This window comes from Cherax quadricarinatus, chromosome 17 (assembly GCF_038502225.1).
Source record: "Cherax quadricarinatus isolate ZL_2023a chromosome 17, ASM3850222v1, whole genome shotgun sequence".
In the NCBI taxonomy this organism is placed as follows: domain Eukaryota; kingdom Metazoa; phylum Arthropoda; class Malacostraca; order Decapoda; family Parastacidae; genus Cherax; species Cherax quadricarinatus.
In genome coordinates, this window is record NC_091308.1 from 20604574 (window position 1) to 20665521 (window position 60948).

Consider the following 60948-nt stretch of genomic DNA (forward strand, 5'->3'; position numbering starts at 1 on the left):
GGCAGCTGGCTCCCTGCCTGGCTGGCTGCCAGGCTGGCTAGCTGGATGGCTGGCTGGCTGGCTGGCTGCCTGGCTGGCTGGCTGGCTACCTGGCTGGCTGGATGGATGGCTGGATGGCTGGCTGGCTGCCTGGCTGGCTGGATGGCTGCTTGGCTGGCAGGATGAGAGCGCAGGGTAATGTTCACTCAAGAACAAACAACGCTAGACTGGCTGACGATGCCTGTGCGGGCAGGTGCACAAGCGCCGGCAGGTGCACAAGCGCCGGCAGGTGCACAAGTGTGGGCAGGCGTGCAAGCGTGGGCAGGCGGACAAGTCTGGTATGTCGGCCAAAACCCGGGGCAACGGCTGAAACATGGGACAAAATTTGGCAGGAAAAAGCGGGCAAAACCCGAAGTGGCCGATTCCCAGGGCGGCTGAGACCCGGGGTTTCACTGTAAAGGAGCGAGTTCGTAAACAACAACCAACAGTGATTCAGAAAAGGTAAATTCTGTCTCACAGTGGAGAATTGTTTTATGTCCACTACTGAGTGGAGAATTGTTTTGTGCAATCTCCTGTGAATGGAGAATTGTTCTGTGCCTGCTCCTGTGAGTGGAGAATTTTGTGCACCACTGGTGTTGGTGAATTGTTTTGTGCCCACTCCTATTGGTGAATTGTTTTTTGCCCTCCTATGAGTGGAAAATAGTTTCGTGTCCACATATATGTTTTTAGCACTTTTTGTTACAACTGTGCTGTACAATATGTTAGTTGCTATTATTATTATTTTTTGTTTAACACACTGGCCATCTCCCACCAAGAAAGGGTGATCTGGAAAAGAAAGCTTTCATCGTCACTCACTCCATCACCATCTTACCAGAGGCACACCAATACTGCAGTTCAGTTGCCCCTCCAGCCTGCAGACTCCCCACCCCTCCTTCAGAGTGCAGGTACTGTACTTTCCACCTCCAGGACTAAATTCCAGCAAACTGTTTTCCTGAATCTCTTCAGGAATGTTACCTTGCTCACAGTCCAACAGCTTGTCAAGTCATAAAAACTACTTGCTTCCACTTGCTCCTATCTAATATGCTCACACATGCCTGCTGGATGTCCAAGCCCATTGCATGCAAAACCTCCATTACCCCCTCCCTCCAATGTTTCCTAGGGCAACTCCCTACCCCACATCCTATTTTTCTCCATTCTCTAAATGTCCGAGCCACCTCAAATACCCTCTTCAGCCCTCTAGATAATACTTTTAGTAACCCTGCTTCTCCTCCTAATCTCCAAACTACGAATTCTCTGCATAATATTTACACCTCACATAATTGGAAAGGGCTAAATTCAAAGAAATGGGCAGGAATCAGGTTTTATCAGAGGAAGCGGAGTGGAGCTTCAATTTTTTTTTATCAAGCTCCCTTCCCTAGCATGTAGGCATCTGCTGAAGGGTGTACAAGATAATAATAATAATAATATTAGTCATTAGGTGAATACTAAACCTGTAGAGGTTATACTGTGCTCGAGGGCATGGGAGGTAATCATGTTCAGTCTACAGAGTGTAGCTCCAATTCCTTGAATCAAGAGCTCTTCACTAGCATCAAGGTTAGGGGGTGATTGAGGGTGGCTAAGATGCAGTAACACCCTCCTGAAATTAGGAGCTACAGGAAGTGATGGAAAGGGTTGGACAGATGTGTGGGTGGTTCTGATAAGGACACCTTGTATGGGCAGTAGGCCTGCTGCAGTGCTCCTCCATTAGTGTTCTTAAATTATTATTATTATAATCAAAAAGAAGCGCTAAGCCACAAGGGCCCAGTGTTCTTAAATATTCCTTTAATCAGCATTATTATAACTTGTCTTCACTCACTTCAATCTAACACATTCATATAAGTCTGTTGGGTGTTCAAGCCTCTAGCACTTACAACCTCCTTTACTCTCTCTTTCTAACTCTTCCTGGGATGACCCCTACCTCTCCTTCGTTTCACCCAAGATTTATATATCCTCTGAAAGATCTTAGTCTATTCCATCCTTTCTGAGTGCACAAACCAACTCACCAACCCCTTCTCAACCCTCTGAATTATACCCTTGGTAGCCCGCAAAGTTTCAAACCCATGCTTCACACCCATGTAAGTCTTGGTACAATTATACTCCAATACATTCCACTATCTCCATAAATAAAGTTCTGTCTCTACAGATGCCTCAGTGCACCACCCACCTTTCTTCCCCTCATTTATTCTTTGGATCACTTTGTCTTATATGGGCTCACCTGCCGACAGGTCTACTCCCAAATATCGGAATACATTTATTTCCTCCATGCTCCATTCTCCCAATCTGATATAGTCTTTCATTGCCAAGATTTTTTTGTTATGCTCATCACCTTGGTGTTTCCTAAGTTCACTCTTAATTTCCTTCTCTTACATAACTTCCAAAATTCATCTTAACTTCCCACAAGAACCTTGTCATTGGCAAAGCACACTCTGATAACTTGCCGTTTGTTTCATCAGTAACAGGTGTCACTAAATATCTATAAGTTGTTTCCTATATTACTTTACCATTTTTTATAGGCATGTGTCTTTCTTGTTCTTTATTTATTATAAGTACAAGCATCAGCAGAAATTTGATTCCAAAGACAATGATTCTTCTTCTTCTTTCAACAAACCAGCTGTATCCCACCAAAGCAAGGTGGCCTAAAAAGAAAAACAAAAGTTTCTCTTTAGTCGCCTTTTATGACGTGCATGGCTTATGGAGGATGAGTTCTGTTCCACTTCCCCATGGAGATAAGAAGAAATAAACAAAAACAAGAACTAATAAGAAAATAAAAGACAACCCAAAGGGTGGACCCCCGCATAGCGAACGCCTTGCATAGCGAACAATCCGCATAGCGGACGCTTTGTTCGCTAAAATTTTGCCCCGCATAGTGGACAAAAACCCGCTCAGCGGCCTTCGTCCGAGACGCGTCCAATGTGCGCCCTCAGCCAGCCTCACATGTGCCGCCCGTCCCATTGTTTACCAGCCAGCCTCCGCGGTAACATTCAAGCATACACTCGGAATATTTCGTATTATTACAGTGTTTTCGGTGCTGTTTCTGGAAAATAAGTGACCATGGGCCCCAAGAAAGCTTCTAGTGCCAACCCTACACCTCAAAGGGTAAGAATACCCATTGAAATGAAGAAAGAGATCATTGATAAGTATGAAAGTGGAGTACGTATCACCGACCTGGTCAGGTTGTACAAGAAACCAAAATCAACCATCTCTTCTATTGTGGGCAAGAAAACGGCAATCAAGGAAGCTGTTGTTGCCAAAGGTTTAACTGTGTTTTCGAAACAAAGATCGCAAGTGATGGAAGATGTTGAGAGACTCTTATTGGTGTGGATAAATGAAAAACAGCTAGCAGGAGATAGCGTCTCTCAAGCGATCATATGTGAAAAGGCTAGGAAGTTGCATGACGATTTAATTAAAAAAATGCCTGCAACTAGTGATGATGTGAGTGAATTTAAGGCCAGCAAAGGTTGGTTTGAGAGATTTAAGAAGCGTAGTGGCATCCATTGTGTGATACGGCATGGTGAGGCTGCCAGTTCGGACCACAAAGCGGCTGAAAAATATGTGCATGAATTCAAGGAGTACATAGAAACTGAAGGACTGGAACCTGAACAAGTGTTTAATTGTGATGAAACAGGCCTGTTCTGGAAGAAAATGCCAAGCAGGACCTACATTACTCAGGAGGAAAAGGCACTCCCAGGACATAAGCCTATGAAAGACAGGCTTACTTTGTTGATGTGTGCCAATGCTAGTGGTGATTGCAAAGTTAAGCCTTTATTAGTGTATCACTCTGAAACTCCCAGAGCGTTCAGGCAAAAGAATGTCCTCAAGGATAATTTGTGTGTGCTGTGGAGGGCAAACAGTAAGGCATGGGTCACTAGGGAATTTTTCTATAACTGGTTACACCATGCATTTGCCCCCAATGTGAAAGATTACCTAACTGAAAAGAAATTAGACCTTAAGTGCCTCCTGGTGTTAGACAATGCCCCTGGTCATCCTACAGACGTGGCAGAGCGACTTTATGGGGACATGAGCTTCATTAAGGTGAAGTTTTTGCCTCCTAATACCACTCCTCTCCTGCAGCCCATGGACCAGCAGGTCATTTCCAACTTCAAGAAACTGTACACAAAAGCTCTGTTTCAAAAGTGCTTTGAAGTGACCACAGACACTCGATTGACTCTAAAAGAGTTTTGGAAGGATCACTTTAATATCCTCAATTGTGTAAACCTTATAGGTAAGGCTTGGGAGGGAGTGACTAAGAGAACCTTGAACTCTGCTTGGAAGAAACTGTGGCCAGAATGTGTAGACAAAAGGGATTTTGAAGGGTTTGAGGCTAACCCTGAGAGGAGTAGTATACCAGTTGAGGAATCAATTGTGGAATTGGGGAAGTCCTTGGGGTTGGAGGTTAGTGGGGAGGATGTGGAAGAGTTGGTGGAGGAGGACAATGAAGAACTAACCACTGATGAGCTGATAGATCAACTTCAAGAGCAAGAGGCCAGACCTGGGGAAACTGGTTCAAAGGAGGGGAGAGAGAAATTGAAGGAATTGCCTACTTCAAAGATTAAGGAAATGTGTGCAAAATGGCTTGAAGTGCAAACCTTTTTTGATGAAAATCACCCTCACACAGCTATTGCAAGCCGTGCTGGTGACTGTTACAATGACACTGTTGTGAACCACTTTAGACAAATCATAAAGGAACGAGAGGTACAGGCCACTATGGACAGATATGTTGTGCGAAAGAAGTCCAGTGACTCTGAAGCTGGTCCTAGTGGCATTAAAAGAAGAAGGGAAGTAACCCCAGAAAAGGACTTGCTACCTCAAGTCCTAATGGAAGGGGATTCCCCTTCTAAACACTAACACTCTCTCTCCCCTCCTCCCATCCCATCAATCATCACCAGATCTTCAATAAAAGTAAGTGTCATGTAATTGTGCATGCCTTTTTCAGTTTGTGTGTACTAAAATTAACATTTTTTTGTGGTAAAAAAATTTTTTTTTCATACTTTTGGGTGTCTTGCACGGATTAATTTTATTTCCATTATTTCTTATGGGGAAAATTAATTCGCATAGCGAACATTTCGCATAACGGCCAGCCCTCTTGCACGGATTAAGTTCGCTATGCGGGGGTCCACTGTATATATATATATATATATATATATAGATATAATATATATTTATATATATATATGTATATATATATATATATATATATATATATATATATACATATATATATATATATATATATATATATATATATATATATATATATATATATATATATATATATATATATACATATACATATACAGGTCTCCCTCAACATTCACGTTTTCAACTTTCACAGGCTTCACACATTCGCGAATTCCCAACTGCCAAATTCCCAACCGCCAAATTCCCAGCCACCAAATTCCCAGCCGCCAAATCATATTTATGTTTCCTGCCACCTGCGAGTCCCTACTACCCTCCCAGCGACCCCCGCAACTGGCAGCCAGCCCTCCCACCACTCAGTGTGGTGAGTGTTTTGTTTGTTCATTATCTGCTATTAAACTACAGTATAAATAATGTAAACCCATTCATGACTGCATATTGGAATGGCTATTCGGACAGGTATTAGACGGTGACATCATGTGTTTACTCTTGAACACTGCAAAGAATTAAACATTTCTGCTACAGCTAATAATAACAATAGTAATAATAATAATAATAATAAATACGATATAATTGAAGAAGGAAATTGTACAAAAATACGAGGGAGTGGTTGACACATCGTCAGTGTGGCTTTGTTTATGCTGGAGTGAACATTAGTCTCCGTGCTCTTCCAAACATTTCACAATAATTCAGCGGTTGAGGCAGTGGTATTTAATAACATATGTTATAAATAATAATAGTACATATTATTAATAACATGTATTATTATTAACATGTATGTTATTAAATACTATTGCCTCAATCACTGCCTCTACCACTCCAGTCACACTCAATCTACAAGCACCAAACACAATGAATTATTGTGAAATGTTTAGTCTCCCTGCTCTTCCAAACATTTCACAATAATTCATTGTGTTTGGTGCTTGTACATTGAGTGTGACTGGAGTGGTAGAGGCAGTGATTGAGGCAATGGTATTTAATAACATACATGTTAATAATAATACATGTTATTAATAATATGTACTATTATTATTTATAACATGTATGTTATTAAATACAGGTCTCCCTCAACATTCACATTTTCAGCTTTCGCGGGCTTCACACATTCGCGAATTCCCAACCGCCAAATTCCCAGCCGCCAAATCATATTCAAGTTTCCCGCCACCTGCGAGTCCCTACTACCCTCCCACCGACCCCCGCAACTGGCAGCCAGCCCTCCCACCACTCAGTGTGGTGAGTGTTTTGTTTGTTCATTATCTGCTATTAAACTGCAGTATAAATAATGTAAACCCATTCATGACTGCATATTGGAATGGTTATTCGGACAGGTATTAGACGGTGACATGTGTTTACTCTTGAACACAGCAAAGAATCAAACATTTCTGCTACTGCTAATAATAACAATAGTAATAATAATAATAATAATAATAATAATAATAATAATAATAATAATAAATACAATATAATTGAAGAAGGAAGTTGTACAAAAATACGAGGGAGTGGTTGACACATCGTCAGTGTGGTTTTGTTTATGCTGGAGTGAGCATTAGTCTCCCTGCTCTTCTAAACATTTCACAAAAATTCATTGTGTTTGGTACTTGTAGACTGAGTGCGACTGGAGTGGTAGAGGCAGTGGTTGAGGCAGCTGTTGAGGCAGCAATTGAGGCAGCTGTTGAGGCAGCGACTGTGGCAGTGGGTGAGGCAGCGATTTAGGCAGTGGGTGAGGCAGCTGTTGAGGCAGCGATTGAGGCAGTGGTTGAGGCAGCTATTGAGGCAGTGGGTGAGGCAGCAATTGAGGCAGTGGGTGAGGCAGCTGTTGAGGCAGCTGTTGAGGCAGCGATTGAGGCAGCTGTTGAGGCAGCGATTGAGGCAGCGATTGAGGTAGCTGTTGAGGCAGCGATTGAGGCAGCTGTTGAGGCAGCGATTGAGGCAGCTGTTGAGGCAGCGATTGAGGCAGCTGTTGAGGCAGCGATTGAGGCAGCTGTTGAGGCAGCGATTGAGGCAGCTGTTGAGGCAGCAATTGAGGCAGCTGTTGAGGCAGTGGTCACTGAGGCAGCTGTTGAGGCAGCGATTGAGGCAGTGGGTGAGGCAGCTGTTGAGGAAGCGATTGAGGCAGCTGTTGAGGCAGCTGTTGAGGCAGCTGTTGAGGCAGCGATTGAGGCAACTGTTGAAGCAGCGACTGAGGCAGTGGGTGAGGCAGCTGGTGAGGAAGCGATTGAGGCAGTGGTATTTAATAACATACATGTTATTAATAATAATAATACATGTTATTAATATGTACTATTATTATTTATAACATATATGTTATTAAATACCACTGCCTCAACCGCTGAATTATTGTGAAATGTTTGGAAGAGCAGGGAGACTAATGTTCACTCCAGCATAAACAAAGCCACACTGACGATGTGTCAACCACTCCCTCGTATTTTTGTACAATTTCCTTCTTCAATTATATCGTATTATTATTATATTATTATTATTATTATTAATATTATTACTATTGTTATTATTAGCAGTAGCAGAAATGTTTGATTCTTTGCTGTGTTCAAGACTAAACACATGATGTCACCATCCAATACCTGTCCGAATAGCCATTCCAATATGCAGTCATGAATGGGTTTACATTATTTATACTGTAGTTTAATAGCAAATAAAGAACAAACAAAACACTCACCACACTGAGTGGTGGGAGGGCTGGCTGCCAGTTGCGGGGGTTGGAGGGAGGGTAGTAGGGACTCGCAGTGGTTGGGGAAGTGGTGGAGGCATTGGTGGAGTCTGTGGTATTTAATAACATACATGTTATTAAAGCATAACATGTATATATTTAGTACAATTTACGACGTTTTCATGTATTTTATGATTGTTCATGGTTCAGCAAGTTAAAGAAGCAGTATTGTATTATATTTCCCTACAATATATTGGGGCACCAAACATTCACGGTTTTTCAACATTCGCGAGGCTCTTGATCCCCTAACCCTCGCGAATGTTGAGGGAGACCTGTACATACATGTTAATAATAATACATGTTATTAATAATAACATGTACTATTATTATTTATAACATATATGTTATTAAATACCACTGCCTCAACCGCTGAATTATTGTGAGATGTTTGGAAGAGCAGGGAGACTAATGTTCACTCCAGCATAAACAAAGCCACACTGACGATGTGTCAACCACTCCCTCGTATTTTTGTACAATTTCCTTCTTCAATTATATCGTATTTATTATTATTATTATTATTACTATTGTTATTATTAGCAATAGCAGAAATGTTCAATTCTTTGCTGTGTTCAAGAGTAAACACATGATGTCACCGTCTAATACCTTTCCTAATAGCCATTCCAATATACAGTCATGAATGGGTTTACATTATTTATTCCGTAGTTTAATAGCAAATAATGAGCAAACAAAACACTCACCACACTGAGTGGTGGGAGGGCTGGCTGCCAGTTGTGGGGGTCGGAGGGAGGGTAGTAGGGACTCGCAGAGGTGGAGTCTGTGGTATTTAATAACATACATGTTATTAAATAACATACGTTATTAAAGCATAACATGTAAATATTTAGTACAATTTAAGACGTTTTCATGTATTTTATGATTATTCATGGTTCAACAAGTTAAGGAAGCAGTATTGTAATATATTTCCCTACAATATATTGGGGCACCAAACATTCACGGTTTTTCAACATTCACGAGGCTCTTGATCCCCTAACCCTCGCGAATGTTGAGGGAGACCTGTGTATATATATATATATATATATATATATATATATATAAAATACATATAGGTAGTAGGTTGGTAGACAGCAACCGCCCAGGGAGGTACTACCGTCCTGACAAGAGAGTGAAGAAGAGAATATAATATATATCCTAGGTAGTAGGTTGGTAGACAGCAACCGCCCAGGGAGGTACTGCCGTCCTGCCAAGTGAGTGTAACACGAAAGCCTGTAATTGTTTTACATGATGGTAGGATTGCTGGTGTCCTTTTTTCTGTCTCATGAACATGCAAAATTTCAGGTACGTCTTGCTACTTCTACTTACACTCAGGTCACACTACACATACATGTACAAGCGTATATATACATACCCCTCTGGGTTTTCTTCTATTTTCTTTCTAGTTCTTGTTCTTGTTTATTTCCTCTTATCTCCATGGGGAAGTGGAACAGAATTCTTCCTCCGTAAGCCATGCGTGTTGTAAGAGGCGACTAAAATGCCGGGAGCAAGGGGCTAGTAACCTCTTCTCCTGTATATATTACTAAATGTAAAAGGAGAAACTTTCGTTTTTCCTTTTGGGCCACCCTGCCTCGGTGGGATACGGCCGGTGTGTTGAAAGAAGAAGATATATATATATATATATATATATATATATATATATATATATATATATATATATATAAATATATATATATTTATATATATATTTTTTTTTCTTTTCAACAAGTCGGCCGTTTCCCACCTAGGCAGGGTGAACCAAAAAAGAAAGAAAATCCCCAAAAAGAAAATACTTTCATCATCATTCAACACTTTCACCTCACTAACACATAATCACTGTTTTTGCAGAGGTGCTCAGAACACAACAGTTTAGAAGCACATACGCATAAAGATTAACCTGGAGATTACCTGGAGAGAGTTCCGGGGGTCAACGCCCCCGCGGCCCGGTCTGTGACCAGGCCTCCTTAGGTCAGTGTCCCAGGATGCGACCCACACCAGTCGACTAACACCCAGGTACCCATTTTACTGATGGGGAACATAGACAACAGGTGGAAAGAAACACGTCCAATGTTTCTACTCTGGCTGGGAATCGGAATCGAACCCAGGCCCTCGCCATGTGAAGTGAGAGCGTTAACCACCAGGCCACCAGAGCCCCTAAGATACACAACATATCCCTCCAAACTGCTAATATCCCGAAACCCCTCCTTTAGAGTGCAGGCATTGTACTTCCCATTTCCAGGACTCAAGTCCGGCTATATAAAAATAACTGGTTTCCCTAAATCCCTTCACCAAATATTACCCTGCTCACACTCCAGCAGATCGTCAGGTCCCAAATACCATTCGTCTCCATTCACTCCTATCAAACACGCTCATGCACGCCTGCTGGAAATCCAAGCCCCCTCGCCCACAAAACCTCCCTTACCCCTTCCTTCCAACCTTTTCGAGGACGACTCCTACCCCGCCTTCCTTCTCCTACAGATTTAAATGCTCTCCATGTCATTCTACTTTGATCCATTCTCTCTAAATGACCAAACCTCCTCTACAACCCCTCTTCAGCCCTCTGACTAATACTTTTATTAACTCCACACCTTCTCCTAATTTCCACACTCCGAATTTTCTGCATAATATTTACACCGCACATTGCCCTTAGACAGGATATCTCCACTGCCTCCAACTGCCTCCTCGCTGCTGCATTCACAACCCAAGCTTCACACCCATATAAGAGTGTTGGTACTACTATACTTTCATACATTCCCTTCTTTGCCTCCATAGATAACGTTTTTTTGACTCCATATATACCTCAACGCACCACTCACCTTTTTACCCTCATCAATTCTTTGATTAACCTCATCCTTCATAAATCCATCTGCTGACACGTCAACTCCCAAGTATCTGAAAACATTCACTCCTTCCATACTACTCCTCCCCAATTTGATCTCCAATTTTTCTTTATCTAAATCATTTGATACCCTCATCACCTTACTCTTTTCTATGTTCACTTTCAACTTTCTACCTTTACACACACTCCCAAACTCGTCCACTAACCTTTGCAATTTTTCTTTAGAATCTCCCATAAGCACAGTATCATCAGCAAAAAGTAACTGTCAATTCCCATTTTGTATTTGATTCCCCATAATTTAATCCCACCCCTCTCCCAAACACCCTAGCATTTACTTCTTCTACAACCCCATCTATAAATATATTAAACGACCATGGTGACATTACACATCCCTGTCTAAGACCTGTCTTAACATGAGCCTCACTGTCCTCATAAAAACTCTTTACAGCATTAAGTAACTTACCACCTATTCCATATACTTGCAACATCTGCCACATTGCTCCCCTATCCACTCCATCATATGCCTTTTCTAAATCCATAAATGCAATAAAAACTTCCCTACCTTTATCTAAATACTCTTCACATATATGCTTCAATGTAAACACTTGATGTACACATCCCCTACCCACTCGAAAACCTCCTTGCTCATCTGCAATCCCATATTATCTTACCTCTAATTCTTTCAATAATACACACACACACACACTCCCTGCATGCCTGCTACACTTCACGCTTAAATTCCATGGTGTTTCTCACTTTCTTTATCACAGGAACTTTACTAGGAACTTTCTTTGGAGCCATGATTACTTATTATTATTATAATGAAAAAGAAGTGCTAAGCCACAAGGGCTATACAGCGCTGCCATGATTACTTATTTCGTAGTTGCACCGCAAAAAAACCCACAAAACACACTGGACAACAAGCAAAATGTTTGGATGTATGAGCAGAAGCTTCCTCACGCACTGAAAGATACAGCCAAACTGACGCGCAAGTGGCCCCGGCCGGTGGATGGATGTGTCCGAAACAGCCGATCACTGAAATAATGGCCAATCACCGGGAGCCAAAAAACCAGGCGATCACCGAGTTGGCCGATAACAGGAATGGCCAATAACCAAGGGGCCACTGTACACTACTGTATAAACATTTAAAAATATACCGGAAATATTGTAAATGGTGCAAAGGTGACATTAAATCAATGTCAAAGATGGTTGACACAAACTCATTACCATTAAAGTATGCTCCTCACTTGACAACGAGTTCGTTAGTCTTAGGAACAGAACTCCGTCGTTAAGTGAGGAGAGGAAAATGATAGCATGGATATTGAGAACCTTCAAAACTAGTAATGCCAAGACCATGACAATTCTCTTCAAATTGCTTGTTGTCTCTAGGCTGGAATACTGCTGGACACTAACGGCCCTTTCAAAACAGGCGAAATTGCAGAACCAGATAATGTACAGAGTACTTTCACGACTTGTAAAAGTACGATAAAGCCCCTAAATTACTGGGAATGATTAAGTCCCTTGATCTGTACTCCCTGGAATGCAGGCAAGAAAGATACATGATAATATACTCTTGGAAAATCCTAGAGGGACTAGTCCCAAATTTGCATATGAAAATCACTCCCTATGAAAGCGAAAGACTGGGCAGGGGATGCAACATCCCCCAATGAAAAGCAGGGGCACCACGAGTGCGCTAAGAGAGAACACAATAAGTGTCTGGGGCCCAAGACTGTTTAACTACTTCCCAGCATACATAAAGGGGGAATACAAATAGACCCCTGGCTGTCTTCAAGAAGGCACTGGACAGGCACCTAAAGTCAGTACCTGACTGGCTGGGCTGTGGTTCATACATCAGTTTACATGCAGCCAGCAGTAACAGCCTGGTTGATCAGGCTCTGATCCACCACGAGGCCTGGTCACAGACTGGGCCATGAGGGAGTTGATCCCTGAAACCCTCTTCAGGTATATTCCAGGTAGATTAAAACTATTTTTATTATGGGATTATTATTGATTAAGAATCAGGACTTACAAATTACAAAAGGAAAAAAGTATTTATTAATATATATTATCACAGGTATGCTTTCTGACACTACTTTAGGACAGAATCTGCTGTAGAATATTTTTTTGATCTTTAAAAAATCCACTCAGAGTTACACATGAGAAGTTGTATTTCCTGAAATTAGCCACCTTTGTTATAATCCAATACTAAATCTTGCATGTACTTCTATGTCACTGCTCAAAAGATGTTTTCATTTAGAAAATCTGTTATGTTCCACAAAAAAGAATAGGCAAAAATTATAGGATATACCATTAGCTTCTAATATCCACCACCTACTACAATATGGCAAATCTTTTAATTAAATAAATTTCATATTTAGTATGCAGTATTGCACAGAGTGGTGTACCTCTACCTTACATTGGCTTCCCTTTTAAAATAAAAATATGTATGAATCTTACTGAAGCACACCCCAGTAATATTTTACAAGTTATAAACAATATATGTTATTTTTGAATTTTAGGTAAGTATATTTTGTTTATCAATTATGTAAGAAATATTACAACAAGTGCACTCATATAGATTATTACACTGCCTTTATTATTTATTATTCCTGGAAAAGTTACATATTACTATTATTATTCAAGGGTAATCCAGGGCAAATACATATTGAAAAAGATCTACTTTATTTCTTATTTGGTAACTGAAACAATGTTCAAAATTTATTTGTCAGCTGCAAAAGTTATGCAGCAATTAAGAAATTTTTGCTCTATAGGAAAAGATGATTTAGGAAAAAATCAGACATCAAGTAATTTGAGAAAGAGCTTCAGCCCAATGTTCATCTTTCACGTCTTCTGTAAGTTGGTAACAGCCTCGCTTCAACCTCACCAAGTCTCCCCATAACATAGTGATGCCACAACTAGGGCAAGAACCTTCTAAGGGCAATATTGTTCCAGGCAGCTCTCTCTGCAGCATGTGGCTTGCAAGGCATCTGATGTGGGCAATCAGTGGGCATGATGATGACAGACATCTGGGAAGTTAAAAAAGTATGATTTTTCACATAATTTTGCATTTAACTATATAACTAATCCTAATTTTACAATTAGTTTTCCTAAGAAATTCCCTTCATAAGGATATTAATGTTTGCAATTAATAAATATATACAGTAGGGCCCCACCTACATGGCAGATTAGGTTCCAGGCTACTCACAGAAAGCAGACATTGCCAGAAAGCAGAATGCCATATTTTCAAATATAAATGTATATAAATGCCAGATAACAAGTTTACACTAATATATATTAAGTTAGCAATAGAACTAGGCATTAAAAACAATAAAAAGTAAAATACACACACACACAGTACACTCATTACTTACCGTAAAACATTTGTGGCCTTAATGTGGGGTGTGAGGTGAGTAGTATTTGTAGGAAGTCAGGTGTGGGAGGTATGGTAGCCCTTTTGGCCACCTCACCCACACGTAATATACAGTGGACCCTCGCCTAACTAACGCATCGCATAACGTTAAATCTGCCTAGCGATACATTTTAATGCAAAAATTTTGCCTCGGCTAGCACTAAAAAACTCGCTCAACGCGATTCGTTCGAAACTCATCCACGTGCGGCCTGAGCCCGCCTCACTTGTTCCGTGGGTGCCAGTGTTTACAAGCCAGCCACCGCGGTCGCTTCCAAGCATACAATCGGAACATTTCATATTATCACAGCCTTTGTTGTTAGGTAAGACACATATGCAACAGTTAGGTATCTTTATTATGAAATGTTTCGCCTACACAGTAGGCTTCTTCAGTCAAGTACAGAAAAGTTGATAGAAGCAGAAGATACTTGAAGACGATGTAATCAGTCCATCACCCTTAAAGTTTTGAGGTGGTCAGTCCCTCAGTCTGGAGAAGAGCATTGTTCCATAGTATGAAACAATATTATGATACAGTATGAAATATTATGATATAGTATGATATAGTATGAAACAGTATGAAACAGTATGAAACAATATTGTTTCATACTATGGAACAATGCTCTTCTCCAGACTGAGGGACTGACCACCTCAAAACTTTAAGGGTGATGGACTGATTACATCGTCTTCAAGTATCTTCTGCTTCTATCAACTTTTCTGTACTTGACTGAAGAAGCCTACTGTGTAGGCGAAACGTTTCATAATAAAGATACCTAACTGTTGCATATGTGTCTTACCTAACAACCTGTCGGTATTTTATACCATTTTAATGTTCAATCACAGCCTTTTTAGTGATTGCACCTGCAAAATAAGTCACCATGGGTGCCAAGAAAGCTTCTAGTGCCAACCCTACAGCAAAAAGGGTGAGAATTACTATGGATATGAAGAAAGAGATCACTGCTTAGTATGAAAGTGGAGTGCATGTCTCCAAGCTGGCCAGGCTGTACACAAAACCCCAATCAACCATCGCTACTATTGTGGCCAAGAAAACGGCAATCAAGGAAGCTGTTCTTGCCAAAGGTGCAACTTTGTTTTTGAAACAGAGATCACAAGTGATAGAAGATGTTGAGAGACTGTTATTGGTGTGGATAAACGAAAAACAGATAGCAGGAGATAGCATCTCTCAAGCGATCATATATGAAAAGGGTAGGAAGTTGCATGACAATTTAATTAGAAAAATGCCTGCAACTAGTGGTGATGTGAGTGAATTTAAGGCCAGCAAAGGTTGGTTTGAGAGATTTAAGAACTGTAGTGGCATACATAGTGTGATAAGGCATGGTGAGGCTGTCAGTTCGGACCGCAAAGCGGTCCGAACTGACAAGGAGTACATAGACAGTGAAGGACTGAAACCTGAACATGTGTTTAATTGTGACAAAACAGGCCTGTTTTGGAAGAAAATGCCAAACAGGACCTACATTACTCAGGAGGAAAAGGCACTCCCAGGACATAAGCCTATGAAAGACAGGCTTACTCTGTTGATGTGTGCCAATGCTAGTGGTGATTGCAAAGTGAAGCCTTTGTTGGTGTATCACTCTGAAACTCCCAGAGTGTTCAGGAAAAACAATGTCCTCAAGGCTAATTTGTGTGCTGTGGAGGGCAAACAGTAAGGCATGGGTCACTAGGGACTTTTTCTATGACTGGTTACACCATGCATTTGCCCCCACTGTGAAAAATTACCTAATTGAAAAGAAATTAGACCTTAAGTGCCTCCTGGTATTAGACAATGGTCCTGGTCATCCTTCAGACGTGGCAGAGCGACTTTCTGCGGAAATGAGCTTCATTAAGGTCAAGTTTTTGCCTCCTAATACCACTCCTCTCCTGCAGCCCATGGACCAGCAGTTCATTTCCAACTTCAAGAAACTGTACACAAAAGCTATGTTTGAAAGGTGCTTTGTAGTGACCTCAAACTCAATTGACTCTAAGAGAGTTTTGGAGAGATCACTTTAGCATCCTCAATTGTGTAAACATTATAGGTAAGGCTTGGGAGGAAGTGACTAAGAGGACCTTGAACTCTGCTTGGAAGAAACTGTGGCCAGAATGTGTAGACAAAAGGGATTTTGAAGGGTTTGAGGCTAACCCTGGGAATCCTATGCCAGTTGAGGAAGCCATTGTGGCATTGGGGAAGTCCTTGGGGTTGGAGGTTAGTGGGGAGGATGTGGAAGAGTTGGCAGAGGAGGACAATGAAGAACTAACCACTGATGAGCTGTTAGATCATCTTCAACAGCAAGAGGCCACACCTGAGGAAACTGCTTCAGAGGAGGGGATAGAGAAATTGAAGAAGTTGCCTACTTCAAAGATTAAGGAAATGTATGCAATGTGGCTTAAAGTGCAAACCTTTTTTGATGAAAATTACCCTCACACAGCTATTGCAAGCTGTGCTGGTGACTATTACACTGACAATGTTGTAAAACACTTTAGGAATGTCATAAAGGAACGGGAGGTACAGGCCTCTATGGACATATATGTTGTGCGACAGAGGTCCAGTGACTCTCAAGCTGGTCTTAGTGGCATTAAAAGAAGAAGGGAAGTAACCCCGGAAAAGGACTTGTCACCTCAAGTCCTAATAGAAGGGGATTCCCCTTCTAAACATTAACACCATCCACAGTCTCCCCTCCTCCCATCCCATCAATCATCACTAGATCTTCAATAAAGGTAAGTGTCATGTAACTGTGCATGTCTTCTTCAGTTTGTGTGTATTAAAATTAATATTTCATGTGGTAAAAATTTTTTTTTGTTCATACTTTGGGGTGTCAGGAATGGATTAATTTGATTTCCATTATTTCTTATGGGGAAAATTAATTTGCCTAACGATAATTTTGCCTAACATTGGACTCTCAGGAGCGGATTAATAGCGTTAGGCGAGGGTCCACTGTACTACGACATTTAAAGCGCCCTACAGCGTTAAATTGCATATACAGTACGCTCATTACTTTCCTTAAAATATTTGTAATCTTAATGTAGGGTGAGAAGTGAGTAAACGAGATACAACAAATAAACAAGAGAGAGAACGAGTAAATGAGAGAGGGCAGAGACCCGGAATCTGTAAACAAGCTGACGAACACATTTGGTTATGGTTGATACACATTCATTTCCATGTTTGTGAAGCTTATACCATAATACAAACACCTTACATTGTGTACAGGTTGTCTCTATGTTGTCATGTAACACACTATTTTTAGAAGGAATGACGCTTTGAGTGAAGGCATACGAAAGGAATAATTTTCTAGTTACCCCAGTAATACTACCGTGCACGCATTTTCTTTGGTGTTTATATATTACGTAGAGTGTTTATTATATAATTTTGAAAAATGTCATAGATTGAATAATGAAAATGTCAATATTAATGTAATATATGACACTTAATGCACCTCAAGTGATTATTATTGCGTAATATTATCATTACTAATATAGCGTCTTCAAGACTAATAAGACACTCTTAGTGATTTTAATGTGTACCTGCATGCCAGCACAGTGTGTAAGTTTATTTAGGTAGAGGTACACATAAGTATAATTATCAGAGTACAGTGGACCCCCGACATACGATGTTAATTCGTTCCAGAAGGCTGTTCAGGTGCCGTTACGGAACGAATTTGCTCCCATAAGGAATATTGTAAATTAGATTAGTCTGTTTCAGACCCCCAAAAATACACTTACAAAAGCACTTACAAAAATACACTTACATAATTGTTCGAGTTGGGAGCTGATCATAAGTCGGGGATCCACTGTATATATAAAATATCTTTGCAAAGACTGATTATGTATGAATGATGGTGAAAGTGTTGAATGATTTAAGTTTTTCTTTCTTCTTGGGTCACCCTGCCTCGTTGGGAAACAGCCAATGCATTAAAAATATACACCTACCATCCGACTTACTACCCGCTGACATACGACCACTCGACTTACGACCGTGTTTTTTTGTGTTGTACACAGTGTTTATCCTAAACCTTACAGTATAAAATACAGTACTAACAGCATAAAAAGTAAAGTAAAAAATGAAATACCAAAATAAAGCAATAAAATAAAGTCATTACAAAAATGTGATGTTGATATTCATTAGTAAAGTTCGACTTACGTCCATTTTGACTTATGACCGGTTGGTCAGAACCAAGCTCGGTTGTAAGTCGGATGGTAGGTGTATGTATATGTGTGTGTGTGTATATATATATATATATATATATATATATATATATATATATATATATATATATATATATATATATATGTGTGTGATGGTGAAAGTTTTTTATTTTCAGGCCACCCTGCCTTGGTGGGAATCGGCCAGTGTGATAATAGAAAAATAATAATATATATATATATATATATATATATATATATATATATATATATATATATATATATATATATATATATATATATATTATATATATCTATATATATAAATAAATATATATTATATATTTTTTTATTGTTTTTTATTAACTGGCTGATTCCCACCAAGGCAGGGTGGCCCGAAAAAGAAAAACTTTCACCATCATTCACTCCATCACTGTCTTGCCAGAAGGGTGCTTTACACTACAGTTTTTAAACTGCAACATTAACACCCCTCCTTCAGAGTGCAGGCACTGTACTTCCCATCTCCAGGACTCAAGTCCGGCCTGCCGGTTTCCCTGAATCCCTTCATGAATGTTACTTTGCTCACACTCCAACAGCACGTCAAGTATTAAAAACCATTTGTCTCCATTCACTCCTATCAAACACGCTCACGCATGCCCGCTGGAAGTCCAAGCCCCTCGCACACAAAACCTCCTTTACCCCCTCCCTCCAACCTTTCCTAGGCCGACCCCTATCCGGCCTTCCTTCCACTACAGACTGATACACTCTTGAAGTCATTCTGTTTCGCTCCATTCTCTCTACATGTCCGAACCACCTCAACAACCCTTCCTCAGCCCTCTGGACAACAGTTTTGATAATCCCGCACCTCCTCCTAACTTCCAAACTACGAATTCTCTGCATTATATTCACACCATGCATTGCCCTCAGACATGACATCTTCACTGCCTCCAGCCTTCTCCTCGCTGCAACATTCATCACCCATGCTTCATACCCATATAAGAGCGTTGGTAAAACTATACTCTCATACATTCCCCTCTTTGCCTCCAAGGACAAAGTTCTTTGTCTCCACAGACTCCTAAGTGCACTGCTCACCCTTTTCCCCTCATCAATTTTATGATTCACCTCATCTTTCATAGACCCATCCACTGACATGTCCACTCCCAAATATCTGAATACATTCACCTCCTCCATACTCTCTCCCTCCAATCTGATATCCAATCTTTCATCACCTAATCTTTTTATCCTCATAACCTTACTCTTTCCTGTATTCACTTTTAATTTTCTTCTTTTGCATACCCTACCAAATTCATCCACCAACCTCTGCAACTTCTCTTCAGAATCTCCCAAGAGCACAGTGTCATCAGCAAAGAGCAACTGTGACAACTCCCACTTTATGTGTGATTCTTTATCTTTTAACTCCACGCCTCTTGCCAAGACCCTTGCATTTACTTCTCTTACAACCCCATCTATAAATATATTTAACAACCATGGTGACATCACACATCCTTGTCTAAGGCCTACTTTTTCTGGGAAATAATTTCCCTCTTTCCTACATACTCTAACTTGAGCCTCACTATCCTCGTAAAAACTCTTCACTGCTTTCAGTAACCTTCCTCCTACACCATACACCTGCAACATCTGCCACATTGCCCCCCTATCCACCCTGTCATACGCCTTTTCCAAATCCATAAATGCCACAAAAACATCTTTGGCCTTATCTAAATACTGTTCACTTATATGTTTAACTGTAAACACCTGGTCCACACACCCCCTACCTTTCCTAAAGCCTCCGTGTTCATCTGCTATCCTATTCTCCATCTTACTCTTAATTCTTTCAATAATAACTCTACCATACACTTTACCAGGTATACTCAACAGACCTATCCCCCTATAATTTTTGCACTCTCTTTTGTCCCCTTTGCCTTTATACAAAGGAACTATGCATGCTCTCTGCCAATCCCTAGGTACCTTACCCTCTTCCATACATTTATTAAATAATTGCACCAACCACTCCAAAACTATATCCCCACCTGCTTTCAACATTTCTATCTTTATCCCATCAATCCCGGCTGCCTTACCCCCTTTCATTTTACCTACTGCCTCACGAACTTCCCCCACACTCACAACTGGCTCTTCCTCACTCCTACAAGATGTTATTCCTCCTTGCCCTATACACGAAATCACAGCTTCCCTATCTTCATCAACATTTAACAATTCCTCAAAATATTCCTTCCATCTTCCCAATACCATTTAATAACTCTCCTCTCCTATTTTTAACTGACAAATCCATTTATTCTCTAGGCTTCCTCAACTTGTTAATCTCACTCCAAAACTTTTTCTTATTTTCAACAAAATTTGTTGATAACATCTCACCCACTCTCTCATTTGCTCTTTTTACATTGCTTCACCACTCTCTTAACCTCTCTCTTTTTCTCCATATACTCTTCCCTCCTTGCATCACTTCTACTTTGTAAAAACTTCTCATATGCTAACTTTTTCTCCCTTACTACTCTCTTTACATCATCATTCCACCAATCGCTCCTCTTCCCTCCCGCACCCACTTTCCTGTAACCACAAACTTCTGCTGAACACTCTAACACTACATTTTTAAACCTACCCCATACCTCTTCGACCCCATTGCCTATGCTCTCATTAGCCCATCTATCCTCCAATAGCTGTTTATATCTTACCCTAACTGCCTCCTCTTTTAGTTTATAAACCTTCACCTCTCTCTTCCCTGATGCTTCTATTCTCCTTGTATCCCATCTACCTTTTACTCTCAGTGTAGCTACAGCTAAAAATGAGATCTGATATATCTGTGGCCTCTCTATAAACATGTACATCCTGAAGTCTACTCAACAGTCTTTTATCTACCAATACATAATCCAACAAACTACTGTCATTTTGCCCTACATCATATCTTGTATACTTATTTATCCTCTTTTTCTTAAAATATGTATTACCTATAACTACACCCCTTTCTATACAAAGTTCAATCAAAGGGCTCCCATTATCATTTACACCTGGCACCCCAAACTTACCTACCACACCCTCTCTAAAAGTTTCTCTTACTTTAGCATTCAGGTCCTCTACCACAATTACTCTCTCACTTGGTTCAAAGGTTCCTATACATTCACTTAACATCTCCCAAAATCTCTCTCTCTCCTCAACATTCCTCTCTTCTCCAGGTGCATACACGCTTATTATGACCCACTTTTCGCATCCAACCTTTCCTTTAATCCACATAATCCTTGAATTTACACATTCATATTCTTTTCTCCTTCCATAACTGATCCTTCAACATTACTGCTACCCATTCCTTAGCTTTAACTCTCTCAGATACTCCAGATTTAATCCCATTTATTTCCCCCACACCGAAACTCCCCTACCCCCTTCAGCTTTGTTTCGCTTAGGGCCAGGACATCCAACTACTTTTCATTTATAACATCAGCAATCATCTGTTTCTTGTGATCTGCACTACATCCATGCACATTCAAGCATCCCAGTTTTATAAAGTTTTTCTTCTCTTTTATAGTAAATGTCTACAGGAGAAGGGGGTTACTAGCCCATCGCTCCCGGCATTTTAGTCACCTCATACGACACGCATGGCTTACAGAGGAAAGATTCTTTTCCACTTCCCCATGGACAATATAAGAAATAAAGAACAAGAGCTATTTAGAAAAAGGAGAAAAACCTAGATGTATGTATATATATATGCATGTGCGTGTCTGTGAAGTGTGACCAAAGTGTAAGTAGGAGTAGCAAGATATCCCTGTTATCTAGCGTGTTTATGAGACAGAAAAAGAAACCAGCAATCCTACCATCATGCAAAACAGTTACAGGTTTCTGTTTCAGTCATCTGGCAGGACGGTAGTACTTCCCTGGGTGGTTGCTGTCTACCAACCTACTACCACCTATATATTTTATATATATATATATATATATATATATATATATATATATATATATATATATATATATATATATATATATATTTTCTTTCTTTTTTGGGTCACCCTGCCTCGGTGGGAGACGGCCGACTTGTTGAAAAAAAAGAAAAAAAAAAAAAAATATATATATATATATATTCTTTCAAATTTAGTAATATATACAGGAGAAGGGGTTACTAGCCCCTTGCTCCCGGCATTTTAGTCGCCTCTTACGACACGCATGGCTTACGAAGGAAGAATTCTGTTCCACTTCCCCATGGAGAAACTTTCGTTTTTCCTTCTGGGCCACCCCGCCTCGGTGGGATATGGCTGGTGTGTTGAAAGAAATATATATATATATATATATATATATATATATATATATATATATATATATATATATATAAATATATATATAAAAACACACACACACACACACACACACACACACACACACACACACACACACACACACACACACACACACACACACACACACACACACACACACACACCTACCATCCGACTTACGACCGAGTTCGGTTCCGAGAAACCAGTCGTAAGTCGAAATGGTCGTAAGTCGAACTTTACTACTGAATATCAACAAAACATTTTTGTAATGACTTTATTTTATTGTTTTATTTTGTTATTTCATGTTTTACTTTACTTTTTATGTTGTTAGTACTGTATTTTATACTGTAAGGTTTAGGATAAACACTGTGTACAACACAAATAGTTGTTTATTTCCCAGAAATTTGGCATAAAAAACACGGTCGTAAGTCGAGTGGTCGTAAGTCGAGCAAGTCGTAAGTCGGATGGTAGGTGTACTCACCTATTTGTGGTTGCAGGGGTCGAGTCATAGCTCCTGGCCCCGCCTCTTCACTGATTGCTACTAGGTCCTCTCTCTCCCTGCTCCATGAGCTGTATCATACCTTGCCTTAAAACTATGTATGGTTCCTGACTCCACTACTTCACTTTCTAGGCTATTCTACGGCTTGACTACTCTATGACTGAAGAAATACTTCCTAACATCCCTTTGATTCATCTGAGTCTTCAACTTCCAATTGTGACCTCTTGTGTCTGTGTCCGATCTCTGGAACATCCTGTCTTTGTCCACTTTGTCTATTCCGCGCAGTATTTTATATTTCGTTATCATGTCTCCCCTGACCCTCCTGGCCTCCAGTGTCGTCAGGCTGATTTCCCTCAACCTTTCTTCATAGGACAATCCCCGTAGCTCTGGGACTAGTCTTGTTGCAAACCTTTGCACTTTCTCTAATTTCTTGACATGCTTGACTAGGTGTGGATTCCAAACTGGTGCTGCATACTCCAGTATGGGCCTGACGTAAATGGTATACAGAGTCTTGAACGACTCCTTACTGAGGTATCGGAACGCTATCCGTAGGTTTGCCAGGCGCCCGTATGCTGCAGCAGTTATCTGATTGATGTGCGCCTCAGGAGATATGCTCGGTGTTATACTCACCCCCAGATCTTTTTCCTTGAGTGAGGTTTGCAGACTTTGGCCATCTAAACTATATTGTATCTGCAGTCTTCTTTGCCCTTCCCCAATCTTCATGACTTTGCATTTGGCGGGGTTAAACTCAAGGAGCCAGTTGCTGGACCAGGCTTGTAGCCTGTCCAGGTCTCTTTGTAGTCCTGCCTGATCCTCATCCGATTTGATTCTTCTCATTAACTTCACATCGTCCGCAAACAAGGACACTTCTGAGTCTATCCCTTCCGTTATGTCATTCACATATACCAAGAACAGCGCAGGTCCTAGGACTGACCCCTGTGGAACCCCGCTTGTCACAGGCACCCACTTTGACACCTCGTCACGCACCATGACTCGTTGTTGCCTCCCTGTAAGGTATTCTCTTATCCATTGCAGTGCCTTTCCTGTTATGTGTGCCTGATCCTCTAGCTTTTGCAGTAACCTTTTGTGAGGAACTGTGTCGAAGGCCTTCTTGCAGTCCAAAAAAATGCAGTCGATCCACCCCTCTCTCTCTTGTCTTACTTCTGTCACCTTGTCATAAAACTAATAGGTTTGTGACACAGGATTTTCCCTCCCTGAAACCATGCTGGTTGTCAATTATACACTTGTTTCTTTCCAGGTGCTCCACCACTCTCCTCCTGATGATCTTCTCCATGACCTTGCATACTATACACGTTAGTGATACAGGTCTGTAGTTTAGTGCCTCATGTCTGTCTCCCTTTTTAAAAATTGGGACTACATTTGCCATCTTACCTCTGGGAGTTGCCCAGTTTCAAATGATGTGTTGAAGATCTTTGTTAATGGTACACACAATGTCTCTGCTCCCTCTTTAAGGACCCACGGAGAGATGTTGTCTGGTCCCACCGCCTTTGAGGTGTCAAGTTCGCATAGCAGCTTCTTCACCTCCTCCTTGATTATATGTACCTCATCCAGCACTTGCTGGTGCACCCCCCTGCTCTGATTTCCTGGAGTCCTACTGGTTTCCACTGTAAATACTTCTTTAAATCTTGTGTTGAGCTCCTGACATACCTCCTGGTCGTTTCTTGTGAATTCCCCATCACTCTTCCTCAGTCTGATTACCTGGTCCTTGACTGTTGTTTTCCTCCTGATGTGGCTGTACAACAGCTTCGGGTCAGTCTTGACTTTCGATGCTATGTCATTTTCGTATTGCCGCTGAGCCTCGCTTCTTATCTGTGCATATTCGTTTCTGGCTCTTCGGCTAATCTCTTTATTTTCCTGAGTTCTCTGTCTTCTGTACCTTTTCCATTCTCTAGTACACCTAGTTTTTGCCTCCCTACACCTTTGGGTGAACCAAGGACTCGTTCTGTTCTTCCCATTATTTCTGTTTCCCTTGGGAACAAACCTCTCCTCTGCCTCCTTGCATTTTGTTGCCACATAGTCCATCATTTCTTGTACTGGTTTTCCTGTCAGTTCCCTCTCCCACTGAATGTCTTGAAAGAAGTTCCTCAAGCCTGAGTAGTTCCCCCTTTTGTAGTTTGGTTTTTCCCACCCTATTCCTGCTGCTCTCTCCACTTGGAGCTCAACTATGTAGTCGAAGCACAGAACCACATGATCACTAGCTCCCAGGGGCCTTTCATACATGATATCCTCGATGTCCGAACTACTCAAGGTGAATACAAGGTCCAGTCTTGCTGGTTCATCCTCTCCTCTCTCTCTGGTAGTGTCTCTAACATGTTGATGCATGAGGTTTTCCAGTACCACATCCATCATCTTGGCTCTCCATGTTTTGGGACCCCCATGGGGCTCCAGGTTTTCCCAGTCAATCTCCTTGTGATTGAAATCACCCATAACTAGTAACTTTGCTCCCCCCATGTGTGCTCTCCTGGCCACCTCGGCTAGTGTGTCGACCATTGCTCTGTTGCTCTCATCGTATTCTTCTCTTGGCCTCCTGCAGTTCTGTGGTGGGTTGTACATTACTGCAATTATCACCTTATGTCCCTCAGACTGGATTGTTCCTACTAAGTAGTCCCTTTCGCCCATGCCATCCATTCCTTCCATTTTCTCAAACCCCCACTGGTTTTTAATAAGCAGTGCAACTCCTCCTCCCCCTCTCCTCCCTCTGTCTTTCCTGAGGATTTGATATCCGGTTGGAAAGATTGAATCTGTTATTATTCTGGTGAGTTTTGTTTCTGTGAGTGCTATTATGTCTGGGGATGTCTCCTTGATTCTTTCGTGCCACTCCTCATACTTATTTGTTATTCCATCTGCATTTGTATACCACACCTTCAACTTCTTTTCTAAGATTGTGGTCTGGGAGGTGTATTGGGGTTGGGGAAGTGGGAGACCTGATAAGGAACTATGGGTGGTTGCTGTGGGGGTGGAGTTTGTAATGCAGTGGGTGGGGGCATTGGATGTGGCATGGGTGTTTTGGTTTAGAGTGTTTGGTTGCACTGGGGTTGACCTGGTTGGGAGGCTTCTATAGGAAGTTGTGAGGGAGGCTGTATTTGATCTTCCTGTGTCTGGGATCTCCTGTCTTCTCCATCCCCTCTCTTTCCTCCTTTCGCCTTTGTACCATCTCTCTCTGTTTCTGCCTTTCTGCTTGTGTTCTGTCGCGGTCGAAATACACCTTCCTGTATGCCGGCATGTCCCTTAATTGTGCTTTCTCCTGCAGGATCCTGTTCCGAGTCGATTCTGCCTTGAAGGTCACTTTCACTGGCCGGGTTCTTTTTTTTACATACCCCCCTATTCTCCGAAAATTTTCCAGCTGGGTCATGTCGTCTTCTATTGCTTTCATGATGCTTTCAATTGCTTTTTTTCCCCTTGTTTTCTGGCTTCATATGTTTCCCCTTCAACTTCCTGGAGCCCATACACAAAGACTGACCTCACCCTTTCATTCTCCCACTGCATATCCCTGTGTATCCCCTCATTCAATTTGATTTCCTCCATTGCAGCTTTCCTTTCTTCAGTTTCACTAGCTAATGTACTTGGGCTCAGTGGCCTGTCATTTTCCCTTCTCGGCTTTCCCTGGGCTCTGCTGTGGTCTGTTAGGGCCTCCACATATAGCTTAGCTCTTTCATTTACTATATTCTCCACTGATTGAGCTTCTACATGCTGTTTTGCTCCTTCTTTCCCTACAGTAACCTTATTTGTGACTGAGGTAGCAGTCTCTGTTGTCAATCCCAAAATGTTCTTTAGTTCTTTAGGCTGTTTCAGATTTTTCAGTTCCTCTTCTAAACTCTGTATCCTGGCCTCTGCTGCTTTGACTTGCACCTCCCACTTCCTGCTTTCCATCTCTATCCTCTCTTCCATTCTCATGCTAAGTTCTTCTAGTTTCTTTTCCCATTCATGTTCCCTTTTTGTGAGCTCTGCTGCCCAATCTTCTTTTGCAGTTTCCTCCTCCTGTCCCTTGGTTTTTCTTGTTGCTCTCTGGCAACCCATTTTTGTTTTATCCTGATTGCCTCAGAGTGGGAAACCTATGTAATTCTGTATGTTAGGTTAGTATTGTGTATGTCAGAGTGTGGGCGTGGGGGAGGTAGAGGAGGAACTGTGGCTATGTGGGAGAGTAGTGGGAAGGGGGAGTGGGAAGGAGAGTGCAGCAAGTGGGTGAGTGGGAGAGGGAGAGGGGGAAGGAGGGAGAGGTGGGAAGGGGGAGGGTGAAAGAGGGAGGGGAGGGATCAGGTGAAGGAGTGAGATGTCGGTGGGGGAGGGGGGGAGTGTATGTGTGAGTCTGGCAATGTGTGTGTGTGTGTGTGTGTGTGTACTCACCTAATTGTACTCACCTAATTGTGGTTGCAGGGGTCGAGACTCAGCTCCTGGCCCCGCCTCTTCACTGATCGCTACTGGATCCTCTCTCTCTCTGCTTCCTGAGCTTTGTCATACCTCTTCTTAAAACTATGTATGGTTCCTGCCTCCACTACTTCACTTGCTAGGCTATTCCACTTGCTGACAACTCTATGACTGAAGAAATACTTCCTAACGTCCCTGTGACTCGTCTGAGTCTTCAGCTTCCAGTTGTGACCCCTTGTCCCTGTGTCCCCTCTCTGGAACATCCTATCTCTGTCCACCTTGTCTATTCCCCGCAGTATCTTGTATGTCGTTATCATGTCTCCCCTGACCCTTCTGTCCTCCAGTGTCATCAGTCCGATTTCCCTTAACCTTTCCTCGTACAACATTCCCTTGAGCTCTGGGACTAGCCTTGTTGCAAACCTTTGTACTTTCTCTAACTTCTTGATGTGCTTGACCAGGTGTGGGTTCCAGACTGGTGCTGCATACTCCAGTATGGGCCTAACATACACAGTGTACAGTGTCTTGAACGATTCCTTATTAAGGTATCGGAACGCTATTCTCAGGTTTGCCAGGCGCCCGTATGCTGCAGCGGTTATTTGGTTGATGTGTGCCTCCGGTGATGTGCTCGGTGTTATGGTCACCCCAAGGTCTTTCTCCCTGAGTGAGGTCTGTAGTCTTTGTCCACCTAGCCTATACTCTGTCTGCAGTCTTCTTTGCCCCTCCCCAATCTTCATGACTTTGCATTTGGCTGGATTGAATTCGAGAAGCCAGTTGCTGGACCACATGTCCAGCCTGTCCAGGTCTCTTTGCAGTCCTGCCTCATCATGTGTGTGTGCATGTGTGCACATGCATGTGCAGAAACTTCATAATAAACAATTGTAATAATTCAGGTGTAGGGATGTTGCAGTTCAGGGGTTCATTTAAATTCTGATGTCTTTACACTTTTAACAAGACAGCTATTGAATGAATTATGGTGAATTTATTTATTTTCTCCTAAGTAGTAGGTTGGGAGACAGAAACTGCCAAGGGAAGTACTACCACCCTGCCAAGTGAGTGTAAAACAGAAGCCTGTAATTGTTTTACATGATGGTAGGATTGCTGGTGTCTTTTTTGTGTCTTGCTACTTCTACTTACATTAAAGTCACACTACACATGCATGTACAAGCATATATATACAGACCCTCCTGGGTTTTCTTCTATATTCTTGATGGTTCTTATTCTTGTTTATTTCCTCTTATCTCCATGGGGAAGTGGAACAGAATTCTTCCTCTGTAAGCCATGTGTGTCATAAGAGGCAACTAAAATGCCAGGAGCAAGGGGCTAGTAACCCCTTCTCCTGTGTACATTATAAGTTAAAAAGAGAAACTTTTTTTTTTTTTTTTGGGGGGGGGGTGTCACCCTGCTTCGGTGGGATCTGGTCAGTTTGTTGAAAGAAGAAGAAGTGTTTCTTTTCTGGGTTACCCTATCTTGCTAAAGACAGCCAATGTGATTAATTGTTATTTAATAGAGTGATTGAGCCTTGAACCTGTGGTCTGACTGTCCACAAATTGCCTGTCCATTGACTTATAATTGCATCAGGAAAACAAGTGTTTGAATTGCAAGTCTCTCCAGTTTTCTGGATGGAGAATTCTTATGACCTCAGTGGTGCAGTGGTAAACAATGAACTGGTAATCATAGTTGGTAATGCAACTCTTATGTGGTGGTGATCAGTGTAGCACTGGGAGGTGCAGTGGTGATTTTGACAGTAAATACAGTGGCAATGACCGGGTAATGGTATTCAGAGTAATAATGATGGTAGTGGTTGTGGTAGTGTATGTAGTTGCTGTAGTGATGTTGATAATTTTGTGGTAGTAGTGGCTGATGAAATGTTGACTGATACTGGTAAATGTGGGTGTAGTGGTGGTGGTGGTAAATATGTTAGAAGTGGTTGCAGTGGTTATGCTGACAAATTGTGGTGGATGTAGTGTTGTGTGATGGGTGACTGATGGTGAATGTAATTATACCAATGATGGTGGTGAAAATGGTAGTAATAATGTGTGGACATAACAAGTTAGGTTAGGTAAGGTTCATCAGGAAACAGGACAAGTGTTTCCTGATGTGGGTCTTAGTCTTATGATGACCCACCACTGGAGCTTTTGGTAATCTGAGGACTTCCACTGGCTTACTGGTCCACCCCTTTAAAAATTAAGGTTATAATAATAACCATCCTAAGTAGTAGGTTGGTGGACAGCAACTGCCCAGGGAGGTACTACAATCCTGCCAAGTGATTGTAAAACAAAAGCCTGTAATTGTTTTACATGATGGTAGGATTGCTGGTGTCTTTTTTGTCTCATAAACATGCAAGATTTCTGGTTGGTCTTGCTACTTCTACTTACATTAAGGTCACACTACACGTGCATGTACAAGCATATATATAAAGACCCTCCTGGGTTTTCTTCTATTTTTCTTACTAGTTCTTACTCTTGTTTATTTCCACTTATCTCCATGGGGAAGTGGAACAGAATTCTTCCTCCGTAAACCATGCATGTCGTAAGAAGCAACTAAAATGCCGGGAGCGAGGCTAGTAATCCCTTCTCCTGTATAGATTACTAAATTTAAAAAGAGAAACTTTTGTTTTTCTTTTTGGGCCACCCTGCTTCAGTAGGATAGGGCCAGTTTGTTGAAAAAAAAAAAAAATATATATATACATATATATATCAGGTCACAATCGTAATGAGTTATTTATTCAAACATTAATTAGGTCACACACACACACACACACACAAAAAAAAAAAAAAAAAAAAAAAAAAAAACTTAAGTGGTAATGCTTTATTTACATTGAGAAAAGTCAAGATATTTTTCCAGAATGATTTGTAATATACCACTGGATAAAATACTTTGACATTTCTGAACATTTTTGAGTGAATTGTCTCTAATTCATTAATTTTATCACATTTCAGTATATAATGAAGCATGGCATGACCATTGTCCATCTGGCAAAGTTTACATTTTGTTTGGTCTACATCTGATGGTGGTGATTTAACCCTTTGACTGTCGCGGTCGTATATGTACGTCATGGGAGATACCGTGTTTGACGTATCTATACGCATAAATTCTAGCGGCTTCAAATCGAGCGGGAGAGGGCTGGTAGGCCTACACGAGAGAGAATGGGTCTCAGTGGTCGGTGTGCACCCTGTGAAAAAAATCTGGGACTCAGCGGTGCATTGTGGGAACGCCATCTTGGTAGTCCATTTTCACCATGCCTCGCGGTAAGAAGTTCCTCACTCCTCGGCGGATTGGAGGTCTTTTGTTCCCAAGTGATAGCTCAAACAGTGATGATAGTGTCAGTGAAAGTGAATTCCATGGTTTTGAAGCGGGTGTGACCGAGAAAATTACCCAGGATAACATAATTAGTGATGAAAACCCAGATGACCCACAACCATCCACCTCTGGTGCTAGGCCGGCTCGTTCATATTCACCTGTACCAGGACGAAAGAGGAAACTATTTGTCCGTGTACAAGACTCAGATGTGAGCAGTGCAAGTGATAGTGATTTCAAGGTTATTGAAAGCACTTCTAGTTGTGACAGTGAGGGTGAATATTCCCCAGTGAAACGGCAGTATGTACGACGTCGCATGCGGTCTGGTAGTGTGCCATATGCTCTTCCAAGAGGAAGGAGTACATCTCGTAGCACATCCCGTGGCCCTACACCACGTCCTGATAGTGAAGATGACGATATTGTTACGATGGGTATAAATGATGTGAGTGAGGCAGCAGGCGGTGGTGGTGATAGTGACGGTGCCATGAGTCATGTGACACCAGCAGCGGGCCACGCTAGTGCCCGCGCTGCTGACTCTGCACAACTACAACCTGCTTCGGCCGACCCCACACTCTCACAACCACAACCACAACCTGCACAACCACAACAACATTACAATATCCAGAACGCACCAGCTGACCGCATCTGGGATTGGCATCAAGATGACGAGTTTGTTCCCAATCCCCATGACTTTGATGAAGGACAAAGTGGAATACGGCCATCATGTACACTTGGGAACAATCCCACTGAACTGGAATGCTTTCAGTTGTTCTTCGATGAACCCCTGATGGACATTATTGTCAGGGAAAGCAATACATACTATGAGTACACCATGGCAAACACTATTCTGTCACCAAGATCACGCCTACACCAGTGGAAGGACACAACTGTGGCAGAGATGTATCTGTTCTTTGCCACAATAATGCTTATGCCACATGTGTATAAGCATAGTGTCAGCACATACTGGGCGACAGACCGCCTGATTTCAACCCCTGCTTTCAGTGACATTATACCAGTGAATAGATTTGTGTTACTGTTACGTATGTTACACTTTTCAGACAAAACCAGGCCTGACAGAAGCGACAGGTTATATAAGATCAGACGTGTGTTTATGTACCTGAAACAAAAGTGCTGTATGTATTTTTATCCCTTCAGGAAGCTTGTTATTGACGAGTCTTTGATTTTGTTCAAAGGAAGACTCTCATTCAAGCAGTATATACCAAGCAAGAGGAAACGCTTTGGTATAAAGTTATTTGTTCTGTGTGATTGCAAAACTGGTCTGGTTTTGGATATAATTGTATACACTGGCGGTAAAACAATGGAAGATACCAGGAAGTTACTGGGTATCTCTGGTGATGTGGTTAGAACAATGATGGAGCCATATCTTGGTAAGGGGCATATTTTATATACTGACAACTGGTACACAAGCCCTATACTCAGTGATTTCTTGCGAGTGAACATGACAGATGTGTGTGGCACAGTGCGTAGAAGTCGTAAACATATGCCTAGGTTCGAAGCTGGCAGTCGTAGAGGTGAAGTGCAGGTGTTTGCTGCCAATGACATCATGGCATTTCGGTGGCATGACAAACGTGATGTCACACTGCTGACATCAGTTCACCGACACGAAATGGTAGAGACTGGCAAGCAGAATAGAGAGACCAAAGAACCTATTGTAAAACCTGCAGCTGTGATGGATTACAACCTCAATATGCGCTTAGTGGACAAATGTGACATGCAGATTGGGTTTGCTGACTGTGTTCGCAAGAGTTATAAGTGGTACATAAAACTGTTTTTCCATCTTCTTGACATTTCCATGCTGAATGCTTATAATATGTATAAGTTGAAGACCAAGAACAAACCCAAATATGGTGAATTTTGTTTGTCAGTCATCAGACAAATAATATTCAAGTACCAAGAAACAACACCTGCAATAGACCAGCGCCCACGAAATTATCAACACATGTCCTCTCGTCTGAGGCCTGGTGATCACTACCCCATACCACTGCCTGCTACTACTGCCAAGAAAAATGCTCAGAAGAGGTGTTTTGTCTGTGGACATACCACAAAACGCCAACAAAAACGCAGAGACACTCGTTTTATGTGTGAGGAGTGTAAGACACCATTGTGCTTATACCCATGTTTCAAAGAATTCCACAAGCTGCAGCACTTCTAATAAAGTGTCCAGTGATTGTACATATGTATATATATTATAAAGCAATCGTAATAAACATTTATTTACATTGTTTGTTTGTGTAAACAAGTTTTAGCAACATTATAATGATACGAGTGTTTTTGCTATAATTGTGTTACATTCAACGAGTGTATATTTGAACATTGCACAATAATTTGGTCTCACAGGCCACAAAAGTTATGTGAAAAAATAAAATAGTGAAAAAAACAAGAAACCATCGAATACAAGTAAATAAAAGTTTACCGGGTGAGCGGCAGTCGCCGCTGTTGCCGCCAGCAGATCAATTTCAGCAAACTTCAGGACTCTATATCTCGGTAAGTACTGATGGGAAAAAATTTTTTTTGGGACTAAAACAATCAGAAAAATAATCTTAACATTTTCATAAGAAAAAATAATTTTTTTTTTTTTCGAATATTTTGCGACACCAGAAGCAACTTCAGGATTTGGCCCTTCGACAGTCAAAGGGTTAACCTCCCAGAGATGCTTGTAACTCAGCCACACCCGGGTGGTGGTGACATCCAAGAGTCTGCTTATTTTGTTGGATGCACCTTTGACATGTGGCTCCTCCTGCATGATAGAATGATGATAGATCGAGTGACTGGTATCAATCTTCCTCAGTCTTAAGTCAATAAAATTCGGTTGAAGTTCTTTTCGTATCATTGTTCTCAAACTGACAGCCCAAGATTTTAGTTCCAGTTACTATTATATTATATATATATGTATTTGTTTTACTATTTATACTTTCTAGATACTACTGGCATAAAATTAACAAGTCACATTTATTTATCACCTCCAAAATGATGCAAATATGAAGACCTCGAGATAATTACCTCATTATATCTGACTGTTTTACTAAACCCTTGCAGATAAGACACATGGCATCATCCTGCTGTAGGACATCTATGGTTTCTTCTGAGTTCTTCACTTTAGAAGGCTTTACAGGACCATAAGCAATAGGCATGTGGACTGGAGGCTCCATTCCTGCCTGAAAGGGCAATAAAAATTAAGATAACTTCTGGCAGTTTGGGAGAGACACAGATGATGATCAAACTAAATGCATATGGTCACTGTCTTGAACACTGTGCTTAATTGTCCACTTATTGAGGAATATAGAGATAGACAGTATAATAACCTATGTGACATGTTGATAAATTGGACACATGTGCAACACTTGGGTATCTTTAATGAGGAAACATTTTGCCACACAGTGGCCTCAACAGTCCATACAAAGGAGAATGGTGAAGAACAGTAGTTTGAGGTAATCAGTCCCTCAGCCTTGAGTCGATGTGATCAGTCCATCAATCTTGAATAGAATACAGCATATGTGCAAAGAAGTTGCTTATATACGTATATAGGTAGGAGAGGTACAGCAGTCGTAGATGGTATCACATTTGTCCAATGTGGAAGTAGGTCATGCTCAAGAGTTAGGCAAGTGAAGAATTCCCTGTGTTAAGATCCCAAGATGTTGCAGTGTCAGACAGGGATGTAGATGAATGGTTCAGAGAACTGAAATGTTGATAAATTAGACACATGGGCAACACTTGGGTATCTTTAATGAGGAAACGTTTCACCACACAGTGGCTTCATCAGTCCATACAAAGGAGAATGGGGAAGAAAAGGAGGAGTTTGAGGTAATCAGTCTCTCAGCCTTGAGCCAATGTGATCAGTCCATCAATCTTGAATAGAATACAGCATGTGTGAAGAAGCTGCTTATATACTGTAGGCCTGAAAATTCAAAACAATACAGGCCCCAAGGGTTTCGGATAAAGGGATGTGACCTGTAGCAGTAGTAGAGATAATAAAAATATAGGGATATTTGCAGTTTGGAAGGGTATCTGAACTGTAATGTGTGCATGCCTCTGGCAAGACAGTGAGGAGAGTGAATGATAAAGCCACTGGTTGGTGAAACGTCTACAATAAAGATACCCAGATACTGCATGTGTCTAAATTTTTCAACTTGCCGGTATTTTACACCGTTCATGTACAACTTGTCAGACACTGTAGCATCGTGGAATCTTGGTTCAGAGGACATCCACATTACCTCTTCACAGCTGCTGCTGCTACTACTACTTTGACTACTATTACTGCGACTACTGCTACTACCACCACCACCACCACCACTAACCCGTGCCTCGGGTATGACCTACTTCCACTGGGGATTCCCGCCTACCAGTGACTATGCTCTCCATCTTTCGCCAGTATAAAAGCAGCAACCTTCTTGCCTGTGGTCTAAAATCTTCACGACTATGGTGTTCTTAACCCCAACTTTAAGGCTGAGGGACTGATTACCTCATCTTTTGTAAATAGTTCTACTGTCATCAAATCATGTTCTAGAATTTGTATTGATAAAGCCACTGGTTGGCAAAACGTCTACAATAAAGATACCCAGATGTTGCACATGTGTCTAAAATTTTCAAGAGTGAATGATAGTTAGTGTTTCTTTTTTTGGGTCAGTCTACCTTGGTGGGAGACAGCCAGTGTTAAAATAAAAATGATAATAATTGAAGGCAGTGGGTTGGTAGACAGCAACCACCCAGGGAGGCACTCCTGTCCTGCCAAGCAAGTGTAAAATGGAAGCCTGTAATTGTTTTACATGATGGTAGGATTACTAGTGTCTTTTTCTGTCTCATAAACATGCAAGATTCAGGTACATCTTAAGAACATAAGAAAGAACACTGCAGCAGGCCTACTGACCCATGCGAAGCAGGTCCACGTCCCCCCCTCCTGGATCAGCCCAATGACCCACCTAGTCAGGTCACTTCCTCTTAAGGAAGGAGCAAAGCATCAGACCTAGTAGCACAAGCTAGTCAGGTCCAACTCACACCCACTCATGTATTTATCTAACCTATTTTTAAAACTACACAATGTTTTAGCCTCTATAACTGTACTTGGGAGTTTGTTCCACTCATCCACAACTCTGTTACCAAACCAGTGCTTTCCTATATCCTTCCTGAATTTTTCCAACTTGAAACCATTGCTGTGAGTCCTGTCTTGGCTGGAAATTTTCAGCACGCTATTTACATCCCCTTTATTTATTCCTGTTTTCCATTTATACACCTCGATCATATCCCCCTTAATTCTATGCCTTTCGAAAGAGTGCAGATTCAGGGCCTTCAGTCTATCCTCATAGGGAAGATTTCTGATACATGGGATCAGCTTTGTCATCCTCCTTTGTACGTTTTCTAGTGCATTTGTATCCATTCTGTAATACGGTGACCAGAACTGTGCAGCATAATCTATATGAGGCCTAACCAAGGATATATAGAGTTGAAGAACAATCTGAGGACTTCTATTATTTATACTTCTAGATATGAAGCCAAGGATTCTGTTAGCTTTATTGCAAACACTAATGCACTGTTGTCTTGGTTTTAGATTACTGCTAAACAGAACTCCTAAATCCTTTTCGCAATCCGCAATATTAAGATCTACATTATTTAGTTTATATGTGGGCTCTCTGATCAGTATTCATACCTAAATAATGTATATTAGAGGTGATTTCCTCTATTCTGTTTATTTCAATATACAGTGGTACCCCGAGTTTCAGAAGGCTGTTCAAGTGCCGTTACCGAATGAATTTGTTCCCATAAAGAATAATGTAAATTAGATTAGTCCATTTCAGACCCCAAAAATACACTTACAAAAGCACTTACAATAATACATTTACATAACTGTTGGAGTTGGGAGCTGTACGATACTCAGAGTACCTATGTACAGTACACTACTGTATAAACATTTAAAAATATACCAGAAATGTTATAAGTGGTGCAAAGGTGACATTAAAACAATATCAAAGAGGATGACACAAACTCACTACCATTATAGTACGTTCCTCATTTAGTGACAAATTTATTTAACAACATGGTCTCAGGAACGGAATTCCGTCGTTATGTAAGAAGAGGCTGTACTGTATTGGATATTTTCAGTAACACCACTCACAGGAAACTCTTTCATGTATTCCTGCTTCAGCCATCTAACAGTAAGAGGAAGGCGGGACCAGGGTTTTGCACGTAACATGTGGGCTAAGACCTGCAGGCGGAAATTATACTGCTGTCCATTTATTCCTTTACGGTCTAAATTCTGCAAGCGACGACTTCGGTCAGGATGCTGCCATGCCCATTCAAACTGAAATTCATACACAGAATGAAATAATATACTACAGCTACTCTCAATGTATGCCTAGGAGGGGTGACTCATCTTTGATAGTACCCTGCAAGTCAAATCCTATGGATGATTCACATCCACTCTAGTCTAACACACACTTGTATAATAATTGAATGCTTAAGCTCGTACTTTTGAGCACCTCTTCCTAGGGTACAGTATCACAGAAGTATCCAGCTCATACCAAAATTACAAAATGACAAAAGCATATGAAATGTTGTCTCCCTAATAATGCCTTTAAGGAATCAAATATGATACATCTTCAGTCAGGCAAACTACCATTAAATAAAAGTTCCTAAAGAACACTGTCATTGAGTACTTCAGTAAGAGTCAAATAAAAGCTTGGTTAAGGATAATTCCAACAAGCTTATTTTGTTAGCAGAAAAGTTTAAAGGGATGGACACCCACCTCAAAGTAAATCTAATAAAATGTTCATATACTACGTATATCAGCAGCATGTGAATTTGTTGTTAAAAACCGTCAATGTTCCAGAGGAACAAAACAAAAAAAAAAATGCTTTGGCTGGGAGAGCTTAGTGAAAAGGATTTATCCTGAGACAAAAGAATCTGTTAATATCAAGTCTTTCAGCAACTAGCCTTGAAAGAATGACTAGTGGGAATAATCTACACAAAGAGAATTGCACTTTTAAAATGCTATATTTTTACCCTATAGTGGAATTTGATCAAAAGTAAATGGTGGAATATGAACAATGAAATCACAATAAAACAACAACAACAACAAACCCACAAACTGAAAATGTAAACCTGACTATGCTTCAGTTTATCTTGAACCATGATAAAATCATGAGTAAGAAATGAGGAGAAATTTAGAAGTCGGGTTAAGGCAGTGGGCGGCAAGGAAACAGCCAAGGTCAGGTCAAGCTACAGGTTCTGAAGATTTGAACATTTAATAATGAACTGAGAGACAAGCATCTACAGAATGTTACTTTTTGGTCATAGATTTTATACTCCTCTAGAACAAAACAATGTCCAAATAAAATTTGCTCTGCAGCATGTGTTCTTCACTATCTACAAAAAGCAAGACAGGACTAATTCAACAAAACACCATTTTATTATATCAGCCTTAATACCACAATATCTCTTATATGACTGTTAATCCCAGCCTTATTTCTATGGATGCTTATGTCTTCCAGTAGCATACAATGTCAAAATACTCTAAATCTTCAGAAATTGTGACTTGACCTGACCCTGACTGTCATTTCGCTTCCTTTTGCCTTGAATTTACTTCAAACTTTCTCTCATTTTCTTGCTCACTGGGAACTTCAGGTTCAGGACAGACACAGTCTAGTTTACATTAGCATTTTGCATTTTTTTTTTTTTTTTGGTGAGTGAAAGGTAAAGATGAAGAGATATAATATTAGATCTAGCTGCAGAGATGGCTGCTTCATCTGGTTATTATATGAAAGAATCCAATAATGATGTTTGTTAATTAAACACAACAGACAAAGAAGAGTTTGTTCTCATTAAATTGTAACCTGGTGAATGTATGTAAATTAATAGCTTGACTATGATGAGGCTACTACATTGAAAACTCTGACATCTTTTCTGAATCACACTTAACTTCACTTTGACTACAAATGATCTATTGAAAATAATTTATTAAAGGATAGTGTTAACAAAATAAGAATATTAAGTATGAAGTTTCAACATTAAATTTTTCCCATTCATAGCAAATACATGTACATACATGTATGAATTAGTTTGTGTACACTGCTGTACATACTTACTCGCAGAGCAGAAATATCATTGGGAAATCCATGGACAATCAATACCATTTCCCTGAAATAAAATATGATTTGTAAATTAATAACTCCTAACAGAACAAAGAACCTATAGTTTCACTCTGATGTGCAGTGTGTTTAATGCACCAGCTTTTCACTCTGATGTGCAGTGTGTTTAATGCACCAGCTTTTCACTCTGATGTGCAATGTGTTTAATGCACCAGCTATCTCCCACCAAAGTAAGGTGACTCAAAAAAGGAGGGAACCCTTTCACCAACATCCATTCACACTCTTGTTTTGCCAGAATTGCGTACCAGGTTGGTAGACAGCAACCACCCAGGGAAGTACTACCGTCCTGCCAGATGACTGAAACAGAAACCTGTAACTGTTTTGCATGATGGTAGGATTGCTGGTTTCTTTTTCTGTCTCATAAACATGCTAGATAACAGGGATATCTTGCTACTCCTACTTACACTTTGGTCACACTTCACAGACACGCACATGCATATATATATACATACCTCCAGGTTTTTCTCCTTTTTCTAAATAGCTCTTGTTCTTCTTTATTTCTTCTATTGTCCATGGGGAAGTGGAAAAGAATCTTTCCTCCATAAGCCATGCGTGTCGTATGAGGCGACTAAAATGCCGGGAGCAATGGGCTAGTAACCCCTTCTCCTGTAGACATTTACTAAAAAAGAGAAGAAGAAAAACTTTATAAAACTGGGATGCTTGAATGTGCGTGGATGTAGTGCGGATGACAAGAAAGAGATGATTGCTGATGTTATGAATGAAAAGAAGTTGGATGTCCTGGCCCTAAGCGAAACAAAGCTGAAGGGGGTAGGGGAGTTTCGGTGGGGGGAAATAAATGGGATTAAATCTGGAGTATCTGAGAGAGTTAGAGCAAGGGAAGGGGTAGCAGTAATGTTGAATGATCAGTTATGGAAGGAGAAAAGAGAATATGAATGTGTAAATTCAAGAATTATGTGGATTAAAGTAAAGGTTGGATGCGAAAAGTGGGTCATAATAAGCGTGTATGCACCTGGAGAAGAGAGGAATGCAGAGGAGAGAGAGATATTTTGGGAGATGTTAAGTGAATGTACAGGAGCCTTTGAACCAAGTGAGAGTAATTGTGGTAGGGGACCTGAATGCTAAAGTAGGAGAAACTTTTAGAGAGGGTGTGGTAGGTAAGTTTGGGGTGCCAGGTGTAAATGATAATGGGAGCCTTTGATTGAACTTTGTATAGAAAGGGGTTTAGTTATAGGTAATACATATTTTAAGAAAAAAAGGATAAGTATACAAGATATGATGTAGGGCGAAATGACAGTAGTTTGTTGGATTATGTATTGGTAGATAAAAGACTGTTGAGTAGACTTCAGGATGTATATGTTTATAGAGGGGCCACAGATATATCAGATCACTTTCTAGTTGTAGCTACACTGAGAGTAAAAGGTAGATGGGATACAAGGAGAATAGAAGCATCAGGGAAGAGAGAGGTGAAGGTTTATAAACTAAAAGAGGAGGCAGTTAGGGTAAGATATAAACAGCTATTGGAGGATAGATGGGCTAATGAGAGCATAGGCAATGGGGTCGAAGAGGTATTGGGTAGCTTTAAAAATGTAGTGTTAGAGTGTTCAGCAGAAGTTTGTGGTTACAGGAAAGTGGGTGCGGGAGGGAAGAGGAGCGATTGGTGGAATGATGATGTAAAGAGAGTAGTAAGGGAGAAAAAGTTAGCATATGAGAAGTTTTTACAAAGTAGAAGTGATGCAAGGAGGGAAGAGTATATGGAGAAAAAGAGAGAGAGGTTATGAGAGTGGTGAAGCAATGTAAAAAGAGAGCAAATGAGAGAGTGGGTGAGATGTTATCAACAAATTTTGTTGAAAATAAGAAAAAGTTTTGGAGTGAGATTAACAAGTTAAGAAAGCCTAGAGAACAAATGGATTTGTCAGTTAAAAATAGGAGAGGAGAGTTATTAAATGGAGAGTTAGAGGTATTGGGAAGATGGAGGGAATATTTTGAGGAATTGTTAAATGTTGATGAAGATAGGGAAGCTGTGATTTCGTGTATAGGGCAAGGAGGAATAACATCTTGTAGGAGTGAGGAAGAGCCAGTTGTGAGTGTGGGGGAAGTTCGTGAGGCAGTAGGTAAAATGAAAGGGGGTAAGGCAGCTGGGATTGATGGGATAAAGATAGAAATGTTAAAAGCAGGTGGGGATATAGTTTTGGAGTGGCTGGTGCAATTATTTAATAAATGTATGGAAGAGGGTAAGGTACCTAGGGATTGGCAGAGAGCATGCATAGTTCCTTTGTATAAAGGCAAAGGGGATAAAAGAGAGTGCAAAAATTATAGGGGGATAAGTCTGTTGAGTATACCTGGTAAAGTGTATGGTAGAGTTATTATTGAAAGAATTAAGAGTAAGACGGAGAATAGGATAGCAGATGAACAAGGAGGCTTTAGGAAAGGTAGGGGGTGTGTGGACCAGGTGTTTACAGTGAAACATATAAGTGAACAGTATTTAGATAAGGCTAAAGAGGTCTTTGTGGCATTTATGGATTTGGAAAAGGCGTATGACAGGGTGGATAGGGGGGCAATGTGGCAGATGTTGCAGGTGTATGGTGTAGGAGGTAGGTTACTGAAAGCAGTGAAGAGTTTTTACGAGGATAGTGAGGCTCAAGTTAGAGTATGTAGGAAAGAGGGAAATTATTTCCCAGTAAAAGTAGGCCTTAGACAAGGATGTGTGATGTCACCGTGGTTGTTTAATATATTTATAGATGGGGTTGTAAGAGAAGTAAATGCGAGGGTCTTGGCAAGAGGCATGGAGTTAAAAGATAAAGAATCACACATAAAGTGGGAGTTGTCACAGTTGCTCTTTGCTGATGACACTGTGCTCTTGGGAGATTCTGAAGAGAAGTTGCAGAGATTGGTGGATGAATTTGGTAGGGTGTGCAAAAGAAGAAAATTAAAAGTGAATACAGGAAAGAGTAAGGTTATGAGGATAACAAAAAGATTAGGTGATGAAAGATTGGATATCAGATTGGAGGGAGAGAGTATGGAGGAGGTGAATGTATTCAGATATTTGGGAGTGGACGTGTCAGCTGATGGGTCTATGAAAGATGAGGTGAATCATAGAATTGATGAGGGGAAAAGGGTGAGTGGTGCACTTAGGAGTCTGTGGAGACAAAGAACTTTGTCCTTGGAGGTAAAGAGGGGAATGTATGAGAGTACAGTTTTACCAACGCTCTTATATGGGTGTGAAGCATGGGTGATGAATGTTGCAGCGAGGAGAAGGCTGGAGGCAGTGGAGGTGTCATGTCTGAGGGCAATGTGTGTGTGAGGGAAAAGTTTAATAGATAGGAGTAGCGATGGAGTATATAGTAACAATAGTTTCATTGCCGGCTACTTGTTAAGGTAGGGTAAGTCCAGCTCCCGCTATTCCCGCCTTTTCTCCCCCACCCCTAAAGTGATAGTTTGATTGCCGGCTGCTTGTTAAGGTAGGGTCAGTCTAGCTCCCGCTATCCCTTCCCCTCCTTCCACCCCTTCCCCGAAAGGTGACGTGTGGGGCTCTTGTCCAAACAGTAATCACTAGACTCACAGCTCCCAGCACTATTGTAAGTACATGCCTGCCTTGTATTCTAGTGGATTTATTGGTTGAAAGCTTCACTTTTGACCAATAATAAATTTAGTCCTTTCAGTCTTGCTCTAAGTTGACTGTTGTAATAATCACCACATCTTTTAGGTATTGTACTTATCATGGAGAGTGATTTCTTAAGCAGTGGGTAACATATCTATCTTTCCAGCTTGAATGACAGAGAGGGTCACCTGCCAATCAACGAGTAGAATTGAAGGAGATGGACTAACGTCCTGAGACTTCCCCTTTTTGGATTTAATTACCTGTGCACCTGTATGAAATTGCAGGACGTAACCCCTCATCATTGCAGCGGTAAAGAACCTGCTTTCCTGTCATCGGGATAGAATACTCAAGGCTATACTGTGAAGAACTAGCCAGTGGGTTGTAACCAACACCTGTGACCCCCCCCCCCATCATCAGCAACGGCTACGATTTCAACAACACGCAGTGTCACCAACACCAGACACCCAAGTTTTATAGATATATATTAGCGTTGAATTCAGATATCATTTATATTTTTCATTTTCTTTAATGTAGGATCAATATTTCATATTTAAGTGTTTTATATTTTATACTTTCTAAATAATAAAGTGTTTATGTTTGTCAGTTTTTATTCTTTTTCTATACATTAATGTTCCTGAGGAGGAGCCAGCCTTAGTAATACTGACTGAAGTTGTTACAGGGCTGAGTAAGCCTTCACAAGTGGCGACCTTGCCAGGATCAACTCTACTGAATCAAGATTCAATTCCATCTCGAATCTACCCTTGGAACTTCAACACCGCATACCACAGACGGTTACCACCAGCCATGAGTAATGATTCTCTATGGTAGGACTACAGTACAGGTATTTAAAAGATTTGGTGATTGTTATAGTCTCAATTTATTGTAAGTCAAGTCAGGCAGGATATAATATTTAATTCTGCCACCTTTTTGTTCGAGCTTGAAACACTCTGGAGGATTAGACTCTAGGGACCCGAGATTTTCCAGTGACAATTTGTTTCATTGAGCTCTTTATTTTATCAAGGGAAGTGTCATAGGACACTCTTGATTTGTTGGTGAGAAGACTGGATGGTCAAGTGACCCCATTCTACTTACTGTTTGCTCAAAGCCGGCATAGAACCCTTCATTTTCATTAATACATATTGTTTAATTGAAGTAGGGATCGAGCCCTCTGGTTTATTTACAATTTGAGCGGAGCAGGAATTGAACCCTCCATTTTCTTTAATACCCATTTCATTTTCCCCTGGTAGTTTAAGTTATTCTTGCAAATTATGGAGGAATACCAGTTTTGGATGAACGCTGGAAGTTAGGAATAACAGGGAAAAATTTAGAATCCTTCATTAGTGCTAAGATCCAGAAAAGACTTGAAAGAGAGAGAATTGAGAGAGAAGAAGAGAAAAAGGAGAGAGAGAGAGAATTGAGAGAGAAATCCAAGAAAGACGGTTAGAAAGAGAAAGAGAAGACAAAAAGGAGCGTGATAGACTTGATCGTGAAGAAAGAGCTAGAGAACGTGAGGAACAGGCTAAAATACGTGAGGAACAGGCTAAAATAAGAGAACTTGAGGAAAGAGCAAAGGATAGAGAAGTTGAGGAAAAAGCTAGAGAACGTGAGGAAAAAGCTAGAGAATTTGAGTTAATAAAGAGAGAAAAGGATCGCAAGCTCGAAAAAGCTCGCCTTGAATTAGAGAATAAAAACTTAACTCTTACACAACAACAATTATTGGAAGGAGTAATTGAACATCATGCAGCTAGTGCACATATTCCAACACCTAATTTACCTCCCTTCACAGAGGGGGAAGACATAACTTCATACATTATCAGGTTTGAAAATACTGCTACCCTCTGTGAATGGCCTGCTGACACCTGGGCTACCAGGTTAGGAATGTTATTTTCTGGTACAGCCTTGAATATCTATGCAACTTTGTCACAGGATATCATATGTAATTATAACCTACTGAAGAAGGCAATCCTTAAAGCATATCAAAAAACCACTAATTCTTTCAGGAAAGATTTCAGGTATGCCACCTTACAGCCTGGCCAGAACTTTCAGCAGTTACAGGTAACACTCTTTCGTTTATTCGACTTTTGTTCAGGAATTGATCACAGTTATGAATCTCTTAGAGACTTCATGGTTGCTGACCAGTTCCTGACAGCTCTTCCTCACCAGATACGAACATTCATCAGAGAACATAACCTGATTAAAGCTGAGGAAGTTGCTGAGGCTGCTGACCTGTATGCTGAGGCTCACAATTCCTATAAAGACCTAAAGGGATCGAACCCTAAGGGCAAGGGTTCATCAAAGCCCCTAGTGGAAAGTAAAATGACTTCTTTTATTCCTGTTTGTCATTTGTGTGGTGTTAAGGGACATAAACGTCCAGATTGCCCTTCTAAGAAGGTCCAAAAAGTTGGAAGATGTTTTAAAGACTGTAATGACTAAGCACCCTTCTGTTCAGGAACAGTTAATGGACTTAATGTATCTACCATTTTACGAGACACTGGATGCACATGTATAGTCATTTCTGATAAGCTGTTCCCTAACCTTAAAGAAACTCATTCCTCTGCTATACTTTCAGACTACTTGGGCCATACGGACACTTTTCCTACCATCCATTGTTACATTAGGTCTAAATGGTTCACAGGTTGGTCTGAAGCCGTACTAGCTCCCATCACTTCTTGCTCCGTACTAATAGGTAATGTAAAAGGTGCCATTCTTCCTTCTGAGGTTGACCTTTCATCACCAAAGATGGACATAGGTGTTTCAGATCCTCTTTCTGTAGAGTCAGAGAAGCCCCTCGAAAGTTCAGATGAGACAATGTCTCGTAAGATTCATGTGGGATTAAAAACCAGTGATGCTACTCTCGAAAGCGAGGTAGTAGGATCACCGGTTCACTTATTAGATGAAAGTGAAGATATCACCTCCGATACTATAAATGTCTTGACTAAATGTCTTCGACTGAGAGTCGAAGATCAAAATGAATTTTTTATGAGAGAGCCACAAAATTTGATTAACACAAGCCTATCTGATGTTATCCTGACGCCAAATGACTTCGAACAGGCGATAAATGACATGCCCATGCACTCTGCCCCAGGGCCAGACTCATGGAACTCTGTGTTCATCAAGAACTGCAAGAAGCCCCTATCACGAGCCTTTTCCATCCTATGGAGAGGGAGCATGGACACGGGGGTCGTCCCACAGTTACTAAAAACAACAGACATAGCCCCACTCCACAAAGGGGGCAGTAAAGCAACAGCAAAGAACTACAGACCAATAGCACTAACATCCCATATCATAAAAATCTTTGAAAGGGTCCTAAGAAGCAAGATCACCACCCATCTAGAAACCCATCAGTTACACAACCCAGGGCAACATGGGTTTAGAACAGGTCGCTCCTGTCTGTCTCAACTATTGGATCACTACGACAAGGTCCTAAATGCACTAGAAGACAAAAAGAATGCAGATGTAATATATACAGACTTTGCAAAAGCCTTCGACAAGTGTGACCATGGCGTAATAGCGCACAAAATGCGTGCTAAAGGAATAACAGGAAAAGTCGGTCGATGGATCTATAATTTCCTCACTAACAGAACACAGAGAGTAGTCGTCAACAGAGTAAAGTCCGAGGCAGCTACGGTGCAAAGCTCTGTTCCACAAGGCACAGTACTCGCTCCCATCTTGTTCCTCATCCTCATATCCGACATAGACAAGGATGTCAGCCACAGCACTGTGTCTTCCTTTGCAGATGACACCCGAATCTGCATGACAGTGTCTTCCATTGCAGACACTGCAAAGCTCCAGGCGGACATCAACCAAATCTTTCAGTGGGCTGCAGAAAACAATATGAAGTTCAACGATGAGAAATTTCAATTACTCAGATATGGTAAACATGAGGAAATTAAATCTTCATCAGAGTACAAAACAAATTCTGGCCACAAAATAGAGCGAAACACCAACGTCAAAGACCTGGGAGTGATCATGTCGGAGGATCTCACCTTCAAGGACCATAACATTGTATCAATCGCATCTGCTAGAAAAATGACAGGATGGATAATGAGAACCTTCAAAACTAGGGAGGCCAAGCCCATGATGACACTCTTCAGGTCACTTGTTCTATCTAGGCTGGAATATTGCTGCACACTAACAGCACCTTTCAAGGCAGGTGAAATTGCCGACCTAGAAAATGTACAGAGAACTTTCACGGCGCGCATAACGGAGATAAAACACCTCAATTATTGGGAGCGCTTGAGGTTCCTAAACCTGTATTCCCTGGAATGCAGGAGGGAGAGATACATGATTATATACACCTGGAAAATCCTAGAGGGACTAGTACCGAACTTGCACACGAAAATCACTCACTACGAAAGCAAAAGACTTGGCAGACGATGCACCATCCCCCCAATGAAAAGCAGGGGTGTCACTAGCACGTTAAGAGACCATACAATAAGTGTCAGGGGCCCGAGACTGTTCAACTGCCTCCCAGCACACATAAGGGGGATTACCAACAGACCCCTGGCAGTCTTCAAGCTGGCACTGGACAAGCACCTAAAGTCAGTTCCTGATCAGCCGGGCTGTGGCTCGTACGTTGGTTTGCATGCAGCCAGCAGCAACAGCCTGGTTGATCAGGCTCTGATCCACCAGGAGGCCTGGTCACAGACCGGGCCGCGGGGGCGTTGACCCCCGGAACTCTCTCCAGGTAAACTAGGGCTCAGACGAAAGCCCAGGCTTCTCCTACTGTCCATCCTTTGATTTTCCCTGACTTTAAGCCTTTAGACATATCGAAGGACTCCTTTGTCAATTTACAACGTAATTGCCCTTCTCTTCAGAATTGCCATAATGCCGCTAAACAAAATCAAGTTATCCAAAGGAAAAACTTTTCATATAAATTTGAATATATAAAAGGTATCTTGTACAAGTCAGTATTCAAATTAAATTCAGATGAGACAGACTATTCCATCTTATTTGTTCCAAGTCAATGCAGAGAGACTGTTCTTAAAATGGCTCATGACCTGCCAGTGGCCGGACATTTCTCGCATCGTAAAACCTTAAATAAAATTAGGGAAACCTATTTTTGGCCAAAAATGTCCTCAGATGTCACTACCTATTGTAGATCATGTAAAGTTTGCCAACTGTCATCCTCCCGAGGTACCAGGCGAGTACCTATGGTCAAAATGCCAGTCTTTACGGTACCTTTTGAAAGAGTAGCTATTGACATCGTTGGTCCTTTATCTCCACTTTCATCTGGGGGACATAGATATATATTAACATTAGTTGATTATGCTTCGAGTTTCCCTGAAGCCGTTCCCTTAAAGACCATAACTACTACAGAGGTGGCTGAAGCCCTTTTGTCCATCTTCTCCCGAGTGGGCATCCCTAGAGAAATTTTGTCTGACCGTGGGACACAATTCACATCTGACTTAATGCAACATCTATACCAACTTCTGGGAGTGAAACCTCTCTTCACCACACCCTATCATCCCAGCTGTAATGGGAGGATTGAGTGCCAGCATTCGATTCTCAAGTCCATTTTAAGGAAACTTTGCTCCCTTAAACCTAAGGAGTGGCATCGTTACCTACCCTGTGCTTTGTATGCCATGAGGGAAGTTCCCAGTGACTCTTTGGGGTTTTCACCTTTTGAACTTCTCTATGGTAGACAGGCCAGAGGCCCATTGTCCATCCTTCATGACTTATGGACTAATGAGGAGGTAAATGGTGAGGTTCAGTCTTCTTACCAGTTTCTCCTTGACCTTAGATCCAAACTTGAGGAGACCTCTGACATAGTTTTGAAAAAACTTACACTTGTCAATGGACCAGTACAAAACATATTTTGATTCCAAAAGTCAGAGGAGAAGTTTTAAAGTAGGAGATGAAGTTCTGGTACTTTTGCCTATCAAGTCAAATAAATTATTAGTAGCATGGAAAGGTCCATATAAAGTATTAAAAATTTGTAAGAAAGTTGACTACCTCATAGAAGTCAAGGGGAAACCTAAGCTTTATCATATCAACATCCTTAAGAAATATTACCGAAGAAATTCGGTTAACTGCCTTAATAACTTTGACTTAGTTTTTCCACACGAACTTGATAAGACAACTGAAGAATGTAAGGTGTGTGTAATTGACACCTCTAACTTAGACTATGATGAAGAACTACATGACTTGGTGACTCTTGACCACTCGGGCACAACCAGCATTAATATTAATGAATCTTTGGATGACCATAAGAGACATGAACTACTTCAATGTGTGAGTAACTTTTCAGACGTCTTTACTGATATTCCAGGTGTTACCTCCACGGTAGTCCATAAGATTGACTTAGTGACGGACAATCCTATCAAACGAAAATTATACCTAGTTCCAGTTCACCTTAGGGATGCGTTTGACCGAGAGGCAGACAAATTATTAAAACTAAAGATCATTGAACCTTCAGTATCTTCATATTGTTCACCAGTAGTCATGATTAAGGAGGATGATAATTCATATAGACTTGCTATTGACTTCAGAGGCCTTAATGCTATAACTCGGTGGGATGCTGAGCCTATGCCCTTAATAGATAGTGATCTACACAAATTTTATGACTAAGTAAGTAAGTAAGTTCTTCCTTCTTTTCAGAGATTGATATTGCGCAGGCATATCATCAAGTAATGTTAGATCCTTCTTCTAAGCAGTATACACCGCTTTTCCTACACACCAAGGACTGATGCAGTATAGAACTATGCCCTTCGGTTTGGTAACTGCCTGTGCTACCTACGTGAGACTGATGAGAAAGGTCTTGGGTAATATGCCAAATGTTTCAGTTTATTTTGATAACATTTACGTAATGACATCCACGTGGGGTGAACATATCTAAACATTAACATCAGTTTTGTGTAGGTTACGCTCACATGGCCTCACTGCCAAGCCGAAGAAATGCTTCCTTGGGTATAACAAGATTAGATATCTTGGACTGATACTTTCTAATAACTCTCTGCAGCCTCTCCCCAGTAAGATCAAAGCTTTATTAGAATTTAAATTCCCCAAAACCAACAAGCTCATGCGTAGCTTTCTTGGTTCTGTAAATTTTTATGTACGGTTTATCCTGAACCTTACTGATCTTACAGGCATCTTATCCGACTTCCTTAAAAAGTCTGTGAAGGAACCTCTTGAACTTTCTGACGTAGCTAGGGAAAAGTTTAATGAGATTAAAAATATCTTCTCGAAAGACCCTATACTTAAGATTCCAGATATTAATAAAACATTTTGTTTGAGAACTGATGCCGCCATTACTGGCTTAGGTGCAGTGTTACTACAATACCATGATGGTACTCCCTTCCCTGTATGCTTCCTAAGCCGGAAACTCCTTCCCGCAGAAACGAGATACTCCACCATAGAAAAGGAATGTTTGGCCCTTGTGTGGGGTATCTCCAAACTTAAATTTTATTTGCTGGGAAAAGAATTCATTTTAGAAACGGACCACAAACCTTTGATATACCTAGAAACTTTTAAGGGAACCAACAGTCGCCTCTTGAGGTGGACATTGGCACTTCAGGCTTTTAAGTTCCATATTGTGTATATCAATGGTTCATCCAATTATTTCTCTGACTGGTTAAGTCGTGACAGTCAGTAGATTTGTTGCCTTACGCGACTTCCACATGTTAGAACTTTTTCCTCGCCTATTCTTCTTATACTCCTTGACTATAAGTCTTGGTATGGGGGAGTGTGAGGGAAAAGTTTAATAGATAGGAGTAGCGATGGAGTATATAGTAACAATAGTTTCATTGCCGGCTACTTGTTAAGGTAGGGTAAGTCCAGCTCCCGCTATTCCCGCCTTTTCTCCCCCACCCCTAAAGTAATAGTTTGATTGCCGGCTGCTTGTTAAGGTAGGGTCAGTCTAGCTCCCGCTATCCCTTCCCCTCCTTCCCCCCCCCCCCAAAAGGTGATGTGTGGGGCTCTGGTCCAAACAGTAATCACTAGACTCACAGCTCCCAGCACTACTGTAAGTACATGCCTGCCTTGTATTCTAGTGGATTTATTGGTTGAAAGCTTCACTTTTGACCAATAATAAACTTAGTCCTTTCAGTCTTGCTCTAAGTTGACTGTTGTAATAATCACCACATCTTTTAGGTATTGTACTTATCATGGAGAGTGATTTCTTAAGCAGTGGGTAACCTGTCTATCTTTCCAGCTTGGGTGACAGAGAGGGTCACCTGCCAATCAACGAGTAGAATTGAAGGAGATGGACTAACGTCCTGAGACTTCCCCTTTTTGGATTTAATTACCTGTGCACCTGTATGAAATTGCAGGACGTAACCCCTCATCATTGCAGCGGTAAAGAACCTGCTTTCCTGTCATCGGGATAGAATACTCAAGGCTATACTGTGAAGAACTAGCCAGTGGGTTGTAACCAACACCTGTGACCCCCCCCCATCATCAGCAATGGCTACGATTTCAACAACACGCAGTGTCACCAACACCAAAGTTTTATAGATATACATTAGCGTTGAATTCAGATATCATTTATATTTTTCATTTTTCATTTTCTTTAATGTAGGATCAATATTTCATATTTAAGTGTTTTATATTTTATACTTTCTAAATAATAAAGTGTTTATGTTTGTCAGTTTTTATTCTTTTTCTATACATTAATTTTCCTGAGGAGGAGCCAGCCTTAGTAATACTGACTGAAGTTGTTACAGGGCTGAGTAAGCCTTCACAGTGTGATGTGAATATAATGCAGAGAATTCGTAGTTTGGAAGTTAGGAGGAGGTGTGGGATTACCAAAACTGTTGTCCAGAGGGCTGAGGAAGGGTTGTTGAGGTGGTTCGGACATGTAGAGAGAATGGAGCGAAACCGAATGACTTCAAGAGTGTATCAGTCTGTAGTGGAAGGAAGGCGGGGTAGGGGTCGGCTTAGGAAAGGTTGGAGGGAGGAGGTAAAGGAGGTTTTGTGTGCGAGGGGCTTGGACTTCCAGCAGGCATGCGTGAGCGTGTTTGACAGGAGTGAATGGAGACAAATGGTTTTTAATACTTGACGTGCTGTTGGAGTGTGAGCAAAGTAACATTTGTGAAGGGGTTCAGGGAAACCGGCAGGCCGGACTTGAGTCCTGGAGATGGGAAGTACAGTGCCTGCACTCTGAAGGAGGGGAGTTAATGTTGCAGTTTAAAAACTGTAGTGTAAAGCACCCTTCTGGCAAGACAGTGATGGAGTGAATGATGGTGAAAGTTTTTCTTTTTCAGGCCACCCTGCCTTGGTGGGAATCGGCCAGTGTGATAATAAAATAAAATCACTGTTCAGATGGCCCTCCAAACAGCAACATCCCTCACCCCTCCTCAGAGTGCAGGCCACTGTACTTCCCACTTCTAGGACTCAAGTCTGACTTACCTATTTCCCCAAACCTCTTCAACATGTCCCTTTGCTGTCTAAAGTTTAACAAGAAAAATGGCAACCTTTGTTTTCATGCTGCAATACTATTATTTATGTCTCATACAAACATTTCACGTAAAATGGAATTGGACTGGCATCATCACTCTGGGTCACAAGCTTCTAAGGAAATTGAGCCATGCCTAACTCTAGCTGGCAATGTTTTTATTTTTGGAGCTTTATTACAATATAGCACCAATTATTCATTTACATGTACATTATGTATTTTGTGTATGATTTATATTTTCAATCATAGATTGCTTGAACACAGTTTCATACTCAATACTGTCAACATCCACTTGAGTGAGAAAGCATCATTATAAATTGTATCATTAACATAAAAATACACTAAACTAATTTTTTTTTTCAACAATATGCCTGTATCCCACTGAGGCAGGGTGACCTAAATTAACTGGTATATTATTTAGAGAAATCAATACTCTCATAAAGACAAAATTTTAGTTATAAGGTTTTACAAACTTGATGCCTTTTCCCATGTAATTTTTAATGTACTGGTACAGTATAAGTTTTAACAGTATGTTTTCCCTTCAATGCTTAAATACCATTCTCTATTCAAGTTTACCTGAGAAACTTAATACAACAAGTTTGCAAGGTTATGATTTATTAATTTTTTCCATGTACATTACTGTATGCACAAAACTAATGTACAAATAATGTGTTATGTTATATTCAAAACTGTGTGCCATGCTACTTTCATTACTAATGATTCATGTCAAAATCAACAGTAGAAGTTACATAATACTATATTAACAAATTACAGTTTGCTGAAGGCCAACTTATTAAAACACCATGTATCTTGACAGCTTATGCATAGTTCATTATTTTATAAATAATAGGAAGATTTTACAGGGCATGGCATGTGATTGCACAAACCAAAAGATTCAGTAGATATGGATTCTACAATCCAAGAAATTTTGTTTAATTTTTTCTAAAACATTTTGAAAGAATATTATTATTACAATCCAAACTAAGCACTAATCCCACAAGGGTCATATAGCCTTTGAAAGAATAATAATAATTAACTATCAACACAACTGACAATTGACTGAAAATTCATTTACCACGGGCCTTTATTACTTGTCCTAAAAGCTCCCCCGGCTTTCTGTCCCTTGTTGTGCTGCTTGATACGACGGTTCGGGTCTGTAGTAAAGCCAATATAAGTTCTACCCCGAAACTTCGGGTTGATACAATACAGTATGTAAACTCCATAAAAGTTTTCCACAACTTCTGCCTTATCACACATTCTGAAATGATACATTTTGAAAATATAAATAAAAAATAAAACTTAAAATTTAAAAGAATAAACTGCTGTACTATGTTTGTTTTGTATAACTGTTTACATTAATTTAAAAAAAAAATTTACTGACTTGGATTTGTATAAGGGGCTAGGAATAAATTACTAGTACTGTACTGTGTAGGTAATCTACACATATGCTGCTAAGTATGAAAACGTATGTAACTGTTTTATGTGTACCTTTACCTGAATAAACTTACTAACTTATCAAAAAACCAAATAAAAAAAATCAAAAGTTTATTTCTTTGCAAAAGTTACAATGTGTGTTTACATTTCATAATTTGATTGGTACAAAGAAAGCCACTATCATGCTGAGGCATTTTGGGCAGACTTAATCTAATATACTTTAAGACTACTTAAGTCTAGACAGGTGAAGAGTAATAGATTGTAAATATTCAATATTTTACTCTGTTATTAATATGAGGTAGTACAATTTATGATATAGGCATACATTTTTAAGTTTGTAATATTGGCCTAACAGTTAAGGGATAATAAAATATCTGGGAGAGTTGCTTCAAATTTGGTTAGAGATCAGCATAGTGTGGGTATGGTTGTTATTGAGAGATATGATTTTTAAGTATAGTCCTAAATTGATTTGTGGGCAGGGGACCTCTTGCTATTTCAGGCAGAGTTCCAGATCTTGGGGCCCGTTATGTGCATTGCATTTTTGCATAGTGCGAGATGGACATGAGGGATGTCAAAAAGTGCTTTGTCTCATGTTATGCCTGTGTGTTCTGTTGAAGCTGTCTAGAAGTTTGAGTAGAAGGTTGATATTGGAGTTTAATGTTCTGTATATATAGTAGGCACAATAATAAGTGTGCATATTTTGTGTATTAATAAGTAAGTTAAAGCTCTTGATGAGTGGTGGGGAGTGTTGTCTGGCACAGGAGTTTGTGATCATCCACACAGCAGCTTTTTGTTGGCTTATTTAAAGGTTTAAGATGATTGGCCATGGTAGATCCCCAAGCACAAACACCATAGGTGAGGTAAGGGTATATTGTAGAGTGATATAAATAACAAAAAAGGCACAATACCGTGACTGGAACGATACACAAATAACCCGCACATAAAAGAGGGACTTTGTCAATGGTCCAGGTCGGACCGAAACGTCGTCGTAAGCTTCTCTCTTTTATGTGCGGGTTATTTGTGTATAGAGTGATATAAGCTGTATAGCCCTTGTGGCTTAGCGCTTCTTTTGATTATAATAATAATAATAATAATAATAATATAGTGATATAAAGGAGCGCCATTTGGGGTACATAGTATCATACCTTGGAAGGATACCTAATGTTTTTGAAACTTTTAGTTATATGCTGGATGTGGGTCTGAAATTTAAGTCAAGGTAGAGTCTTAGAAATTTTCCCTCAGTGTGTCTTGTAATGGGTGAACCATTTGTCGATATGTTTAGCTGGATATTTAATGCTCAGTTTCCAAAAAGCATGAAGTGGGTTTTCTTTCTTTCTTTGTTGGGTTTATCAGGGCCACTGGCAGCATAAGCCGTATCCAGCCCGACTTCTCGATGGTACGAGGAAGATTTGTTGCCCGAGGCTGGGCGATGAGAGAAAAGGAACAGAAGTTCCTTTGTAAACAGAGATAGAAACGTGAAGTTTTCAAATAGATCCGGTGGACGCCCTTGCCAAGCCCCAGCAGAGAGGGACGCCCATACTCCTACCTGCGTTCAGTAACCAGCTTCCCACCAAAGACCGATAAAGAATTAATTGCAGAGCGGAAAAAATGGAGCTGGTTAAAAGTAAGCCAATGTACAGGTGCCCCTCCTGTAGAGTGCCCCGCGGGCAAAATAGATGAGGACAAGCGTCCCAGAGAGAACGGTGAAAATTTGTTACTAAGCAACACAGACCCCAACTTATGCCTAGAACAGATTAACTCGGTGGCACTCGATGTATGCACAAGGCTTATTCCTCTAAGAAAAAGGAGGAGTAGATGTAAAATAGAAAGAGACAGGCGCTCCCTTTACAGGCGACGGAAAAGAATAACAGAGCGGCTAAAAGAGGTCAATATATGTGAAATGCGTAGGGAGACACTGGTCAGAGAAATAGCAAGCATCGAACTTAAGCTAAAAGAATCCTTTAGGAGTCAGGAATCGCGGGAAGAACTAAAAGCCATAAATGAAATCGAAAGAAACCCAAAGTATTTCTTCTCCTATGCCAAATCAAAATCGAGAACAACGTCCAGTATTGGGCCCCTACTTAAACAAGATGGGTCCTACACAGATGACAGCAAGGAAATGAGTGAGCTACTCAAGTCCCAATATGACTCAGTTTTTAGCAAGCCGCTAACCAGACTGAGAGTCGAAGATCAAAATGAATTTTTTATGAGAGAGCCACAAAATTTGATTAACACAAGCCTATCCGATGTTATCCTGACGCCAAATGACTTCGAACAGGCGATAAATGACATGCCCATGCACTCTGCCCCAGGGCCAGACTCATGGAACTCTGTGTTCATCAAGAACTGCAAGAAGCCCCTATCACGAGCCTTTTCCATCCTATGGAGAGGGAGCATGGACACGGGGGTCGTCCCACAGTTACTAAAAACAACAGACATAGCCCCACTCCACAAAGGGGGCAGTAAAGCAACAGCAAAGAACTACAGACCAATAGCACTAACATCCCATATCATAAAAATCTTTGAAAGGGTCCTAAGAAGCAAGATCACCACCCATCTAGAAACCCATCAGTTACACAACCCAGGGCAACATGGGTTTAGAACAGGTCGCTCCTGTCTGTCTCAACTATTGGATCACTACGACAAGGTCCTAAATGCACTAGAAGACAAAAAGAATGCAGATGTAATATATACAGACTTTGCAAAAGCCTTCGACAAGTGTGACCATGGCGTAATAGCGCACAAAATGCGCGCTAAAGGAATAACAGGAAAAGTCGGTCGATGGATCTATAATTTCCTCACTAACAGAACACAGAGAGTAGTTGTCAACAGAGTAAAGTCCGAGGCAGCTACGGTGAAAAGCTCTGTTCCACAAGGCACAGTACTCGCTCCCATCTTGTTCCTCATCCTCATATCCGACATAGACAAGGACGTCAGCCACAGCACCGTGTCTTCCATTGCAGACACTGCAAGGCTCCAGGCGGACATCAACCAAATCTTTCAGTGGGCTGCAGAAAACAGCTCAGATATGGTAAACATGAGGAAATTAAATCTTCATCAGAGTACAAAACAAATTCTGGCCACAAAATAGAGCGAAACACCAACGTCAAAGACCTGGGAGTGATCATGTCAGAGGATCTCACCTTCAAGGGCCATAACATTGTATCAATCGCATTCAACGATGAGAAATTTCAATTACTCAGATATGGTAAACATGAGGAAATTAAATCTTCATCAGAGTACAAAACAAATTCTGGCCACAAAATAGAGCGAAACACCAACGTCAAAGACCTGGGAGTGATCATGTCAGAGGATCTCACCTTCAAGGGCCATAACATTGTATCAATCGCATCTGCTAGAAAAATGACAGGATGGATAATGAGAACCTTCAAAACTAGGGAGGCCAAGCCCATGATGACACTCTTCAGGTCACTTGTTCTATCTAGGCTGGAATATTGCTGCACACTAACAGCACCTTTCAAGGCAGGTGAAATTGCCGACCTAGAAAATGTACAGAGAACTTTCACGGCGCGCATAACGGAGATAAAACACCTCAATTACTGGGAGCGCTTGAGGTTCCTAAACCTGTATTCCCTGGAACGCAGGAGGGAGAGATACATGATTATATACACCTGGAAAATCCTAGAGGGACTAGTACCGAACTTGCACACGAAAATCACTCACTACGAAAGCAAAAGACTTGGCAGACGATGCAACATCCCCCCAATGAAAAGCAGGGGTGTCACTAGCACGTTAAGAGACCATACAATAAGTGTCAGGGGCCCGAGACTGTTCAACTGCCTCGCAGTATACATAAGGGGGATTACCAACAGACCCCTGGCAGTCTTCAAGCTGGCACTGGACAAGCACCTAAAGTCAGTTCCTGATCAGCCGGGCTGTGGCTCGTACGTTGGTTTGCGTGCAGCCAGCAGCAACAGCCTGATTGATCAGGCTCTGATCCACCAGGAGGCCTGGTGACAGACCGGGCCGCGGGGGCGTTGACCCCCGGAACTCTCTCCAGGTAAACTCCAGGTAATACACAGGCGAGAGAGACGTCCACACCCGACGAAGGCTGGGGCAGAAGTCCTGAGTTTGTTGGTCGTCATTCAGTTTGATATTTTATGTAGCTCGCTGCTTACATTATTATTATTATTATTATAAAAAAAGAAGCGCTAAGCCACAAGGGCTATACAGCGTCACTAAATGCATTTTAACAAGCATGACATATATTAGACCATTTATATAATACGTCTGACACAGTAACATCTTCGAATTTTGATAGAGAATTTTTCTAAAACCTAACGATTGCCTAACGTATTAAATAACCTACTTCCACTAGTAAACTTTGCCCACCTGTCATTCGACCTCCCAACAAATCTTTCTTTTATTTTCTTTGTTGGGTTTATCAGGGCCACTGACTGCTTACACAGTATCCAGCCCGACTTCCCGATGGATAGGATTTGTTCGGATTTTTTTTTTATCCCAGTGGGTTAAGATAAGATTTCGTTCGGATTTTTAACCCCAGAGGGTTAGCCACCCAGGATAACCCAAGAAAGTCAGTGCGTCATCGAGGACTCTTAACTTATTTCCATTGGGGTCCTTAATCTTGTCCCCCAGGATTCAAATTCAAATTCAAAGTTTATTCTCTATAAGGATTACAATGTTGAATTTACAGAATTTGGTTATTGTGTGGTTTACATGTAGTTAAATAATGATTACAGAGTGTACCACTAGAACGCCTAGCATGGCTAGGCATTTCGGGCAGACTTAGTGTAATTCTTTATTTTAAAATATTACAAATTATGAAGTAAGTTGGTATTATGGCTAAGTGACTAAATACTAGTTTGTGAGTTTAGCAATGTGTATGGTTTTGTTTTGGCACAGTACATAGTTTCAGTATTGGAGTATCATAGGATTCATTATTTTAAGATTGAGATTAATATTTCTGTTTATGGTCAAATGGGTGAGTGAGTGTAAGTGTGAACCACCAGGTGGTATTCGTGGAGTTAGTTGATGGGGTGTATCAGGGAGATAAGATGTTTTCTAATGGTAGTTTTAAAGGTGATGAATGTGTCTGCAGTTCTAGAGTTCTCAGGTAGGGTGTTCCAGATTTTAGGGCCTTTGACATACATTGAATTTTTGTAAAGGTTTAGTCGGACACGGGGAATGTCGTAGAGATGTTTGTGTCTGGTGTTGTGCCTGTGGGTTCTGTCACAACTATCACGAAAGCGTTTTAGGTCAAGGTTGATATTGGAGTTTAAGGTCCTGTAGATGTAGATTGCACAGTAGTAAGTGTGGATGTACTGAACAGGGAGTAAGTTTAGATCTATGAAGAGTGGGGGTGTGTGTTTCCAGGGATGGGATTTAGTGATTATTCTTACTGCAGCTTTTTCTTGGGTTATTATTGGCTTTAGGTGTGTTGCTGCAGTTGATTCCCAAGCACAAATAGCATAGGTGAGGTATGGATAAATAAGCGTGTGGTATAGTGTGAGAAGGGCATTTTGCGGCACGTAGTATCGTATCTTGGAGAGGATCCCAACCGTTTTGGATACTTTTTTGGTTATGTGTTAGATATGGGTGCTGAAATTCAGGTTATTGTCAAGGTATAGGCCTAGGAATTTGCCCTCATTATGTCTGGTAATTAGAGTGTTGTCGATCTTAATGCTAATTTGTGCATCTCCTGCTCTGCTACCAAACATAATATAGTAGGTTTTGTCAGTGTTAAGCGTAAGTTTATTGGCTGTCATCCAAGTCGATATTTTGATCAGCTCCTCATTAACAATGGTGTTGAGGGTGGCAAGATTAGGGTGAGAGATGACATAAGTCGTGTCGTCAGCAAAGAGAATGGGTTTCAGGTGTTGGGATACGTATGGAAGATCATTGATGTATATGAGGAAGAGCAGGGGACCAAGGACACTTCCCTGCGGAACTCCAGTATCAAGTGGCCGTGTTGTTGATGCTGTGTCTTTAATGGTGACATACTGATACCTATTAGTAAGGATGCGACCCACACCAGTCGACTAACACCCAGGTACCTATTTGCTGCTAGGTGAACAGGACAACAGGTGTAAGGAAACGTGTCGAAATGTTTCCACCCGCCGGGAATCGAACCTGGGCCCTCCGTCTGGGCCACCTAGGACCCAAAAAAGGCAGTGCGTCATCGAAGGACTGTCTTATTTCCATTGGGGTCCTCAATCTTGTCCCTCAGGATGCGACCCACACCAGTCGACTAACACCCAGGTATCTACTTACTAGGTGAACAGGACAACAGGTGTAAGGGGATCAACCACAGCCAACCACCTTAAACTAATAAGTTAGTTTAATATGTTTATTATGCACCCCATACCCATCCTGTGGGCGGTAGTCAAAAGATTACAGAGGTACGTAATGGGTCCAGGGACTGGGCCCCAAAGTTTTGATGGCTGAACTAGGTACCTCAACAAAAAGCTGCTGTGCGGATGATTTCCAGCTCCTGTGCTAGACAGCACACCCCACCACTTTTCAAAAGACTGAACTTGCTAAATATGCGAGACATACACTCATATTACTGTGCCTACTACATATGCGGCTCAAAATAATGCATAAGTTGACCAGGCGTAACAATATATATATGAATATATATATATATAAATGACCTACCAAATGCTTCGCAATTACTCAAACCCACACTTTTTGCAGATGACACTACATACGTCTTCTCCCACCCGAGCCCAGTCACGCTAGCCAATACTGTAAATACCGAATTACAGAAAATATCTACCTGGATGAGGACTAACAAACTTACACTAAACATTGACAAAACCTACTTCATTCAGTTTGGTAACAGAGCTACAGATGTCCCTCTTAACATAATGATAAATGGATCACCTATCACAAAGCTAACAGAGGGAAAATTCTTAGGAATCCACCTTGATAATAGATTCAAATTTTATACACATATACAACAAATTTCTAAGAAAATTTCCAAGACTGTAGGCATACTATCGAAGATACGGTACTATGCTCCACAGTCAGCCCTCCTGGCCCTATATCACTCTCTTATTTACCCCTATCTCACCTATGGAATTTGTGCATGGGGCTCAACAACAATTAACCATCTCAGACCACTAATTACCCAACAAAAGGCTGCAGTCAGAATGATAACAAATTCACACTACAGGCAGCACACTCCACCAATATTCAAAACACTCAACCTACTCACCATACAAAACATCCATACTTATTACTGCACCTATTACATACATAGAACACTTAACTCTGATATTAACCCTCCCCTCAAACATCTCCTTGCCAACCTCAACAGAACACATGACCATAACACAAGGCACAGATCACTCTGATGTTCCTCGTGTCCATCTCACACTATGCAAAAACTCAATGCACATAAAAGGCCCTAAAATCTGGAATTCATTACCTGTAAATATAAAAGAAACACTACCTGTTTATAAATTCAAGTCTCTTCTCAAAGATCACTTACTCACCCAAAACCAAATAAATACTGAATAACTGAACCTTATAAATTGTATATCTTAAATGTTTCTCACAATTATATCACATAAATGTTAAACCTAAAACCCAATCTAACTTTATTATTTTTTAAATACACTACCTAACAGAATACTCCATATGACTGAATGTACAACAATGCATGCAACCATATGACCTGTCTTTGTAATACTCACTTGTGCTTTATA

At 40.9% G+C, this 60948-nt stretch overlaps 1 protein-coding gene across 4 annotated transcripts; it reads right to left on the minus strand.

Moving 5' to 3' along the window:
- Positions 1 to 13374: 13374 nt before the first annotated feature.
- slx1 (Nuclease slx1) lies at positions 13375 to 59733 on the minus strand. Of its 4 annotated transcripts, none has more exons than XM_070085837.1 (6): positions 59690 to 59733; positions 52896 to 53078; positions 38805 to 38856; positions 36836 to 37021; positions 33730 to 33884; positions 13375 to 13735 (listed from the first exon to the last, which is right to left on the minus strand). In XM_070085837.1, the coding sequence occupies exons 2-6, from the start codon at positions 53075 to 53077 to the stop codon at positions 13510 to 13512; spliced, it is 801 nt and encodes a 266-aa protein (XP_069941938.1). In that variant the 5' UTR covers position 53078; positions 59690 to 59733; the 3' UTR covers positions 13375 to 13509. The 4 variants fall into 4 exon arrangements, with proteins under 4 accessions (XP_069941938.1, XP_069941935.1, XP_069941936.1 ...); XM_070085834.1 differs by lacking the exon at positions 59690 to 59733 and adding an exon at positions 57608 to 57736; XM_070085835.1 differs by lacking the exon at positions 59690 to 59733 and adding an exon at positions 57125 to 57341.
- Between the last annotated feature and the right edge of the window lie 1215 nt (positions 59734 to 60948).

What these genes read in the sequence shown, in the direction of transcription:
- slx1 (XM_070085837.1), bottom strand. Translation starts at nt 53,077, where the DNA reads ATGTGTGATAAGGCAGAAGTTGTGGAAAACTTTTATGGAGTTTACATA. An exon ending in AATACATGAAAGAGTTTCCT is followed by an intron (nt 33,885 to 36,835) that starts GTGAGTGGTGTT and finishes TTGCCCTTTCAG; the next exon opens with GCAGGAATGGAGCCTCCAGT. An exon ending in AAACAGTCAGATATAATGAG is followed by an intron (nt 13,736 to 33,729) that starts GTAATTATCTCG and finishes TTAACTTCCCAG; the next exon opens with ATGTCTGTCATCATCATGCC.